The following is a 71,936-nucleotide window of genomic DNA, read 5'->3' on the forward strand; positions in this document are numbered from 1 at the left end:
TTATTGTGATAGATGTAAAACTGAGGTAATTACTGTCACATATGTACTGGTCATGTTCTTCATTAAAACTGTTTTGGAAGTCTTTATTTTCTACAATCTCTAAAGCTTTGAAAATTAATCTACAGCCTGATAGATTAACTGTTCTATTTGGAATAGTTCCACATCATATTCAGGGTATTTCATCTTCAGATCAACATGTAATTGCATTTGTTACATTGTTGGCAAGAAGGGTTATTTTATTAAAATGGAAAGATACCTCTCCCCTACATTAATTAAATGGTTTTCTCAAGTAATGTTAAAATTGGAAAAAATTAGAAGCTGAACTTTTGAACCTCGATTTGATTTTGAAAGAAGATGGGGTTGTTTTGCTAAATATTACCATGTAATTTGAATTATTCTATATGGTTTCCTTCCAATTTTATTATCTTTTTTTTTAAATGTGAACTGGTGGTTGATGTTTTTTTTTTCCTATATATCTAGATGATGGTTAAACGTTTTGCTTCCGGTGGTTTATTCCTAATGGGTTTTTTTTGTAGTTAATGGGTTTTCTTTTCCTCTCAGTTAGATGGGGTTCTTTTTTTTTTCCTTTCTTCTATATAATTTTTTTCCATTTTTATATATTATGATTAGTTTTTTTCTTCTGCTCTATTAATTGTATACATATTAATTTGATGAAATTTTGTATTCTATAGTGGTAGAAGATTATGTATTAATAAAAAGATTTTTTAAATGAAAATGAAATCATTGTAGTAGACAAAACCGAGGCAGCAATGCGCTATACAGGGTCGATCATATCTTAATATCATATGTATATGTAAATACCAAATACTAAATACTATATAGTATATCTATATATAATGTATATATATATGTGTGTGTGTGTGTGTGTGTGTGTGTGTGTGTGTGTGTATGTGTCTGTGTGTTTTAAATAGAATAGACATTATATCCATAGAATATGCACAGAAATGTGGGATATTTGTAAGCTTGAAGTCGACAGAAGAGAGCGACAGATTTGTGGATAGTGGGGGGGGGGTGGGGTGACAATAAAAATAATGTGTAGAACAGTTGGAAATGGGACTCGAGAAATGGCAGGTGGATCTCAATGTATGAGGTGTAGCAATCTGGAAGGTGGCATACAAAAGACTAGTACATAGTTCATTGCTGAACACTTCCCTCTCAATCCATTATTAACTATATTATATAACATATAGACGTACTATATAACTACATGTATGTCGATGATCTGGGCTACAGTAGTAATGGATTTGTGGCTAAATTTGCCGAGATACAGAGATAGGTGGAGGAGCGGGTAGTGTTGAGGAAACAGAGAGCCTGCAGAGAGACTTAGATAGTTCAGGGGAATTGACAAAGAAGTGGCAAATGAAATATAATGTCGGAAAGTGTATGGTAATTCACTTTGGTGGAAGCAATAAACGAGCAGACTATTATTTAGATGGGGAGAGGATTCTAAATGCAGAGATGCAAAGGGACTTGGGAGTCCTAGTGCAGGATACCCTAAAGGTTAACCTCCAGGTTGAGTCAGTGGTGAAAAAGGCAAGTGCAATGTTAGCATTCTCTTCTAGAAGCATCGAATATAAGAGCAGGGATGTGATGTTGAGGCTCTCTAAGGCACTCGTGAGACCACACTTGGAGTACTATGTGCAGTCTTGGGCTCCTTATTTTAGAAACGATATACTGACATTGGAGAGGGTTTAGAGAAGATTCACAAGAACGATTCTAGGAATGAAAGGGATACTGTATGAGGAATGTCTGGCAGCTCTTGGGCTGTGTTCAATGGAGTTCAGGAGAATGAGGGGGAATCTCATAGAAGCATTCCGAATATTAAAATGTCTAAACAGTTTAGATATTGAAAAGTTATATTTCATGGTGGAAGAGTCCAGGTCAAGAAGGCCCACCTTCAGGATTGAAGGACATCCGTTTAGAACAGAGATGCGCAGAAGTTACTTTAGTCAGAGGGTGGTAAATCTATGGAATTTGTCGCCGCGAGTGGCTGTGGAGGCCAAGTCATTGGGTGCATTTAAGACAGAGATGGATGGGTTCTTGACTACCCAGGGCATAAAAGGGTATGGGGAGAAGGCAGGGGAGTGAAGATGTCTGGAAGAATTGGATCAGCCATGATTGAATGGTGGAGCAGATACGATGGGCCGAATGGCCTACTTCTGCTCCTATATCTTATGGTCTTATCTTACATCCTTTACATCAAATAATAATTAAATATCTCTAAAGCATCTCAGAAGGAAGATGTTTATGCTTCACCTCTCTTTACGCTGCCATACATTTCTTACAGCACCTCGCTCAACAAATAGGGATGGTCAAATTTTCCGACATCAAGGACACTGTCTGCTACTGACAATGTAGAATCATCATCACTAATCCTGCATAGTATAAACATGAAGTAAAGATTAAATTCAACACTAAACATTTCTGAGCTATGTTCTAAATGGTGTCGAGAATTTCAGTGGATAATGTCTCACCTGCTTTTTCAATTAAGTTCTTCCTGAAATATTGAAAAACACAAATTTAACTTGATTGACCATACAGATCCTGACAGCAGAGAGTAAGCCAAATTGTTACCTTTCTCTGTCATTCCCAACGCTCACTGTCGCTTTGACACATATAAACTGAGCATTCCTTAAACGGAGCAATTCTGCACCATCCCATGTACCATCAATCCTCAAGCCATACCAGTCATGGATTTCTGCTAATATTTTTAAAACAGAATTTCAGAATCAGAATCAGGCTTATTATCACTGCCACGTGACGTAAAAGTTGTTAACTTAGCAGCAGCAGTCCAATGCAACACATAAACTATCAGGGAAAAAGAGTAATAATAATAGGAAATTAAATTTAATAATCATAATAAACAAACAAACAAGTAAATATATTACATATATGGAATAGATTTTTTTAAAACGTGCAAAAATAAAAATAGTCTATGCTTAAAAAAAGTTAGGTAGTGTCCGAAGAGTCAATGTTCATTTCAGAATCAGATGGCAGAGGGGAAGAAGCTGTTCCTGAATCGCTGAGTGTGTGTCTTCAGGCTTCTGTACCTCCCATCTGATGGCAACAGCTAGTAAAGGGCATGCCTGGGTGCTGGAGGTCCAGAATAATGGACGCTGTCTTTCTGAGGGATCGCTCCCTAATGATTTCCTGGGTACTTTGTAGGCTTGTATCCAATGTGGAGCTGAAAAGTTTTACAACCCTCTGCAGCTTCCTTCAGTCCTGTGCAGTAGCCCTTCTATACCAGGCAGTGATGCAGCCTGTCAGAATGCTCCCCATGATACAACTATAGAAGTTTTTCAGTGTATTTGTTGACGTGCCAAATCTCTTCAAACTCCTAATAAAGTATAACCGCTGTCTTGACTTCTTTATAACTAAATCGTTATGTTGGGAGCAGGTTAGACATTTAGAGACCTTGATACCCAGGAACTTGAAGCTGCTCACTCTCTCCACTTCTGATTGTTATACGAGGATTGGAATGTGTTCCTTTGTATTACCCTTCCTAAACTCTACAATCAGTTATGGAAATACCCGTGAACTCGTCCTGAATTGGATCAAGGAGAATGCTGATGGGATCAGACAGGAACGAGATGGTTGTTTGGTCGAGGCTGTTCACAGGACAAGGCAGATAAACCTGCAGAAAGTTGTAAACTCAACCAGCTCCATCATCCTTTACTGAAATCCATACACACTACTTCCACTGCTCTACCATCATCAAGTGTTTTGTTACATCTCCAAAGACTTTAATCAGGCTCGTAAGGCACGACCTGCCCTTGACAAAGCCATGACTATCCCAAATCAGTTTGTGTCTTTCCAAATGCTCATAAATCCTGCCTCATCTGTATTTACTGTGGAGAAGGTCATGGAAGCTGGGGAATTCAGGGAGGAGAATAATAATGTCCTGAAACATGCTGACATTACAAAGGAGGCTGGCAAATTTAAACACATAAAGCTGAATAAACCTGGGGTCTGACCTAGTGTATTGTCTGACATGGTGGGAATCCAGAGAGGAAATTGCTGTGTCCCTGTCTGTGATATTTCCAACACTGAACATGGAACAGGACAGCACAGGAACAGGCCCTTCTAACCAATGTTTACTGGTCTAATTTTGAGACTGGCCCAGTCAGTGTCATCTCTCTGAGGGCACCACATGAAGGGTAAAGTTTCAAAATGGAATCGAGATGTTGAAGGAATGTTTCCTGACACAATGAGTGGTTTGTGTCGGGAATGACGGCCGGGATAGGGAGTGGTGGAAACAGACACAATCGTGATGTTTAAGAGTTTCAAAGGTTCATTTAATTATCAAAGTTTACAACTCTGAAATTCATCAGTTCAAACAGGCATTTAAACAGGGAAATGAACAGGCGGGGAATGGGGGGTCTGGAGTGTTGTAGAATAGAAATACCCAGGGGATCAAGTACATAGTTCCTGAGAGTAGAGACACGGGTAGACAGTGTAGTGACGAAGGGGTCTGGTACGCTGGACTTCATCGATTGGGGATTAAGTACATGAGATGGTTTGTCGTGTTACAGCTGTACAAGACATTGGAGAGACCACACACAGAGTACTGGGTGCAGTTCTGGTCACCGAGCTGTAGAAAGGATGACGTTCAGCTGGAATGTGTGCAGACAAGATTCACAGGAACGTTACCGGGGCTCAAGGGCTTCAGGAGAATCTGGATCGACCTGGACTGTTTTCCTGAAGCAAAGGAGACTGAGGGTTGACATTATTGTGATTGATGAATTCCTGCAGGGCAGTGATTAGGTCGATGGTCACAGTCTTTCACCGGGGAGGGGAGTCTAAACTGGAGGATACAGATTTAAACTCAGACGGTAAAGATCAGCAGGGGACCTGAGCGGCAAATTTTCCACACAGAAGGTGGATGGTGTATTGGAGGGGTCGTGACTGTCACCTGCCGATTACCTGGTCGAAAGACACGCCACCTGCCAATCAAAGTTTGACCCCTCCTCACCCATCAATGCACAACTGACCATTGGCTCCTTTAATTCGCCCTGTACTTGGCAATTGGCCTTTGTAATCAGCTTAACTCGACTGGCACCGAGCCATTGGCTTCCCTGTGAATGACCTGGGCTGGACTCACCAGTCCTGCTGCACTATAAAGGAAGCCACGTGTGCTTGAGCCGCTGTCATTTTTGCTGTCTCCGAGGGACCACCCAGCTGTTGGTGAGTTGTGCATTGAATAGGGTTGGAGTGTGAGTATTGTTCCCGAGCGGAAGAGCAGTGTCTGCACAAGCCGAGGGGGAGGGCGGATATCGTATTGAGTGTGTGTGTGTGAGTGTGTGTGTGAGTGTGAGTGTGTGTGTGTGTTTGTGTTTGTGTTTGTGTTTGTGTTTGTGTTTGTGTTTGTGTTTGTGTGTGTGAGTGTTTGTGTGTGTGTGAGTGTTTGTGTGTGTGAGTGTGTGTGTGTGTGAGTGTTTGTGTGTGTGAGTGTTTGTGTGTGTGAGTGTGTGTGTGTGTGTGTGTGTGTGTGTGTGTGAGTGATTTTCCGATGTTCGTTATTAATTGTCTGGTTGTGTTTTATTGCCAATCCAACTCCTGATGAAGGGTTTCGGCCCGAAATGTTGGCTACTCATTTCTCACGGATGCTGCCTGACCTGCTGAGTTCTTCCAGCGTTGTGCACGTACTGTATTTTGTGTGGATGTGGGTGTTGCTCCTGTTGTCATTTTCCCACGTTTGCCTTCTGCACATAAAATCCCTTACTACGAAGACTGTCTGTCCAGACTCCTTGTCTGTGAGACCTATCGAATCTGTTTCCTCACTCACAACAGTCGGTAAATGGGATGAGCTGTCAGAGGAAATGGTAGACGCTGATAGAACTGAAACATTTTTAAGACATTTGGACAAGTTCTTGATTGAAAATGTTTAGAGGAATGCTGGCCAAATGCTGTCAAATGGAACGTCTGAGGAAGCCACCTTGGTTGTCAGGGACATGTTACGTCGAAGGGCCGGTGTGTGTGCTGTCACCTCCATTAGTCTCATTCGGAAGAGTGGGACCTCACATCAGAGGAGGGCTGTACAGGGGGGAAGTCAGGAAGTTTTCCTGCATCCGTGTTTGAGGAATCCCAGTGTATCCAACACCTCACAATCTTCTGCTGTATCAAGACCCCACATTTCAGTGTCAAAGACATTTTCCTGATTGATTGATTGATTGATTTAATTGATATTTAAACACCTTTTCACCCTCCTGTTTTCGCCTCTATTCATTCCCCGGACCTTTCTATCCTCCCCCTGGTCAGTCTGTACACTGCTCTGAAGAACATCAGAAACTGAAGCAAGGAGGCCATTCAGCCCCTCACACCTGCTCTCCCATTAGACATGATCAATACCACTTCCCTGTGCTCATGCTGTTTCTACAGATTCACTTTCTATCCAAAACCCTATCCACGTCTCTCCTCAACATAGTTGATGTGTAAATGTGCACAGCCCTGTTAGGTTATGAGCTCTATAAATACATTTATTCACCTCTGAACTGTTGTCCCCGCCCTGTGCCTCCTCCTCCTGACACCGCCGTTACCAGAAACACCATCCCTGCATCTACCTGGGGAGCCTAGAGCAAGTTTCAGACTCTCTCTCTCTCTCTCCGCCATACACAAATAAACACAAGGGCTGCACCATTTACATTTCTCCATTGCGTCAATGACCAACACTTCATTTTTCAATCTTTTTGTTGATTTTCAGTAAAAAAAATATACAAATCAGAGGAGAGGTTTAGCAGCAGGTAATGTAAAAGACATATAAACAGCAATAAAGTATATATTGTCAAAATCAAATAGGTATAATATTGCACTGTTATATATACAGTATAATCAAAAACCACAACCCCTCTTAACAAATCGTAAAAAAAATTGGAAAATGTTAATTATATAAAGGAAAAGACCCACTAAACGAAATTGAAATTTAAAAAAAAAGAAAAGAAAAGAAAGATTGGGCAGTCCACGGATCAGGATTTTCCCCAAAGAGAATAAGAAAAAATAAATTAAAAATAAATTAAATCATATGAAAATATCGAATAAAGGGTCGCCAGACTTGCTCAAAATTAAAAGACGTGTCAAACATCCGGCTTCTAATTTTCTCCAAGCTTAGACATAACATAATGGAGGAGAGTCAATAGAAAACAGTAGGCAGATTAGATTCTTTCCAGTATAACAAGATAGCTCTCCTGGCCAGTAAAGTTGAAAAGGCTGTCACACGTTGAGCAGAAGCAGATACTCTACCTACTTCCTCTGGAATAATCCCAAAAATTGCCGTAAGTGAATTGGGTTGAACATCCACATCTACAACTTTAGATAGTTTTCCAGACACATCTCTCCAAAAACTATTTAAGGTTACACAGGACCAAAACTTGTGAGTTAGAGTAGCCACCTCTAGTTTACATCTGTCACAAATAGGGCTTATATTAGGAAATATATGTGCCAATTTATATTTTGACCTATGGGCCCTATGTACTATCTAAAACTGAATTAAGGAATGGCGTTTACAGATAATGGAATAATTAACTAGATAATGAATGTTACTCCATTGATCATCTTAAAATGAATATTGAAGTTCCATTTCCCAAGAGTATTGAACATTATCATTAGGCGACATGCGAGCATTCATTAACTGTTTATAAATCATAGCTATTAATTGTTTTTGAAATGGTTTAAGCTGAAAAACAGCATAAGCCAAATTTGAAGAATAGACCAAAGGATAATTCGGTAAAAAATCACGTAAAAAATTCTTAACCTGTAAGTATCTAAAAAATGTGTGTTTGAGATATCATATTTATCCATTAACTGCGAAAAAGACATTCAACAATCCTGTAAGAACAAATCTAAAAAAGTTTTTATTCCTTAGTTTTCCATATTAAAAAGCCTTATCCAGAGTTGATGGTTAAAAAAATTAGAATAAATATTACTAGAGATTAAAAAATTATTTAATTCAAAAAATCTACGAAACTGAAACCAGATTTTTAAAGTATGTTTAACGATAGGATTGACAGCTTGTCTACCTATTCTGGAGAACAAAAACAGAAGGGAAGCTCCTAATAAAGAAGCTAAAGAATACCCCATTATTGAATCTTCCTCCAAATGCAACCATGGAGGGTGATCCTGGTTGTTTATATCATACATCCAAAAAGTAACATAATGAACATTGATTGCCCAATAATAAAATCTAAAGTTTGGAAGGGCCAGTCCTCTATCTTTTTTTTGATTTTTGCAATATAAGTTTAATCACTCAAGAGCTTCTGTTATTCCAAGCATAAGACAAAATCATAATCAAAAAATGTTTTTGGAACAAGAGAGGGAACTGCTTGAAATATATATCAAAATTTCAGTAAAAAAATTATTCTTATTGCATTAATTTGACCCTTCAATGACATTGACATAGGCGACCATTTAGAAAGCGCTTGTTGTGCATATTCAATTAGAGGGGAGAAATTATACTTCTATAGGTCCTTAAAATTTTTAGTAATTTTGATACTGAGGTAAGCGTAATGGTTGTTAGCAATATTAAAAGGTATTTGAACATAATAATCAGAATAATTATTAATAGGAAATAGTTCACTTTTATGTAATACTAAATACCGTAAATATCGATAGCATTAAAAGACTAGATTTCCTAGGGTTTGAAATGTAATCTAATAAATCATCCGCATATAATGAAACCTTATGTAATTTATCCCCTCTCTTAATACCCTGCACAGAATTAGAATCCCTAAGAGCGATAGCAAGTGGTTCTAAAACCAAATTAAATAATAAATCACTGAGAGGACAACCCTGACGGGTTCCTCTATATAATCTAAAATAAGAGGACTTTTGATTATTAGTTGTAACCGCAGCCACCGGGGTATGGTAAATCAATTTAGTCCAGGAAATAAATCCCGGGCCAAAATTAAACCTCTTCAAAACCTGAAATAAATAAGGCCACTCCACCCTATCAAAGGCTTTCTCTGCATCCAGAGATACAATATATTCAGATTCTTTGATTTTCTTTAATTTTATTAATAAGCACTGACCAACACAGTCTGCCCGAGGATTGTGCTGGAATCCGCCTGCATGTGTTGCCACACTTCCGGCTCCAAAATATCGTGTCCCCGTCTCTCTCACCTTCACTGTACCTCTCCGGGTCGATCCAACCTGATTTCTCTAATGGTCCACTTCCCTTTCCTATCACATTCCTTCTTCTTTATCCCCCTTCCGGACGAAATTACACTGCACTCCCATTTTTTCTTCAATCAGATGCTGGAAGAACTAAACCAAAACAGAAATTACTTGAAACCCACAACAGAGCAGGCAGTGTTTGAATCAATTCCGGGAGAGGTCACCGACGTGGAACGTGAAGCCTGTTCCTCTCTCCACAGATCCTGACCAACCTGCTGTGTTTTTCCAGCATTTCCTGGTTATATACTGTGTCCGTTTTGGATGCTGTTGAGGGGGGTGACCCTGACCCAGGATGACCACAGTGATCGGGTCTCTGGCACTGAGCCTGGTTCTGTGGTGCAGAAGGGAGAGAAGAAGATGAGGAAGGCGGTAGTCAGGGGGATTCCATAATGAGGGGAACAGACAGGAGGCTCTGTCAGCCTGATAGAGATACCCACATGGTGTGTTGCCTCCCAGGTGCCAGGGTACAGGATGTCTCGGATCGGGTGCAGAGTATACTGAACGGAGAGGTTGACCAGCCAGAAGTCTTGGTACACGTTGGTACTAATGACACTGGTAGAAAAAGGGAGGAGGTCCTGAAGAGAGAATTCAGGGAGTTGGGTAGGGAGCTGAAAAGCAGGACCTCCGGGGTAGTAATCTCAGGATTGCTGCCTGTGACAATTGGTAATGAGCACAAGAATAGCTTGAACAGGCATATTAATGTGTGGCTGAGAGACTGGTGTTGCGGGCAGGGTTTCGGATTCCTGGATCACTGGGGGAGGAACGACCTGTTCAAAAAGGACGGGCTACACCTGAAAATCTTTCCTGACTAACCCACTGCAAATTTTTGAGGAAATTTCAAACAGGGTAGGCAAAGGAGATGGAAGATCTGTGGTGTACATGAGGCTGCTTAGCAAGATAAGAGCCCATGGAATTACGGTGAAGTTGCTAGCATGGGTGGAGCATTGGCTGGTGGGCAGAAAACAGTGGGGATAAAGGGATCCTATTCTGTCTGGCTGCTGGTTACCTGTAGAGTTCCACAGCGGTCAATGTTGGGACCATTGCTTTTTACGATGTATGTCAATGATTTGGACTATGGGATCAATGGATTTTTGGCTAAATTTGGCGATGACACAAAGATAGCTGGTGGAGGGGGCAGTGTTGAGGAAACAGAGCCTGCAGAGAGACTTAGATAGTTTAGGGGAATGGGGCAAAGATGCGGCAATTTAAAAATAATGTTGGAAAGTGGTGGAAAAAAATAAATGGGCAGACAAGCATTTAGAAGTGGAGAGAATTCAAAATGCAGAAATGCAAAGGGATTTGGGAGTCCTTGTTGAGTCCAGGTTGAGTCCGAGGTGAAGAAGGCAAATGCAATGTTGACATTCATTTCTAGAGGTGTAGAATACAAGAACAGGGATGCGATGTTGAGGGGTCTATCAGGCACTTATGAGACCACACTTGGAGTATTATGTGCAGTTTTGGGCTCCTTTTTATTTTAGAAATAAAAATAAGTTTATTTTTAAATTTATTTATTTAATAAATAAATTTTAATTATTTATTTTCGAAAATATATACTGACATTGGAGAGGGTTTACGGAATATTCACGTGAAAGATTCCAGGAATGAAAGGGTTACCCATTGAGGAATGTCTGGCAGCTCTTGGGCTGTATTCCCTGGAGTTCAGGAGAATGAGGGGGGATCTCATAGAAAAATTCCAAGTGTTAAAAGGTCTGAACAGATTAGATTTGGCAAAGTTATTTCCCATGGTAGGGGATTCTAGGACAACAGGGCATGACTTCAGGATTGAAGAACGTCCTTTTAGAACTGAAATGCGGAGAATTTACTTCAATCAGATGGTGGTAAATCTGTGGGATTTGTTGCCACGAGCGGCTGTGGAGGCCGAGCTATTAGGTGCATTTCAAGCAGAGAGAGATAGGTTCTTGATTAGCCGGTACATCAAAGGGTATGGGGAGAAGGCAGGGGGTGGAGATGTCTGGAAGAATCTGATAAGCCCATGATTGAAAGGTAGAGAAAACTTGATGGACCTAATGGCCTATTTCTGCTTCGATATCGTCTGGTCTTAAACTGAATATCTGATTCATGTAGAGATCCCAGCTCCATTTGTCTCGTAAATTAGAGGAACGGCTCCTCAAGTCCCACCAGGGTGGCCGGCAACCTGACGGCATCAACATCGATTTCTCAAACTTCTGGTAGTCGCTCCCTCTGTCACTTCTCCTGTTTAATCGTCTCTCTCGTCCTGATCCATCTGCCCCATCACCCTATCTCTTCCCCTTCCTATCCTAACCTCTCTCCATCTGCCCATCACCCACACACACCTCCCCACCTCCCTCCCTTTACTCCGGGCTCCACTTTCTCTTTCTGCCAGATTCCAAAATCTTCAGCCCTTTGTAACTGACACCTCTCACCTCCCAGTTTCTGACTCATTTCCACACTCCACCCCTCCCTGATCTACCTGGATCCACCCATCACCTGCCAGCTCTGTCTCCATCCTTCTCTCCACCATCCTGAACAGCTCATCTTCACTCTGACTTTCAGTCCAGATGAAGGGCCTTGAGCCAAAACGTCAACTGTCCATTTCCCTCCATAGATTTTATCTGACACGCTGGGAGTCTCTGGTGCTTTGTGTGTTATCACCACTACATGTCCCGTGTTACCAAGAGTCACCCTGACCTCCCTCTCCCAGTCAGCACCACCACCGCTTGCCCCAGTTACCCTGTCAGTCCCGGTGGACTTTAGCACCCGGGGGAGCCGGGGAGCTCAGGACCCGCCGCCCGCGGCAGCTGCTGAATCCGCAGTGTTTCTGTTCCGTTGACGGATGCGGTGAACGAGTTAAAATTAATGGATCGATAATTCTCACATTGTCTTTATTTCACTCTCAGCACATTTATATTTACACTGAATTTCACCTGACGCCGGTCCCGGGACCCGACCCGTTTACAGACCCGGAGCCCAACCGGAGCAGATTCTCAGCCATCCGTTTATGTATCCAGTCCAGAAGAAAGGATAAAGTTTCTCCGTGAATTTGTCCCCACTAAAGGTGTGGAGATGGGACTTGGTCTCCGCGTTGTAAAATGAAACTGTCCCGGACTCGTAACTGAGATAAACACCCACCCTCCCGGGGATGGGATCGGCAGGGAGACGGGACACAGGGGAGCTGAGAACTTTCATCTCGTCATTAAACCGCCCGATGATCCAGAATCCGGTCTCCGGACTCGGTGTGAGCCCTCCCTTCCTCTCCACAGACTCTGCGGCGACTCCCAGACACCAGTTCCGATTCCCCGTCACCTCCACCTCCCAGTAATGTCTCCCCGATGTGAATCCCTCAGATCCCACCACACAAGCCCAGTTTGTGAACCTCTTCCCGGTGTCAGGAAGATCCCTCCGGATCCCGGTCCGTCTCACACTCTTCCGATCCTCAGACAACTCGAGCTCCGGATGCCCCGTTTCTTCATCCAGGGTGACAGAGACTGGGGGGAGAAGCAGAGAATTAGAGAGTCCCCGGGGATCGGAAGAGACTCGGGAAGCGCGGCCCCAGGACCGGGGGGAGAGGCCGTTGGGCCGCAGGCACATTCGGGTTGCCGACAGGACCCTTTCCCACAAACCCTCTCCCCACAGCCCCTCATTAGGACAGAGGATGAATTTGCAGAGACTCTGGCAGATATATTTGCTTCACATTTCCCCACAGGTGAGCTGCTGGAAGACTGGAGGGTGGCTCAGGTGCTGCCGTAAGAAGGGCTGGAAGGTCACACCAGGGAACCAGGGGAGTCCAGAACTAGAGGGCAGAGATTGAAGGTGAGAGGGGAAATTTTTTAAGGGATCTGTGGGGCAACTTTCTCTCTGTGAGGGAAGTGGGTACGTGTGGAATTTGCTGCCAAAGGAAGCTGTAGAAAGAGGTAAAATTAAAATAGTATAAATTCAATTTAGACAGGTACAACAATAGGCAATGGTTAGAAGGATATGGGACAAACAGGGGGAAATGTGTCTGTGTCTCTGACAATGTGTCCCACTCCGATGGTGCATTTGGATATTATCAATATATTAATGTATCATTGTGTGTGTGTGTGTGTGTGTGTGTGTGTGTGTGTGTGTGTGTGTGTGTGTGTGTTGTGGTAAATATCAGTGTACACAATGAAGGTGAGTGTGCACATTGAACTATTTGGATGTTACATTGTGTCTTCACATGTCCAGTGTGTGTTGACAATGTGTGACACGTGTGTGAATTGTTCAAATAGAAACCATTCACTGTGTCTGAAGAGAATAGTTTCCAGGTTACTGAGGGGACTAACAATGTGCAATGCTGAGGCTCTGACTACAATCTGCTCAGCCTTCTTGTGAATGTGTGTGAGGGAGATTTGCCAGACCAGTTATGCTGTGTCCACCAGTGTTAAAGCTGGTTGGTGTGTCCGGGCTCAGTCTCAATGTGGTGGTTTGATCACAACAGTGAGACTGGCGAGTCCAGCAGGGGGCAGAGCTGAGTCAATCAGACTGCGGTCATGGACAGGTCAGACAGGGGGAGGGGCTCGAAGGACTGGTGTATTATTCTGACAATCCCTGTCACCGCAGTGATACCAGATTTTATCCTCTTTAATGTCATTAATGGAATATTAATTCCAGAGCTACCATGTCAGGATTCAAACCCGTGCATTGGCTTGTTTGTCCAGTGCAAATGGGAACAGGATGCAGTGATTCCCCTAACAGACCAGAGAATTGTTTGTATATTGCCCCTGGTTTGGTGTGTTCAAGGGTCTGACATCTCCAGCTGACCATGTGGCAGTGATGCCTCCCGGCAGGTGGGGTTGGTGCCGGAATGAATCTGTATGTTTTACCTCGCTTGATGCCGTCAAACGGTTCTCCCAATGCTATGTCGAACAAATAGGGGTGATAGAATTTTTCAACCAGTAGGGCACCGTCTGTCACTGACAATGTCTGGTCTTCCTCACTAATCCTGTAAATATCATACAGCTGGTTATAAACTGAGCATCAGTGATATTTGAACTATTTTACAAATCCATACAGAGTTTCAGTAAAGACCATGTCCTACCTCCTCTTCCGACGAGCTTCCTCCTGAAATAAATCAAACACAGATCTCAATTGACTGAGATTGACCGTCGGCATCCGAACAGCAGGAATCTGAGACAAGTTATTACAAGCTGCTGAAAATTCCAACTTCACTCTCTCAAACTGAAAAGAATGGAGAAAGAGGGGAACAATGGGAGAAAGTACAAGGAGTGTTTATGAAATTTATACCAAAACTGAGAGGATGGAAATGCAAGAGAGACTGGACAGGTTGTGTATTTTTTATCTGCATACGATGTCAGGGAGGATCAGATGGAGGAATTTAACTTTCTGAATGGATTTGATGGGGTCGGAGTTGAGAAAATATTTCTGCTTGTGTGAGACCAAAAGTCAAAGATAAAGCATCATTTGGTTGTTAATAAATCCCACAAGAAATGTGGTGAAGAGAATATCAGAAACACACTCACAGCCTGTGACTGCAACTGGGTGTTACTCTGAGTCTCAGGGGATATTATACGTGGGAATCACAGAAACGACCACCAGCTCAGTGCTCTGATCAGAGTAACTCATTCCCGAGAAGGTTGCAGACTGTCCTGTAATGTACAGATGTTGTGGGAGGCCGGTTTGGGACAACAACAACTGTGAACAGTCAGGATGTCCACATGGTGGAAATCAGTTTTCAACTACAGTATTTATGATAAAATACATCATTTTGTGTCTGGGCACTTTTACAGAAGCAAACTGAAATCTCTCACCATGAGGAATGTGATATTTTCTTGTTGATCCATCTGTTCCTGTAACTTTGAGATTTCTTCCTGGATGGAATTTAAATTCTCTTGAATCTCTCGAAGATTTTTTTCCATTGGATTCAGAATCCTCTCCTCTTCTTCTCTGAGATCTCGGAGTGCACGCTGCTCTTTCTCAGTGAGAACCCGGCGCAGTTCATCAAAATGGGATGTGATCTGGGACTGAAGGCTGTGTGACTGTTCCTGTCAATGAAAGGAGAGGCTAGTTTACTATTTGAGGCTGTTTTTTGTATTTCCTTCTAACATGGAAGGTAACCATTCAGCCCATTAAAGTCTATGCTGGTTCTCAGAACAATCCCCTCCATCACATTCCCCCACGTCTCCCTGAAACATATACTCCGTCTCTGACCCACTAACCCCGACCTGAATCACAGACCACCCAACGTCAGAAGGTTAATTACAGTCGCCAATTTACCGTTCAACCATGCAATGTCGGCTAAAGGAAGGTACTGGTTTCAGGGAGAACATGTAAACTCCACGCAGACAGCTCCAGGGGTTAGGATCGGTCCCAGGTTACTGGAGCTGCGATACTCTGCTATTCTGCATTAAAGGGAACAAAACTACACAGCGAATTTGTAAATTCTTCCCAGGAGCCTCACCCGAACTCCAGAAATCTTCTCTTTCTGTTGTTGCTCCATCTCCTCGAAGTCTCTTTTCTTTTTAGTGAAAGAGTCTAAGGAAGATTTAACTCGACCCTGGGAAACAGAGAGTAAAGGCATTAGACCAAAATATGCACCTAAGTAAACAGCTGATCAAAACCTGGTTAGTTTTACCTTGTAGATTTCAGCGGCTTCGTTAACCGGCATGAAGTTGTGAGACTTCAGTTCCCGCGCAGTCGCACAGATCAGGCAGATCAGTGTCTCGTCCGTCTCACAAAACAGCTTCAGTTCTTCCCCATGTTTCTCGCAGTGAAGTTTACTTTCCTTCCCTTTCAGATTCAGGTTTAGTTTTCGAGCTTTCTCAGACAGATTTGCTAAAGCCCGACTGGCCCTGAGGGTGCGGTCCGCAAACTCCTCTCTACATTCCGGGCAGGAGTTTCTCTCCTCCCTTTCCCAACACCGTGTGATACAGGAGCGGCAGAAGTGGTGACCACACTTCAGTATAACCGGATCGGTGAAGAAATCCAGGCAGATGGGACAAATTACCTCCTCGGTTAAACTCTCGACCTGTCCTTTCGAAGCCATGTTAACTCCTGGTACTTCCTGGCTCAAGGTCCATTCACTTTCGGGGAGCTGCTGAACGCCTGCGGTACCGCGGCTGTCCACTAGGGGCGCTGCAGTCTCGGGAATGAATGTTCCTTTTCAGTGAAGCAGGAATCGTGTTCATTTCCACAGCAGCGATCAGAAACACATTAAACATAGATAAAGCCGGAGAGAGGAGCTTGGTTCAGTCTACGGCAGAACTGAAGAGACAAATCCTGAAAAGAGATATACAAGGGACTGTAAATGCAAGAGTCTGGAAGGAACTAAGCGGTTCAGACAGCATTTGTGGAGAAAAATAGACAGAAGGTATTCCGGGTTGAGACAGTCCAGGTGAAGGATCGCAAACTGAATTGTCGATTGTCCATTTCTCTGTACAGAAGCTGCCTGACCCTCGGTGTTCCTCAATAAGCTCGTTTTGTTTAGCTCGAGGACTGAAGATAGTAAGACCGAGGTGTAACGACGGTGATTAATGTAAATTGAGAGCAACAATTAAATCAGTTAATGCTATGGAACACGGGATGTGCAGAGAATCTGCTGTGAGGAGGGTGATGCTGTGGCGATGACAAAGATGTGGCTGCAGGAATCACCACAGGACTGGACATTGCACGTCACAGTGTTGAAAACATTCAACTCCTGATTTCCATTTCCCTGCTTGACCCGGCCCGGCTCCAAAGATCCGGTCTCACTTGTTCTGAACAGGGTCCACGTGTGGAAATCATTCCGCCCCCCCCCCCCACCCCCGTCTTCTAAACCCCGTCAGCCCCAGAGAGCAGGGGCACTGGGCTGGAATCTCCACTCACAAACACAAGAGAACATAGAATACAAAATAGTACAGCACATTACAGGCCCTTCAGCCCACAATGTTGCGCCGACCCTCAAACCCTGCCTTCCATATAACCCCCCACCTTAAATTCCTCCATATACCTGTCTAGAAGTCTCTTAAACTTCACTAGTGTATCTGCCTCCACCACTGACTCAGGCAGTGCAGTCCACGCACCAACCACTCTCTGAGTGAAAAACCTTTCTGTAATATCCCCCCTGAATTTCCCTCCCCTTACCTTAAAGCCATGTCCTCTTGTACTGAGCAGTGGTGCCCTGGGGAAGAGGCGCTGGCTGTCTACTCTGTCTATTCCTCTTTAATATCTTGTACACCTCTATCATGTCTCCTGCATCCTCCTTCTCTACAAAGAGTAAAGCCCTAGTTCCCTTAATCTCTGATCATAATCCATACTCTCTAAACCAGGCAGCATCCTGGTAAATCTCCTCGGTACCTTTTCCAATGCTTCCACATCCTTCCTATACTGAGGCAACCAGAACAGGACACAGTACTCCAAGTGTGGCCTAAATAGAGTTTTATCGAGCTGCATCATTACATCGCGACTCTTAAACTCTATCCCTCGGCTTGTGAAAGCTAACACCCCATAAGCTTTCTTAACTACCCTATCCTATCTACCCTATCTACCTGTGAGGCAACTTTCAGGGATTTGTGGACATGTACCCCCAGATCCCTCTGCTCCTCCACCCTGCCAAGTATCCTGCCATTTACTTTGTACTCTAAGAGATTCATCAGATGCTGGTATTCCAGAGCAACACACACAATATCCTGGAGGAACTCAGCCGGTCAGGCAGCATATGGAGAGGAATAAACAGCGTTGAAGGGTCTCGGTCTGAAACGACGACTGTTATCCTCTCCACAGCTGCTGCCTGACCCCCTGAGTTCGTCCAGTATTTTGAGTGTGTTGCTCTTCAATCTCCACGTCGCTGAGTCTGACAGTCTTCATCAGGCAGCTTCCACAACAGCAGCTCGAGGGACAGGGACTGGGGGTTGGGTTGTGGGTGTGGGGACCAGTCTCCCACTTAAATACCGTTCAGATGGAACAGCACAGAAAGAACCTGCCAGACAGCAGTGGTGAGTTTCGGGAACAAGTCAGTTTATTCAGACCCGGTTACAGTGAACATTGGGGAACACTTCAAGTGTGATCTCAAAGATACTCCACTGAGTCAATGATCTTACGGGTTCCTGTTATACAATGGTGACATGAGGATTTCACAAAAAATCATCAGAAACCTACATTTCTCTGTAATATTTGGCCTTTGATTATTTCTATGTGGTGTCTCACTATCTCACTGACAGTCATTTCCCAATGCTCTCTGTAATTCACTGTTTTCATTTCTGACCGTTTTCCTGCCGTGACTCTCCTTATCTGATGATAAACTCTCCTGCCGTGGTCTGCAATCCGACCTCCACCTGTTTACCTTTGATCCAGTGAGCTTCACCTTGCTGACTGAACACGTCCCCAGTGTAATCACTGACCTGACTGTCATATCGACACCTCTCAGTCACCTTCTCCCTTGGCCTAACTACTACAACTTCCCAAACAATAAGACAGCTAGTTTGAATATTTCACAATTTTCCCAATTCTCATGATTCCCAGAGATTCCTTCCTCAGACATCACTGCCTGACACTGTGTGGTGTGATTGTCACTTGCCACCTATCAGCCCAGGCCTGGATATTGTCCGGGTCTTGCTGCATTTGTGCTGTGGGCTGCTTCATTACCTGAGGGGTGGCAGATGGTGCTGAACATTGTGTCGTCATCAGTGACCATCCCGACCTCTGACCTTACGATGGACAGAAGGTCGTTGAGGAAGCAGCTGAGGGTGTTTGGGCCGAGGACTCTGTCCTGAGGAGTTCCTGCAGAGATGTCCTGTGGCTGAGATGATCGGCTCCAAACACCACAACCATCTTCTTTGTGCCGGGGATGACACACAGATTCCCACTGATTCCCCCATTATTCCTTCACTTGCACTATTTATTTTATAATTCATAGTGATGTTATGTCTCTGCACTGCACTACTGCTCAAAGCAACACATTTCACATCATATAAACAGAGATAATTAACCCGATTCTGACTCTGTTTCCGCAGATCTGGAGTTTTTATACCAGGTTGCTCTTTCAGTCCATGCAGTGATCTTATGCTCCATTGGATCAGTTTGCCTGCATAAACAATCGGAGTAGTGTGTTTCTGTGAACACTCTGACAGTAAACCAAGTTCGTGCAAGGAGTCATACATTAGAGCTCAGTCCAATAGAAACTGTTCTGAAGAGGGTCTGTTGAACAGACCTTCACAGGGTTTTCTGTCACTCCCAGATCTTGATTTATCCTTCATTGCTTTTTCAAAATAAAAACACAGTGCTTCATCATTTTGCCATACTGCTGAAACTGTTCGAAATGAGCTAGCTATCTACCTGGTGCCCAGAACACAGACTATTTTGCAAATGTGTTGTTCTACTTGAGAGACACATTCAGACAGTTCCTTTTGATTTAGAGGTGATCTACTGTAAACAGAGTACAATTTGTCCATTAAATGATTGGAAATTATTTATTCCATGAACTTCTCTCTCTGAATCGCCTACTGCAAGTTCTAATCTGTGATTAAGACAGGGCCAAATTATCACATCAGCGTAATGTTCCTTGAGAATTGTAGCAACACTAGATTTGACACCAAGCATTACACTCACCCCATCACTAGCAAATGCTACAGGGTTCTGTTTCAAGTAAGAGTCATCAAACCCATGGTTATTGAGACAGTTCAATAGTTTCAGCTTTCTGATCAGGCTGTTCAATTAGATCTAAAAACACAAAATGGGGATCACCTTCCTTATCACATTCACATTTCAAATAAACTATTAGGACAGTCTCAATGCTCAGGCTTGCTGATTCATCAATGAGAACAGAAAATTTGCTGGCAAATTTGCTTTTTCATATTAATGGCTCTGCGATTAATTATCTCTGTAGCACCAGTGTGGGAATGCAGTCCCATTCCAATGTCAATGCCATTTTTACTGAAGCTCCAATAAGACAAAGTGATCAGAGTATGGTCTGTCATTCTGAGCTAAATAATATGCAGGATGAAAAATTTCAACCTCTTTCTTTCTGCTTTATTGTGCGAATGCTCGATTTGTTCTTACCGACCTTACGGCCCACTTCCGCAAGCGACATGCCAATTTAAAAAATATCAGAGCCTGGACAGACACCAACTTACTGCCCTCTACTGTGCCTATTGTCTTGTTTATTATTTATTGTAATGCCTGCACTGTCTTGTGCACTTTACGCAGTCCTGGGTAGGTCTGTAGTCTCGTGTAGTTTTTGTATTGTTTCATGCAGCACCATGGTCCTGAAAACGTTGTTTCGTGTTTACTGTGTACTGTACCAGCAGTTATGGTTGAAATGACAATAAAAAATGACTTGACTTGACTTAAAGCAGAAAATAACACAAATCTTAAAACAACACACACAAAATGTTGGTGGAACACAGCAGGCCAGGCAGCATCTAAAGGGAGAAGCACTGTCGACGTTTGCCAGTGATATTAAACTCGATTCTACTTCTCAAATGCCCCTAATGTATCTGCATCCACAACCACCCTTAGCAGGGTGTTCCCACCCCCACCACTCTCTGTGTGAAATAAAACGACTTACCTCTGACATCCTCCCATCCTTTCCTCATAATAATGCTCCCTCATATTATCCGTTTTTGCTCTGGGGAAAGAAATCTCTGTTTATTCACTCTAACTTCCTGAACTTCTATCAAGTCAGCTCCCGTCCTCAAGGAGCAAAGCTCCAGCTCGGTCACCCTCTCGTCCTAAGGCAAGTCCTCTAACCCAGACATCATCCTGTTAAATGTCCACTGCACCCTTTCTAAAGTTCCGATGTCTTCCCTAGAATGAGGCAACCGGAACTGAACAGAATACTCCCAATGAGATATAACCAGTGTGTTATAGACTTGCAAATTCCCTCGCCGCTTTTGAACTCAATCCCCGACTAATGAAGACTAACACACCTTACACCTTCTTAACAACCGTCAACAATTTTGTGCAAACAATGGATGTGAAAACAAAGAAAGGTTTAAGACATTTTTATTTCCGTTTATCGCCATGCCACCCGTTGACTAAACGAAAGACTCGGAAGACATGAGGAAGATGAGTCGGGGATCACGGGACTCTCCGCACGCAGCTATTGCGGAATTCGCGGACATGTCGATTATTTCCAAGTGCGAAGGATGCAGATAACACGTTAAAATCAGCAGAGCTACGGCATAAATTCAGTCATTCGATCAAGGCTGATGCAATTCTTCCAGTCATCTTCGGACCCTTTTCAGACTCACAGTACAGTCTTTGGGGATTAAATGGAGCCTGTTCAGCGCAGCTTCCGTCCCACAGCCGATGCGTTGCGCTCCTCACGCCAGTCCCAGGACCACGCCGTTTTCCCGATCCTAATCGTAATGGCAGCAGATTCTCAGCCAGTGCTTTTCATCCAGAGTCCAAAAGAAAGGATACAGTTTCTCCGTGAATTTATTCCCAGTGAAGGTGTGGAGATGGGACTTGGTCTCTGTGTTGTAAAATGAGATTGTCCCGGACTCGTAGCTGAGATAAACTCCCACCCTCCCGGGGATGGGATCGGCAGGGAGACGGGAGACAGGGGAGGTGAATGCATAAAAACTGACAGCACTTCGCCCAATGGCCCAGACGCCAAATTTCGGTTTTAGTTTGATTTCTTTCTTCCTCTCCACAGACTCTGCAGCGACACCCAGCCCCCATCTCTGACTGCTCGCCACCTCCACCTCCCAGTAGTGTCTCCCCGATGTGAGTCCCTCCGATCCCAGCACACAAGGCTGAGCAGTGAACTTCTTCCGGTCATTCAGAAAACCGAACAGACTCTGTCTGTTTACCGGCTCGTATTGGGACAATCTGACCCGCTTCCGATCCTCAGACACCTCAAGCTCCTGAGAGGCTGTTTCAACATCCAGGGTGACAGAGACTGGGGAGAGAAGCAGAGAATTTGTTACTTACCGGTGACCCAGTGGACAGCAAGGCAGCGCGGCCCCAGAACCGGAGGAGGTACTTGGGGGAAGGGATCTACCACAGATTTATCATTGTAGTCGACATAACCGAGGCAGCAATGCGCTATGCAGGGTCGTTCATGTCTTGATATCATATGTATATGTAAATACCACATATTAAATACTATATAGTATATCTATATTAAATATGTATGTGTGTGTGTTTTAAATAGAATAGAAATTATATCTAAAGAATATGCACAGAAATGTGGGATACTTGTAAGCTTGAAGTCGACAGAAGAATGCGACAGATTTGTGGATAGTGGGGGGGGGGTGACAATAAAAACAATGTGTAGAACAGTTGGAAACGGGAGTCGAGAAATGGCAGGTGGAGCTCAATGTATGAGTTGTGGCAATCTGGCAGGTGACGCACAAAAGGCCAGTACACAGTGCATAGCTGAACGCTTCCCTCTCAATCCAATATTATCTATATTATATAATATATAGACGTACTATATAACTACATGTACGTCGATGATCTGGGCTATGGAATTAATGGATTTGTGGCTAAATTTGCCGATGATACAAAGATAGGTGGAGGAGCGGGTAGTGTTGAGAAAGCAGAGCGCCTGCAGAGAGACTTATATAGTTTAGGGGAACAGGCAAAGAAGTGACGAATGAAATACAACATAGTGTATGGTCATGCACTTTGGTGGAAGCAATAAATGGGCAGATTATTATTTAGATGGGGAGAGAATTCAAAATGCAGAGATGCAAAGGGACTTGGGAGTCCTAGTGCAGGATACCCTAAAGGTTAACCTCCAGGTTGAGTCGGTTGTGAAGAAGGCAAATGCAATGTTGGCATTCATTTCTAGAGGTATAGCATATAAGAGCAGGGATGTGATGTTGAGGCTCTATAAGGCACTCATGAAACCACACTTGGAGTACTGTGTGCAGTTTTGTGCTCCTTATTTTAGAAAGGATATACTGTCATTGCAGAGGGTTTAGAGAAGATTCAAAACAACGATTCCAGGAATGAAAGGGTTACAGTATGAGGAACATCTGGCAGCTCTTGGGCTGTATTCTCTGGAGTTCAGGAGAATGAGGGGGGATTTCATAGAAACATTCCGAATATTAAAATGTCTGAACTGTTTAGATATTGCAAAGTTATATTTCATGATACAGGAGTCCAGGTCAAGAAGGCTCAACTTCAGGTTTGAAGGACATCCATTTAGAACAGAGATGCGGAGAAGTTACTTTAGTCAGAGGGTGGTAAATCTATGGAATTTGTTGCCACGAGTGGCTGTGGAGGCCAAATCATTGGGTGTATTTAAGACAGGTGTTTGATTAGTCAGGGCATCAAAGGGTATGGGGAGAAGGCAGGCGAGTGGGGATAACTGGAAGAATTGGATCAGCCATGACTGAATGGTGGAGTAGACTCAATGGGCCGAATGGCCTACTTCTGCTCCTATATCTTATGGTCTTATCTTACATCCTTTACATCAAATAATAATTAAATATCTCTAAAGCATCTCAGAAGGAAGATGTTTATGCTTCACCTCTCTTTACGCTGCCATACGTTTCTTGCAGCACCTCGCTCAACAAATAGGGATGGTCCAATTTTCCGACATCAAGGACACTGTCTGCTACTGACAATGCAGAATCATCATCACTAATCCTGCATAGTATAAACATGAAGTAAAGATTAAATTCAACACTAAACATTTTCTGAGCTATGTTCTAAATGGTGTCGAGAATTTCAGTGGATAATGTCTCACCTGCTTTTTCAATTAAATTCTTCCTGAAATATTGAAAAACAAAAATTTAACTTGATTGACCATACAGATCCTGACAGCAGAGAGTAAGCCAAATTGTTACCTTTCTCTGTCATTCCTAACCCTCACTGTCACTTGGACACATATAAACTGAGCATTCCTTAAACGGAGCAACACTGCACCATCCCATGTACCATCAATCCTCAAGCCAAACTAGTTATGGATTCCTGCTAATATTTTTAAAACAGATTGTCAGAATCAGAATCAGATTTATTATCACCGGCACGTGACATGAAATTTGTTAACATAGCAGTAGCAGTTCAATGCAACACATAATCTATCAGGGAAAAATAATAATAATAATAAGAAGAAGAAATTAAATTAAATAATTATAATAAATAAACAAGTAAATATATTATGTATATTGAATAGATTCTTTAAAAACATGCAAAAATAAAAATACTCTGTTTTAAAAAAAAGTGAGGTAGTGTCCGAAGAGTCAATGTTCATTTCAGAATCAGATGGCAGAGGGGAAGAAGCTGTTCCTGAATCGCTGAGTGTGTGTCTTCAGGCTTCTGTACCTCCCATCTGATGGTGACAGTGAGAAAAGGGCATGCCTGGGTGCTGGAGGTCCAGAATAATGGACGCTGTCTTTCTGAGACATCGCTCCCTAATGATGTGCTGTGTACTTTGTAGGCTCGTTTCCAATGTGGAGCTGACAAGTTTTACAACCTTCTGCAGCTTCTTTCAGTCCTGTGTAGTAGCCCCTCTATACCAGACAGTGATGCAGCCTGTCAGAATGCTCCCCACGGTACGACTATAGAAGTACCTCTGCAATCTCCACTAGTTCCATGCACACTTCTCCACTGTGGCACTTGATTGGTCCTATTTTCTCACATCTTATCCTTTTGCTCTTTACATACTTGTAGAATGCCTTGAGATTTTCCTTAATCCTGCCTGCCAAGGCCTTCTCATGGCCCTTTCTGGCTCTCCTAATTTCATTCTTAAGCTCCCCTTATAATCTTCTAGATCTCTATCATTACCTTGTTTTTGAACCTTTCGTAAGCTTTTCTTTTCTACTTGACTAGATTTTCAACAGCTTTTGTACCCTACCATCCCTTTCCTGTCTGATTGGAATGTACCTATGCAGAACGCCACGTAAATATCCTCTGAACATTTCCCACATTTCTTCTGTACATTTCCTTGAGAACTGTTGGGAACATAAATCTGTTCCCAATTTATGTTTCCAAGTTCCTGCCTGATAGCTTCGTATTTCCCCTTACCCCACTTAAACATTTCCATAACTTATCTGTTCCTATCCTTCTCCAATGCTATGGTAAAGGAAATAGAATTGTGATCACTATCTCCGAAATGTTCTCCTACTGAGAGACCTGACACCTGACAGGTTCATTTCCCAATACCAGTTCAAGTACATCTCTCCTCTTGTAGGCTTATCTACATATTGTGTCAGGAAACCTTCCTGAACACACCTAACAAACTCCATCCCATCTAAACCCCTTGCTCCACGGAGATGCCAAACAATATTTGGGATATTAAAATCTCCTACCATGACAACCCTGTTATTATTACACCTTTCCAGAATCTGTCTGCCTATCTGCTCCTCGATGTCCCTGTTACTATTGGGTGGTCTCTAAAAAAACACCCAGTAGAGTTATTGATCCCTTCCTGTTCCTAACTTCCATCCACAGAGACTCCGTAGACAATCCCTCCATGACTTCCCCTTTTGCAGCCATGACACTATCTCTGCTCCGCAGAGCCACACCCCAACCTCTTTTGCCTCCCGCCCTGTCCTTTCTGAAACATCTATAGCCTGACACTCTAAGTAACCAGTCCTGCCCCCGAACTATCCAAGTCTTGGTAACGGCCACACATTCATCCTGACAAATTTATGGATGCCTAATGTTCTGTGTGTAATGTGAGACTGTAGGTACCGTGTTTTGCACCTGGGCGCAGAGAAATGCAGATTCATTGAAGGACAGTTTAACTTGAACTTGCAGTGCGAGGGATGTTAATGCTAATTCTGCCATATCTGAGTGGAATTATCTTGCAAGTAAGTTTGAACAAGCTGTGGACACTGCTTGAATCCGATGAAAATGATGTTCAGAGGAAGAGGTCTAAGCTATGAATGTATTTCGTAAAGTGGATTTTGGAGAAAATATCTCTACTGCTAAAATCAGAACTCTTTAAAAAGATTTATGGATGTGCATATGGAAATAGGAAGGAAAAGTTGATGTTTCTCCCTCGGGAGAAACATACTTTATTATTGTGCAACAATGATGCACAAAGTAATAAAACAGAGACTCTTGTATAATAATGTATGTTCGTTCTCCTTGTCGCACAGAGACGTTATATACACTAATTGCTTTTGGCAGGAAAGATTTTCTGTAAAGATCCTTGTGACAGTGGAGCTGAATGAGTCTGGTTGCAGGGGGGCTCCGCTGCTTATTCAGTCGGTCATGGAGAGGATGTGCCAGATTGTCCATCATGGGCCCACAATTTGTTTAGTGATCTCCTCTCTAACACTAACTCAGAAGCTGAAGAAAACTGAGAAGATAAAGGTAAATTTAAGCTGAATAAACACGGAAGGGATCATGAAAAACACACAAAATGCCGGAGGAACAGCGGAACTGCTGAAGGGTCTCGGCCCGAGATGTCGACTATTTACTCCTTTCTATAGATGCTGCCTGGCCTGCTGAGTTCCTCCAGCACTTTGTGTGCATTGCTTGGATTTCCGGCTTCTGCAGCTTTTCTCTTGGTGGTGATGAAATTCATGACTTTGCTAATCAGTGCAGTGAGTCGAGAGAGAGGACTCTTATGCTGAGAGGACAGATGGTCTGAGTTGTAGAATGGATCCTAATTCTCTGAAGAACATAATTGAAAAGCAAATAGCACGAATTGCACCGAAAGGGAAACCAAAGGTTGATGTGAACCGGAAGTAGATCTTAAATAATTTGTGTCACACAATGCAAATCAACGAGAGATAACAGTCACAGACACTCCACTCGAGGATCGGTGATGGGTCCACAGTTGTTCTCATCTGTGATAATAACCTGGATGATGATAATGTGGTAAACTAAATCAGCACATTTGCAGATGAAAAATGATAATGGGGTCATAGTGGACAGCAAGGAGAGACAATGAACCATCCAGGGTGATCTAGACCAGTTGGTAAAATGGGCTGAAATGCGAAATACTTAACGGGAACTTGAGGAGCAACTTCTTCGCTCAGACAATGTTACCGAGCTGCCAGCGGAGGTGGGGGAATGTCTGTTCTATTGCAGCAATTAAGAGGAATTTTGATTAGTACATGATAGGACGGGTATGAATGGGCTATGTTTCAGATCTGGCTCCAAGAGACTAGGCAGAATAGCAGATCTGCACAGACTGACGCTGAAGAAATAAAATGATTGCAGCAGGACTTAGACAAATTGGAAGAATGGGCAAAAAATCTGGCAGATGGAATACAGTGTTGGGAAATGTATGATGATGTATTTGATAAAAGAAATAATATTACAGATTATTATGTATATCTGGAGAAAATTCAAACCTCATATGTGCAAAGGGACTTAGGAGCCCTCGTGCAAGACTCCCAGAAAGTTTATTTACAGGTTGAGTCTGTGGTAAAGGAGCACATAATGTTGGCTTTTATTTCAAGAGGAACAGGATGTAAAAGAAATAAATAATGCTGAGCATTTGTAAGACACTAGACAGGCCAAACTTGGCGTATTGGCAACAGTTTTGGGCCCCATATCTCAGAAAGGATGTGTTGTCATTGGTCGGAGTCCAGAGGCGGTTCACGAGGATGATTCCGCGGATGAAGGGGTTAATATATGAGGAGCGTTTGGCAGCTTTGAGCCTGGACTCACTGGAATCTCCATGAAACCTACCAAATGTTGAAGGGCCTAGATAAGCTGAATGTGGAGTGGATGTTTCCTATGCTGGGGGTAACCAGAACTAGAGGGCACAGCCTCAAAACTGAGGGGAGACCTTTGAGAACAGAGGTGAGGAGGAATCTTGTTAGTCTGAGAGCGGTGAATCTGTGGAATGCTCTGGGAGGCCAAGTCCGTGGTCATATTTAAAGATGATGTTGATAGTGTCCCGATTAGTCAGGACATCAAAGGATATGGGGAAAAGGCAGTTGCATGGGTTTGAATGGGATCCGGAATCAGCCTGATGGAATGGCGAAGGAAACTCCATCGGCTGAATGCCCAATTCTACTATGTCTTATGGTCTCCTGGACTAGATGGGGCTAAGGGCTTGACTCTATTCTGTAGTGTTCACGGGCCCCCCACGCTAGGTCCATACACAGCATGTTGAAAGCAAACTAGTCGGCAAAACTGCTGACCGGGCTCGACCTAAAGCAGGCACTTCTGTTTTTCCCGAGACATGCTGCTTCATCCGCTGAGTTGCTCCGACTTCTTTTTTCCACTGAATTGTTGAGAAAAGCGACGTTCATTTCAAAGTAATAATCAAATTCTCACCTTCAGCAACTTCATAGTATCTTCTTGATCTATCCGTTCCCTCAGATTTGAGAGTTCAAACCTGAATAGTGTTTAACCTCTCTTGAATCTGGCGAAGATTTTTCTCCATTTGATTCAGAATCCTCGCCTGGTCTTCCCTGACATCTCGGAGTAAGCGCTGCTCTTTCTCGGTGAGAACCCGGTGCAGTTCAGCAAACAGGGATTTGATGTGCGACTCAAGTCTGTGTGACTGTTCCTGTCAGATGAAAGTTAAGAGATAATATTATCGACCGTGAAAGGGGCTCAGTTATATAATTTTATAAAATTAAAACCCGAGACCTCACTTGAATGACAAAAATCTTCTCCGTCTGTTGCTGCTCTAATTCTTCCATTGCTGATTTCCTTCTTTTTAGAGATTCTAATGTAGAGTTCATCTGATCCTAGGATTAAGTTTGGGAATAATTTAATAAAGTAATTAGGCTGTTAAAACGAAAGAACGATTAACAAGGTGACCAGTCTGTGTTTTCTTTTACCTTGCATACTTCAACAGCTTCTTGAATCGACAGGAGGCGGTGCTCTCTGTGTTCCAGCTTGGCCACGCAAATCACACAGATCGGTTTGTTGTCAGTTTCACAAAACAGCTTCAGTTCTTCCTCATGTTCCTCGCAGTGAAGTTTACTTGTCTTCTCTTCCCGATTCAGATTTAGCTTTCGAGCTTTTTCGGAGAGACTTCCTAAGGCCCAATTGTCCCTGGCACTAGCGTCCGCAAACTTCGCTCTACAGTCCGGACAAGTGCCTTTCGCCGCGCCTTCCAAATACAGTGAGATGCAGGAGCGACAGAAGTTGTGTCCGCACTCCAATATTACCGGATTGCTGAAGAAATCCAGGCAAATGGAACAAATTACGTCCTCCGTTAAACTTTCGATTTGGTCTTTCGAAGCCATCTTAATTTGTGGCACTCCCTGATCAAAAATCCCTTCAGTATCAGGCGGACTGAACTCCAGCAGTACCGTAATTATCCATTGGGGTTGTTATAAAACCTATTAGGCGAATGCAGCCTCAAATAACATGAATTTGCTGTAAGTATTCGGCGTTATCGAAAAGCCTAGACAAAGGACGGGGAAAGGATGCTTCCTATAATGGAGAGTGAGCAGAATGCCCGTTTAGAACAGAAATAATGAAGATTTTCTTAAGCCAGAGGGTGGGAATTCTGTGAAGTTCGTTGCCACAGATGGCTGTGGAGCCCTTTGCAGCCACCTTGTTCTCACTCAAGTCGACACCATCTCTACCGTCCACTTCACTACCTTACTGACCCTGAACCGTCGGGCTCTTGAACCGAAGGCGATAACTTCCCTCACCCCGTCACTGAACAGTTCCCACAAACCATGGACACGCTGTCAAGGACTGTTCATCCCATGTTCTCGTTGTTTACTGCTTATTTATACACAGTTATTATTATAATTGAATAAATTTTGTAAAGTTGTTTGTTGCACGATGTTTTCCCGTTTTGTTTTGTGGTGTCTTTCGCTTGTGTTTCTTTTTATTTACTCTGAATGCCCGCAAGAACATGAAGTACGGGGTTTTGTAGCGTGACATACATGTACTTTGATAATAGAATTTACTTTGAACTTTTGTCACGATGCCAGTAAAATGTCGTCACTATATACCTACGGATTCCTGTAATTTCACGAATGAACTTTGTCCACCACGTTTCCTTCAAACTCCACTGCATTTTCCCCACATTTTGATCTCCTCAATATTTTTTCCACTTCCAGTGTGGACAGGACTTCATCTTACGCCTGCGTAGGCTGCAGATCCAACTGTAAATTCAACATTCATTGTTTTATTTGCGTTGTCTGCAAGATCATTTCTGATTTCATCCCTTCCTCTTTCTTCCTGCACCTCCCCCACTCTACAACTCATCGTTACCTCCCCCTTCCAATCAGCACCACCAGCACTTGTGTCAGACATACACAGTACTCTGGTCTCCGGCAAACCGCAGAGCTTCTCATGAGCTCTCTCTGTCACTCCCCACGTTTTACTGCACCGTAAATCTTGTTTCATTTCCAACCTCTCCCAGAGCCGATGAAGGGTTATTGACATGAAGTGCTAACCTTGTTCTCAGACCACAGATCATTTCTGACCTGCAAATCAGCTCTAGTCTCTTCTGTTGTTAGGAAAATAGAAGAGCAGAGGCCCTTGGGCCCAATATATTGTATCACCTGTTAACCTACTCCAAGATCCAATGGATCCCGCCACCAAGCACATCTTACCCTTACCTGCACTGTCTGCTTTCCGCATGACCTCCTTGTCTATTTGTCCCTCTATGTTGTCACCAATGACATAGGTAGAACAAGGACAGAGGTTCTACTGAGGGAATTTCAGCAGCTAGGGGCTAAATTGAAAAGCAGAACCACAAAGTGGTAATCTCTGGATTAGTACCTGACCCACGGGCAAATTTGCTTAGGGTCAAGACAATTAAAAAGATAAATGTGTGGCTCAAGGATTGATGTGGGAGAAATCGGCTTAAATTCATAGGTAATTGCCACCGGTATTGGGGAAGGAGGGTGGTGTTCCAATGGGACAGACTCCGCCTGGATCCTAGTGAATTGCATAACGAGGGCTGTGGATAGGGCTTTAAACTAAGCAGTAAGGGCGTGGAAGGTTCAACAGATTGGAGAAATATGGAAAAAGTAAAAGAGAAAAATGTGGATAAAGATAAAGTGAAAGAAAGAGTGATGTGAAGCAAATCAAATGCAAAAGAGAAAAAATATTACAAGATTTTAAAAGCACAATGAGTGTAAGAGCACTTTATCTGAATGTTCATTGTGTTCAAAACAAGGTCAGGGTATCTGTGGCACAAATCAGTACGAAGGGGTATGATTTAGTGGCCACTACAGAACCATGGTTGCAGGGTGGAGATGACCAGGAATTAAATATCCAAGGCTATCAGGTAATATGGAAGGATAGGCAGGAAGGTAAGGGATGTGGGTAGCACTCTTAATTAATGATGAGATCAGGACAATAGTGTGAGACACTATAAGATCGAAGGAGCAGAATTTTGAATGAATCTGGGTAGTGATTGGGAATAGTAAAGAGGGGAAAAAAGTCACTAGTGGGAGTTAACTATAAGCCACCGAATAATAGCAGTATAGTGGCACAGGCAATAAGACCATAAGACAAAGGAGCAGAAGTCGGCCATTCAGCCCATCGAGTCTGCTCCACCATTTTATCATGAGCTGATCCATTCTCCCATTTAGTCCCACTCCCCCGCCTTCTCACCATAACCTTTGATGCCCTGACTACTCAGATACCTATCAATCTCTGCCTTAAGTACACCCAAAGACTTGGCCTCCACTGCCGCCTGTAGCAACAAATTCCATAGATTCACCACCCTCTGGCTAAAAAAAATCTTTTCGCATCTCTGTTTTGAATGGGTGCCCTTCAATCTTCAAGTCATGTCCTCTCGTACTAGACTCCCCCACCATGGGAAACAACTTTGCCACATCCACTCTGTCCATGCCTTTCAACATTCGAAATGTTTCTATGAGGTCCCCCCTCATTCTTCTAAGCTCCAAGGAGTACAGTCCAAGAGCGGTCAAACGTTCCTCATATGTTAACCCTCTCATTCCCGGAATCATTCCAGTGAATCTTCTCTGAACCCTCTCCAATGTCAGCACATCCTTTCTTAACTAAGGAGCCCAAAACTGCAAAGCATCTGGAAAGAAATAGATCCATCAGGCAGATGCAGCATGGATTCAGCAAAGGCAGGGCCCTGTTTAACAAACTTACTGGAGTTCTTTGATACAACGAGTGCAAAGGATAGAGTAGAACAGACAGATGTTATTACTTGGATTTCCAGAAGGTGTTCAATAAGGTGTGGCATAGTACACATGACACAGTAGAAAAAACTAGACCAAACTAAGTAATAAACAAAAACAACACAGAGAAAGCTACACCAGACTACAGATCTACACTGGACTGCATAAAGTGCACAAAAACAGTACAGGCATTATAATAAATAATAAACAGGGCAGTAGGGCAAGGTGTCAGTCCAGGCTCTGTGTATTGAAGAGTCTGATAGCTTGGGGGAAGAAACTGTTACATCGTCTGGTCGTGAGAGCCCGAATGCTTCAGAGCCTTTTTCCAGACGGCAGGAGGGAGAAGAGATTGTATGAGGGGTGCTTGCAGTCCTTCATAATGATGTTTCCTTTGCGGATGGAGCGTGCAGTGTAAATGTCCGTGATGGCGGGAAGAGAGACCCCGATTATCTTCTCAGCTGACCTCACTATCCGCTGCAGGGTCTTGTGATCCAAGATGGTGCAATTTCCGAACAGCTGCTCAGGATGCTCTCAATACAACCCCTGCAGAATGTGATGAGGATGGGGGGGGGGGTGGGAGGTGGACCTTCCTCAGCCTTCGCAAAAAGTAGAGACGCTACTGGGCTTTCTTTTCTAAGGAGCTGGTGTTGAGGGACCAGGTGAGATTCTCCGTCAGGTGATCACCAAAACATTTGGTGCTCTTTACGATCTCTACTGAAGAGCCTTCGATGCTCAGCGGGGAGTGCCCTCCTGAAGTCAACAACCATCTCTTCCGTTTTGTTCACGTTAAGAGAGAGGTTGTTGGCTCTGCCAAGAGTGATTGGGAAAGGGCAGGTAGGTAGAGATGAGTCCATGGCCAGGTTTGCCATGATCTTATTGAATAGCGGGGCAGTTTCGACATGCCAGATGGTCTACTCCTGCTCCTATTTACATTCTTATGTTCTAACACTGCATTTGAATTCTTTACCATAGACTCAAAATGTAAATTAATCTTCTGGAAGTCTTTCACAAAGACTCCTAAGTCCTTTTGCACCTCTGATGTTAGAACTTTCTCCCCATTTAGATAACAGTATTGTTCCTTTTACCAAAATGCATTATCATATATTGCCTAACTCTATTCCATTTAGCACTGTTTGCCCGCTCATCCAATTTGTCTAAGTCCTGCTACAATCGCATTGTTTCCTCAGTACTACCTACCCCTCCACCTATTTTCATATCATCAGCAAATTTGCCACCAACATCAATTCCACTATCTAACTCATTGACAAACAATGTGAAAGGTAGTGGTCCCAATACTGACCCCTGAGGAACTCCACTAGTCACTGTCAGCCAATCAGAAAATCCCCCCTTTATTCCCACTGCTCCCTCCTGTCAGCCATTCCTCTATTCATGCCAGTACATTTCCTGTAACACCATAGGATTTTATCTTGTTAAGCGATCTCATGTCAGGCACCTTATCAAATACCTTCTGAAAATCTAAGGAAATGACACCACTGCCTCGCATTTGTTTGTTACTGGCTCAAAAAATTCCAACAGGTTTGTACGACAAGATTTTCCTTGACAGAAACCATGCTGACTTTGACTTAATTTATCATTAGTCTCCATGTACCCTGAATCTTTGCCCTTAATAATGGACAACACTTTCCCAACTGCTGAGGTTAGGTTAACTGGCCAATAATTTCCTCCCTTTTGTCTTCTTCCCTTCTTAAGTAGTGGCGTGACATTTGCGATTTTCCATTGCAAATGCCAGAATCAAGTGATTATCGAAAGATCATGAACAATGCACCTGTTATCTCATCAGCAGCCTCTTTCAGGACACTGGGATGTAGTCCATCTGGCCCAGGTGACCTAACCACCTTAAGACCATTAAGTTTGCCCAGCACCTTTTCCTTTGTAATAGCAAATTTGTAATGCCTCTGGAATGCAGTTAGTGTCTTTAGTGTCAGTAAAGACTGAAGCAAAGTACTTATTCAGTTCACCTGCTATTTCTTTGTCCCCTTTTACTGCCACACCATGACCATTTTCTAGTGGTCCAATATCAACTCCCTCCTCCCTTTTATTCTTCATGGAACTGAAAATATTTTAGTATTCTTCATGTTATTGACTAGTTTGCCCTCATATTTCATCTCTCCCCTTCTTATAGCTTTTTGGTTGCCCTTTGTTGGATTTTAAAACCTCCGCATTCATTCAATTTTCAACTAGCTTTTGTTATCTTATGTGCACTTGACTTGGCTTTAAGAAGTCCTTAACTACATTTGTCAGCCATGGTTGCTGAGCCCTGCCATTTGAGAACTTCTTCTGTAGGATAGATCTATCCAGCGCTTTCCAAATTATTCCCAGAAGCTCTTTTCTGCTGTCATCCTTGCTAGTACCCCCTCCAATCCACCTGGGCAAGCCTCACTCTCATGCCTCTGTAATTCCCTTTATTCCATTGCGATACTGGTACATGTGACTTACGCTTCTCCCTCTCAAACTGCAGCATGAATTCAATCATGTTATGATCACTGTTTCCTAAGGGTTCCTTTACATTCAACTGACCCTTGACACTGGAACTTCAACCATACTGTAAACGTATTCCACAGTAAAGTCCGTACAAAATACTACTTCAGATTGTCCCCCATTTCCTTATCCCACATTGCTGCATCTCAGCATCGTTTTCCAGTGCTCTGCTATCCACTCCAGCCTTTCTTTTACACTTTATGTATCTGAAGAAACGTTAGGTATGCTCTTTAATATTATTAGCTAGCTTACTTTCATATTCCATTCTTCCTTCATAATGACTTTTTAGTTGCCTTCTGTTGGTTTTTAAAAGCTGTCCAAAACTATAACGCCCCATTCATTTTTGCTCTATTATATGCCCTCGATTTGGCTTTTACGTTGGCTTTGATTTCTCTTTTTAGCCATGTTTATGTCATCTTGTCATTAGAATATTGCTTGCTCTTTGGGATTTATATACACTTGCCTTACGAGTTGCTTCCAGAAATTCCAGCCATTGCTGCTTTGCCGACATCCCTGCCAGTGTTCTTTTCCAATTCTAACCATCTCCTCTCTCTTGCTTCTGTAATTACCTTTACTGATACATCTCACTTTAGCTTCTCCTCAAATTTCAGGGTGAATTCAATCATATTATGATTACACCCACCCTAAGGGTTCTTTTACCTTAGGCTCTCTAATCAATTCGGGTTCATTGCAGAACAACCAGTAGAGAACAGCTGATCCCCAATTGGGCTGAACTGTGAGCAACTCTAAAAAGCAATCGTGTATGCATTCTAGAAATTCCCTCTCTTGTTCCAGCACCAATCTGATTTTCACAATCTACCTGCATACTGAAATCCTCCATGACTATTGTAACATTGCCCATTTAGCATGCATTTTCTATCACCCCATTGTAAATTGTAGACCACATCCTTACTACTGTTTATGGGTCTGTATATAATTCCCATTGGGATCTTCTACCCCTGCAGTTCCTTCACTCTGTCCACAATAATTCAACACCTTCCGACCCAATGCTGCCTCTTTCTAATGAGATTTTTTTTAACCAACTAAGTAAAATCTCTGCTTTCTGTATCTCCTTTTGATGCAATGCATATCCTTGGACATTAAGCTCCCAGCTACTACCTTCTTTCAGCCATGATTCAGTGATCTCTAGAATATCACACATGCCAATCTGTAATTGTGCTACAAGTTCATCCACCTTATATCGTATACTGCATTCATTCAAATATAACACCTTCACCCTTTTCAACTTTGTCCGCCTATTGCATTGTAGCTCATCCTGTTCTCTGCAATTTTACCCTATCCTCAGCATTTCCTTGCTGGCAATCTGACTGCACACTGTCTCTGTCTCTAAACCAACTACTTCAGCCTCAGCACTATCACTTCGGTTCTTATTCCCTTGACAATTTAGTTTAAGTCCTCCCAATCAACCCTAACAAACCTGTCTGCAAGGATATTGGACTCCTCACCTTCAAGTGTAACCCGTCCCTTATGTTCCCCAGAAGAGATCCCATTGATCCATAAATCTGAACCCCTGCCCCCTGTACTAGTTCTTCAGCCACGCATCCTATTCTGACCCTCACTGGCACAGGCAGCAACCCAAAGATCACCACTCCTGAGCTCCTGTTTCTCAGCTTTCTACAAGCTCCTTAAAATCTCTCTCCAGGACCTCCTCACTTTGTCTACTTACATTACTGGTGCCAATATGTACCAGGACCTCTGGCTGCTCACCCTTGCCTTTGAAATGTCATGAACCCGATCCGAGATAATCCTGACCCTGGCATCTGTTAGTCAATATACCATCCAGGTGTCTCTATTGTGCCCACAGAATCTCACCTCTGTTCCACTGACTATGGAATCTCCGTTCACCTCCCTGCTCTATTGAGCCAAGGCACCATACTCAGTGCCTGGCTCAACACTATCTGAAGTGGTATACTTCTCATTGAAGTTGGAGGGTCATGGGTGTACTCTGCACTGACTATGCATTACCCTTCTTTCTCTTGACAGTCACCCAGTTACCTGTCTCCTGCAATCTAGGACTGACTACCTCATTGTAGTCAGCACCTATCACCTCATTCTTCCAGAGGAGCCAAAGGTCAATGAACTACAGCTCGGTGCACCTGAACTCCCAGAATTCCAACATCTCACGCACTGCGCCATTCTTACTACACTTCTCAGCATCAACAGACAAGGAATGGACAAACAATAACAAAAGCAGAGAAACCTACCAAATACTTTACTCGCACAAGCTAGCCTTTGCTGAGGCCTGATGAGCCAAAGCCATTCTAAACATTGGCGCACTCAAACGAATGGCCGCTCCGCTTACTCCTGTGTTATTTTTATTCTAATGAATCCCACTTGGTGATTAGTTGCTGTACAATTCAGAGAAACTGCTGCGAAGCTCTGCTTTTTAACTCTTGATTGCTGACGTGATTAGTAAGATAGCTGTCTTTACCTACTCCCACTCAGCGATGAGGCTCTTAACACGATCAAATTTCTTTGTGTCAATAATAGACAGAGAAGACAAAAGAAAGTCACTAGAGGTTGTTTATTTGGATTTTCAGAAGGCCTTTGACAAGATGGTGCAGATGATGCTGCTTAGCACCATAATAGTATGTTACAGGAAACATACTATTATGAATAGAAATCAGCTGACTGGCACAATACAAGTTATGGGAATATACTCCAGTTGGCTGCCAGTGATGTGTGGTGTGTCACAGTATTGTGACCGGTTCTTTTCACGTTATATGTCAATAATATAGATGAACGAATTGGTTGCTTTGTGGCCAAGTTTGCAGATGATGCTAAGACAGGTGGCAGAGCAGGTACTGTTGAGGAAGTAGAGTAGCTGCAGAAGCACTTAGAAAGACTGTGAAATGGGCAACAAAGTGGCAGATGGAATATGATGTAGCGGAGGAGGTGGTCATGCACTTTGGCAGACGAAATAAAGCCATGGACTATTTTCAAAATGCGGAGAGAATTCAAAATTCAGAGGTGCAAACAGATTGGGAGTCCTTGAGCAGGGTTCCTTAGCAGTTAACGTACAGGTTGGGTTGGAGATAAGGAAGGCAAATTCAATGTTAACAATTCAACTTCAAGAGCACTAGAATTCAAAAGCAAGAATGTGATACTGAGGCTTGAGAGGTATTTGTCAAACAGCACGAAGTGTTGTGGGCAGTTTTAGGCCCCTAACTCTGAAAAGATGTGCTGGCATTGAAGAGGGTCCAGAGGAGGTTCAGAAGAATGAATGAGGAACACTTGGTGGCTCTGGGCATGTACTTACTGGAGTTTAGAAGAATGGGGTGGGGGGGGGGGGAATCTCACTGAATCCTATCGAATGTTCCTCAATGCTGACTCCTTTCTTTCTGTGTGAAATTCTAACGATTTGCCCTGATCCTGGAATTTGGTTCAAAGAATCAAAGAGTTGGATGACAAAGAAAGAACTAAAAGTTTATGCGATCAAAATCTGCTTTCACCATGTAGATTTCAATAGTTTCAATCAGTAGGAAATGATGGTTTCTGTGTTTCCACGCATCGCTTCATTCACAGGTTTCAGATTAGTTTCGATGCCGCTTCAGAAAACTGCTTCACTTCCTTCTCATTCTTTTTGCAGTGGTATTTATTTTCCTTTTCTTTCAGATTCCTGTTTAATTCTCCATTTAAACCATAAGACCATAAGACATAAGAGCAGAACTAGGCCATTCAGCCCATCGAGCATGAAGTTAGCCATTCTATAATGGCTAATCCCAGATCCTACTTAAATTCATACACCTGCCTTCCCGCCATATTCTTTGATGCCCTGACCAATCAGGAAACTATCAACATCTGCCTTAAATCTACCCTCGGATGTGGCCTCCACTGCAATCTGTTGCAGAGTATTCCACAGATTTACTACTCTTCAGCTAAAAAGAATTCCTTCTTACCTCTTTTCTAAAAGTTGGGGTGTTGTAGATAGTCTGGAGGGTTGTCAGAGGTTACAGCGGGACATCGATACGATGTAGAACTGGGCTGAGAAGTGCTAAATGGAGTTCAACTGAGATCAGTGTGAAGTGGTTCATTTTGGAAGGTCAAATTAGAAGACAAAATAATATTAATGGTAAATCACTTGGCAGCGTGGAGAATGAGCACAATCTTGGAGTCTGAGTCCGCGGGACACTCAAAGATTCTGCATAGGTCGACAGTGTTGTTAATTAGGTATATGGTGGGATGGCCTTCACCAACTGTGGGATTGAGTTCAAGAGCCCTGAGGTAATGTTAAAGCTATATAAGCCCTTAGTTAGATGCCCCTTGGAGTACTGTGTTCAGTTCTGGTTTGGATACTATAGAAAGAGTGCAAAGGAGATGAACGAGGATGTCCTGCCAAAGGGTTTCGGCCCAAAACATCAACTGTACACTTTTCCATAGATGCTGCCTGGCCTGCTGAGTTCCTCCGACATTATTGTGTGTGTTACAAGGACGTTGCCTGGATTGGAGAGCCTGACTTATGAGAATAGTTTGAGTGAACTTGGCTTTTTCTCCTTGGAGTGATGGAAGATGAGAGGTGACCTGATAGAGGTGTATAAGATGAGCAGACATATTGATCGTGTGGGTAGCCGGAGGCTTCTTTCCCAGGGCTGCAATGACTAACACGAGGTGGCATAAGAACATGAGAAATAAGAGCAGGAGTTGGCCATCTGGCCCACCAAGCCTGCTCTGCCATTCAATAAGATCATGGCTGATCTGACCATGGACTCATCTCCACCTACCTGACTTTTCCCCATAACCCTTAATTCTCCTACTATGCAAAAATCTATCCAACTTTGCCTTAAATATATCCATCGTATGGGTACTCATCAGTACGGGAGTGTGAAGGACAGGAAAATCTTCCAAAAATAAATCAGCAGTTAATCAGACAGAGAAGAAAAGAGGTAAAGCAATGGAGGACCCAGTAAAGGTACGGGCAGACGTTTCGGAGGGGATACGTTATTATCAGTGTATAAAGAGCACTACTAAAGTATCAAACAGTATTCCTGAAGCTTTAGTGGGACCAATCTGTGACAAATCCATACGGATTTAAGGTGTTTCTGCCAGACCCATACTTGACACAGATTCTCAAATTAATTTGCCTTACAGATTATTTTACAGCCGGTATTTGATGAATTTACCATTGACATCAGTCAGTGCCCTTGAGATTCGGGTGCTTAGTACCGAAGAGTACCCATACGATGGTTACTTGTCTTTGAAGTTGGAGTTTTCGGAAGCAGATGTTGGAATAACTGAGATTATTGACACACCCATGTTGGTTTGACAAATCCAGTTGAAAAGAGTGGAGTTTCCAAATACTGCCATTAAGAGAAGGCTCCTGGGAGCATGCAATGAGAGAAATGGAGAGAACTTTTTGAATAGCTTGCCCATTCACACTGTGGTCACAGCTGCTTTTCAGGAGGGCTGATAGGCAGAAGCAAGGAACTGTGTGGTTCGCCCAGTCTAAAGCTGTCATGGTACGTCCTGGAGGAGCAGCTAGACTGACAGAATTTGCGGGGATGTCCGTGGAAAGGGAAAGAAAATTAACTGAGAAGATGCTGGGAACTGAAGATGCATTTTCTACTGACAAGGCGGATGTCGGTTACCCCAGGAGTACTTGCCACATTACTGGAGCGACCGAGGGCACCCCTCTTCGAGAGAGGCCTCGCCAGTTAGCACCAGCAGAGGGTGAGGATGTTTGGCCGCATCAGCTTAAACTGACCGGTTAAATTCGGTTTTGGAGCAGGAGGGCCTGAGCTCCTGGAAGAGACAGATGATAGACAGGGAGAGGCACCCTCTTGTAGACAGGATGGGTCACAGGAAGTTGGTGGAGCTGAAGATGATATAAGGAGGTCTCACTGAGACAGGAACCTCCTCCACCACCCACCCCCCCACCCCCACCTCTGATTGGCTGGCCTAAGACACACCGGGGGTATATCACTACCAAACGGATTGGAAGTCCTGATATGACTATTTTTGGTGAGGGGAGAGTGTAAAGCACTGGTTAAGATACATCCTAGACGTACAAAGCCAGAGAAAGGTGGGTTTATGGGATACTGAGCCGTATTTCCAGGGACCCCCAATAATAGGGGGTTTCACATATCTATAGAACACAACATTCATGGTCAACCCTAACTGACGGGTGCCTCGTCAATCATGGGGCAATTTACAATAACCCATTACCACTCTAACCATTAAGTCTTTGGAAATCCCAAGGCATTTTACAAGCATGTGAAGAGCAAGAGGATAAGGCATGAAAGAATAGGACCAATCAAGTGTGACAGTGGGAAACTGTGTATGGAACTGGTGGAAAGAGCAGAGGTACTTAATGAATACTTCAGTATTCACTATGGTAAAGAATCGTGGTTTTGCAGCGATGACTTACAGTAGACTGAAAAGCTTGAGCATGTAGATATTAAGAAAGAGGATGTGCTGGAGCTTTTGGAAAGCATCAAGATGGATAAGTCATGGGGACCAGATGAGATGTACCCCAGGCTGCTGTGGGAGGTGAGGGAGGAGATTGCTGAGCCTCTGGCGATGATCAATGTTGACAGGAGAAGCTCCAGAGGATTGAAGGGTTGAGAATCTTCTTCCATTATTCAGGAAAGGAAGTAGAGATAGACCAAGAAATGATAGACCAGTGAGTCTTACCACAGTGGTTGGTAAGTTGATAGAGAAGAACCTGAAAGGCAGGATCTATGTACATTTGAAGAGGTATAATATGATTAGGAGTAGTCGGCATGGCTTTGTCAAGGGCAGGTCGAGCCTTATGAGCCTGATTGAATGTTTTGAGGATGTGACTAAATCCATTGATGAAGGGAGATCAGTAGATGCAGTGTATATGGATTTCAGCAAGGCATTTGACAAGGTACCCCATGCAAGGCTTATTGAGAAAGTAAGGAGGCATGGGATCCAATCGGATTTGCTTTGTGGATCCAGAACTGGCTTGCCCACAGAAGGCAAAGAGTGATTGTGGACGGGTCATATTCTGCATGGAGGTCGGTCACCAGTGGAGTGCTTTGGGGATCTGTTCTGGGACCCCTACTCTTCAAGGTTTTTATAAGTGACCTGGATGAGGAAGTGGAGGGGTAGGTAAGTAAGTTTGCTGATGACACAAAGGTTGGAGATGTTGTGGATAGTGTGCAGGACTGTCAGAGGTTACAATGGACATTGATAGAATGCAAAACTGGGCTGAGAAGTGGCAGATGGAGTTCAACCCAGGTAAATGAGAGGTGGTTCATTTGGTAGGTCAAATATGATGGTAGAATATAGTATTAATGGTAAGACACTAGGCAGTGTGGAGGATCAGAGGGATCTTGGGGTCTGAGTCCACAGGACACTCAAAGCAGCTGCGCAAGCTGACTCTGTGGTTAAGAGGGCCTACGGTGTATTGGCCTTCATCAATCATGGAATTGAATTTAGGAGATGAGAGGTAATGTTACAGCTATATTGGACCCTGGTCAGACCCCGCGTGGAGTACTGTGCTGAGTTCTGGTCGCCTCACTACAGGAAGGATGTGGAAACCATAGAAAGAGTGCAGAGGAGATTTACAAGGTTGTTGCCTGGATTGGGGAGCATGCCTTTTGAGAATAGGTTGAGTGAACTCGGCCTTTTCTCCTTGGAGCGATGGAGGATGAGAGGTGACCTGATAGAGGTGTATAAAATGATGAGAGGCATTGATCGTGTGGATAGTCAGAGGCTTTTTCCCAGGGCTGAAATGGTTGCCACAAGAGGACACAGGTTTAAGGTGCTGGGGAGTAGGTACAGAGGAGATATCAGGGGTAAGTTTTTTACTCAGAGAGTGGTGAGTGCATGAAATGGGCTGCCAGCAATTGGTGGAGGCAGATACCATAGGGTCTTTTAAGAGACTTTTAGATAGGTACATGGAACTTAGAAAAACAGAGGGCTATGGGTAAGCCGAATAATTTCTAAGGTAGGGACACATTCGGCACAACTTTGTGGACGGAAGGGCCTGTATTGTGCTGTAGGTTTTCTATGTTTCTAAACTGGAGAAAACCCTTGCTTTGCTTCAGGGGAGGATGTACAAAATCCTTACAGATAGACAATAGACAATAGACAATAGGTGCAGAAGTAGACCATTCGGCCCTTCGATCCTGCACCGCCATTTTGAGATCATGGCTGATCAATTCCTATCAATACCCGGTTCCTGCCTTGTCCCCATATCCCTTGATTCCCCTATCCATAAGATACCTATCTAGCTCCTTCTGAAAGCATCCAGAGAATTGGCCTCCACTACCTTCCGAGGCAGTGCATTCCAGACCCCCACAACTCTTTGGGAGAAGAAGTTTTTCCTTAACTCTCTCCTAAATGACCTACCCCTTATTCTCAAACTATGCCCTCTGGTACTGGACTCTCCCAGCATCTGGATCATATTTCCTGCCTCTATCTTGTCCAATCCCTTAATAATCTTATATGTTTCAATCAGATCCCCTCTCAATCTCCTTAATTCCAGCGTGTACAAGCCCAGTCTCTCTAACCTCTCTGTGTAAGACAGTCCAGACATCCCAGGAATTAACCTCGTGAATCTACCCTGCACTTCCTCTACGGCCAGGATGTCCTTCCTTAACCCTGGAGACCAAAACTGTACATAATACTCCAGGTGTGGTCTCACCAGGGCTCTGTACAAATGCAAGAGGATTTTCTTGCTCTTGCACTCAATTCCCTTTGTAATAAAGGCCAACATTCCATTAGCCTTCTTCACTGCCTGCTGCACTTGTTCATTCACCTTCAGTGACTGATGAACAAGGACTCCGAGATCTCTTTGTATTACTCCCTTACCCAACTCTATACCGTTCAGATAATAATCTGCCTTCCTGTTCTTACTCCCAAAGTGGATAACCTCACACTTATTCACATTAAACGCCATCTGCCAAGTATCTGCCCACTCACCCAGCCTATCCAAGTCACCCTGAATTCTCCTAACATCCTCATCTGATGTCACACTGCCACCCAGCTTAGTATCATCAGCAAATTTGCTGATGTTACTTTCTATGCCTTCATCCAAATCGTTAATGTAAATGGTAAACAGCTGTGGTCCCAATACCGAGCCCTGTGGCACCCCACTAGTTACCACCTGCCATTCCGAGAAACACCCATTCACCGTTACCCTTTGCTTTCTATCTGCCAACCAGTTTTCTATCCAGGTCAATGCCTTCCCCCCGATGCCCTGAGCTTTGATTTTACCCACCAATCTTCTATGTGGGACCTTATCAAATGCCTTCTGAAAACCGAGGTTCACTACATCCACTGGATCTCCCCCATCTAACTTCCTGGTTACATCCTCGGAAAACTTCAACAGATTAGTCAAGCATGATTTACCCTTGGTAAATCCATGCCGGCTCAGCCCAATCCTATCACTGCTATCTAGATATGCCACTATTTCATCCTTAATAATGGACTCCAGCATCTTTCCCACCACTGATGTCAGCCTGACGGGTTGATAGTTCTCTGTTTTCTCCCTCCCTCCTTTCTTAAAAAATGGGATAACATTAGCCATTCTCCAATCCTCAGGAACTGATCCTGAATCTAAGGAACATTGGAAAATGATTACCAATGCATCCACAATTTCTAGAGCCACCTACTTTAGTACCCTAGGGTGCAGACCATCTGGACCTGGGGATTTGTCAGCCTTCAGTCCCATCAGTCTTCTCATCACCGTTTCCTTCCAAATGTCAATCTGTTTCATTTCCTCTGTTACCCTATGTCCTTGGCCCATCCATACATCTGGGAGATTGCTTGTGTCTTCCTTAGTGAAAACAGATCTAAAGTACTCATTAAATTCTTCTGCCATTTCTCTGTTTCCCATAACAATTTCACCCAACTCATTCTTTAAGGGCCCAACATTGTTCTTAACTATCTTCTTTCTCTTCACATACCTAAAAAAGCTTTTGCTATCTTCCTTTATATTCCCCATATTGTCTTTTTAGTTAAGTTCTGTTGTTCCTTAAAAACTTCCCAATCATCTCTCATCCCACTCACCTTAGCTCTGTCATATCTCCTTTTTTTTAATGCTATGCAGTCTCTGACTTCCTTTGTCAACCACTGTGGCCCCTTCCCCCCCCCCCTTTGAATCCTTCCTTCTCCGGGGGATGAACTGATTTTGCACCTTGTGCATTATTCCCAAGAATGCCTGCCATTGCTGTTCCACTGTCTTTTCTGCTAGGCTATCCGTCCAGTCAACTTTGGCCAGCTCATCCCTCATGGTTCCATAGTTTCCCCTGTTCATCTGCAACACTGACACCTCCGAGCTGCCCTTATACTTCTCAAATTGCAGATAAAAACTTATCATATTATGGTCACTACCTCCTAATGGCTCCTTTACTGCGAGATCGCTTATCAAATCCTGTTCATTACATAACACTAAATCCAGAATAGTCTTGTCCCTGGTCGGCTCTCGTACAAGCTGTTCCAAGAATGCATCCCGTAGGCACTCTACAAACTCCCTATCCTGGGTTCCAGCACCAACCTGATTCTCCCAGTTCACCTGCATGTTGAAATCCCCCATAACTACTGCGACATTACCTTTGCCACATGCCAATGTTAACTCCCTATTCAACTTGCACCCAATATCCAAGCTACTGTTTGGTGGCCTATAGACAACACCCATTAGGGTCTTTTTGTCCTTACTGTTCCTCAGTTCTATCCACACAGACTCTACTTCTCCTGACCCTATGCCCCCCCCCCTTTGCAAAGGACGGAATCTCATTCCTCACCAACAGGGCCACCCCACCCTCTCTGCCCACATTTCTGTCCCTACGATAGCACGTATACCCTTGTACATTCATTTCTCAGGTCTGATCTCCCTGCAGCCATGTCTCCGTTATCCCAACAACATCATAGTTACCCATTCGCACCTGAGCTTCAAGCTCATCCGCCTTATTCCCGACACTTCGTGCATTCTGATATAGAATTTTTAACCCATTTCTCCTCTCTCTGTTTGAATCGCTGTCTATTTTAACCCAGCTCCCCGAACTCCCATCGGGCTATACGCCCCTAGAATTTTGTTGTCCTTCCTACATTTACTTATCCTTGCAACAAATTTAACTCCATGTTCCGTCAGACCATCCCTCTGTACACGAGTCCTCCTTATCACTTGTTCCGCCCCACCTTCCTCTACTACACACTTAATATTCCGGAACTGTGTCGTCCCCACCTGTCCTTTATTCTTCATCTCGCTATCCTCTCTCACATTCTGGATCCCCGCCCCCTGCAAATTTAGTTTAAACCCCATTGACGTTGGAATGTAACTCCGATCTCTGACGCCCAGAGCTGTAATAGGATTGTGCTAACCATTACACTACCGTTGTGCCAATTGCCGAGGATACTAGAAAATATGTGATTTACTCATGAGTAAGAACTTTGGGAAAATTAAGAATATGGAACTCGCTCCCTCAGAACTAATGGAAGAAACCAGAGGAAATAAAGAAATCAGGGATCTTGAAATTCAGAGTAATGATGATGGGTGTGGTGTGTAGGGTGAAGTAAGGGTTGTGTGGAGCAGAGGAAATTGCCAGAACTGATGGGATGAATAGATTGTCCGTGAGGCAGAGCGAGATGTCAAACATAAAGAAATACCAACAAGTGCAAATTAGCTCAAAACGGAAAGCAAAGTCTGCTGAGGATAGGATGCAGATGATAAGTCAGTTTGTGTCACTGTCTGGAATTAGCAGTGCCAAGCAGCACTATTAATTGTACGTCAAAGCTGGAAAATGTTTGGTATTTCAGTATCAAATGTGATTTGCACTATCGTTTGTATCACAAAACTTGTTAAATTTACTCCTGTATGGCCTGTAGGGCCCGGCTTCCCTTGGCCATACGTGGACTTGGCCTCCCAGCACCTGTCCGGTAAAACTCCTCTGGCGCTGGGCTCCCCACCGAGAATGCTGGAGCATTACAGCGACTCTAGCGAATAACAGCCGATCTATGGAGGGAGGTGGATAGTCAGTGCTTCTGGTCGAGACGTTTCAGATGAAAGATGGAAGAAAGATAGGTAATACAAAGAGGGGGAGTGAGGAAAGAACTGGTAAAGGATGAGTTGGTCCACGTGAGGAGGGTCAATAGATAGATAACGGAAGGGAGAGCGGAAAAAGCAACAGAAGTTGGGTGTAATAAGTGGAGGTGACAAAGTGCTCAGGAGATGGAGGTTGACCATGGAGTCCAGTGAGGGAGTTGGTTGGACAAGTGGGAAGAGGGGGAAAAGGTGAGAGGGGAGTGTGCTTGGATGGGCAGATGGAGTAGGTGGAGGGGAGAATTAAACCAAGTTTACAGGGATGGGTGCATATCAGGGCAACTGGTAGGTGATGAGGAGGGACAGGTGAGGTGGGGGTTGCAGTTTACTGGGATTAAGAATTTAACATTATTGCTGTTGAACTGTGAACTACACCAGCAGAAGATGTGGCACTGTTCCTCAAGGTTGCCTTCAACGTCAACCTGGTAGTGATAGAGGCCGAGTGCAGAGGAGTCTGTATGGGAAAGGAAGGCAGGGTTAAACTGGCCAGCATCCGGGAGCTCCAGACAGCCACAGTGCATGGGGCAAATATTTTTACCTTTCCTCTCTCCAGTGTGGAGAAGACCATCTTGGGAGTAGTGCATGCAATGAGTAAAGTGGAAAGACTTGCATGTGAGTGTCTGCATTCCACAACTGCATCTCTGTTTCACAGCAGCAGCATAATCCCCGACCTTCTCCACCACAGAGTACAGCTGCAAGGGGCACTGTCACAGGACAATTTACCTACTAACCAGTACATTTTTAGACCATGGGAGGAAACTGGAGCACCAGGGAAACCTCATGCATTCCACTGAAGGAGGTGCAAACGCTTTACAGGTATCATCAGAATTAACCCCTATGCTATGTATATTTGCCATTCTTTGTAGTATGTTTCTTTTCGCGGATTCTACTGTTTCGTTCTTTTCTGGCTGACTGCAAGAAGGTTAATCTCAAAGTTGAGGCAGATGAAAATTGGGGGTTTGGGGGGGGGGCAGGCAGATTTGCGATTAGAAAATAATGGGAGGCTGGACTCTGAAGTAACTGGGCATGAAGCCGAGCTCGGCCACGTGACAAGGGTCCCTGAGTTGTTGGGAGGCATGAGTAATGGGCAGGCAGGAGCCTCCCCAGGTAGACAGGAAAGAGCACAAGGAGTGTCTTAAGCTGAAGAAATAGATGATAGCATGAGGGGGTCACAAAGAGTCAGGAAACCCCCCAAACAGACTGGCCTATGCCCCACAAGGGGAACAGAGTGTTACACCCATCCCCTTGGTGAGATATATCACTGCCACGTACACTGGGTTGGACTTTGTGCTTTGTGTAAAGGGACGACAAATTGACTAACTTTGATGGAGGCAGGAGAGAATGTGACACCCGGGGAAGGTTTCACTGCTAATGTAATGGTCTTTCTGTAGAAGCAGTGTTTGGGTCATGGTTAGAGGTAACAGGTGGGTTGGAATGTAAGCCATTCAATCAGGCGAGTGGGTTTTTTGTGCTGTGTGTCTGACACCGGTGTGAACTGGGGTCTTTTGTTCAGCGGGAGGTAAAGGGAAAAGATGCTGGAGAGAACCAGTTGTAGGATTCAATCCCATGGGGGACCGTGATTCGATGGAGCAAAGTACAGAGGATTAGTGAATACGACTTTTGGAAGAGTTGAACTCCATTTCGTTTCATGTTTCAATCTTTTTATTGATTTCCAGTAAATCAGAGGAGAAGTTTAGCAAACAGGTAATACAAAAGACATATACACAGCAATAAAGAAAAGTATATAGTGTCAAAATCAAATTGGTAGAATATTGCACTGTTACATATACAGTATAATCAAAAAACCAGAACCCCTCTTAACAAATCGTATAAAAAAAAATTGGAAAATTTTATTTATATGAAGGAAAATCCATTTGAGGATAAAATTAGAAGAAAAGGAGAAAAAATATCCTTCCAGTCACCACCAAACCTTCACGGATCAGGATTTTCCCCAAAGAGAATAAAGAAAAATAAGTAAGTAAATAAATAAATAAATAAATAAATAAATAAATAGAATCATGTGAAAATATTGAATAAAGGGTCGCCAGACTTGCTCAAAATTTAAAAATGTGTCAAACGTCTGGCTTCTAATTTTTTCCAAGCTTAGACATGACATAATGGAGGAGAGCCAATAGAAAACAGTAGGCAGATTAGATTCTTTCCAGTATAACAAGATAGCTCTCCTGGCCAGTAAAGTTGAAAAGGCTGTCACATGTTGAGTGGAAGCAGATACCCTACCTACTTCCTTGGGAATAATCCCAAAAATTGCCGTAAGTGAATTGGGTTAAATATCCACATCTACAACTTTAGATAGTTTTCCAGACACATCCCTCCAAAAACCATCTACGCTTACACAAGACCAAAACTAGTGAGATAGAGTAGCCACCTCTACGTTACATCTGTCACAAATAGGGCTTATGTTAGGAAATATATGCACCAATTTATCTTTAGACATGTGGGCCCTATGTACTATCTTAAATTGAATTAAGGAATGACATGCACAGATAGATGAATTATTAACTAGATAATAAATTTTACTCCATTGATCATCTGAAAATGAATGTTGAAGTTCTATTTCCCAGGTGCATTGAACCTTATCATTAGGCGACATGCGAGCATTCATTAACTGTTTATAAATAATAGCTATTAATCGTTTTTGAAATGGTTTAAGCTGAAAAATAGCATAAGCTGAATTTAAAGAGCAGGCCGAGGGGTAATTCGGTAAAAAATCACGTAAAAAATTCCTGACCTGTAAGTATCTAAAAAAATGTGTTTGAGATATCATATTAATCCATTAACCGTGAAAGACATTAAACAATCCTGTAAGAACAAATCTAAAAGTTTTTATTCCCTTAGTTTTCCATATTAAAAAAGCCTTATCCAGAGTTGATGATTTAAAAAAAATTAGAATAAATATTACTAGAGAGTTAAAAATTATTTAATTCAAAAAATCTACGAAACTGAAACCAGATTTTTAAAGAATGTTTAACGATAGGATTGACAGCTTGTCTACCTATTCTGGAGAACGAAAACAGAAGGGGAGCTCCTAATAAAGAAGCTAAAGAATACCCCATTATTGAATCTTCCTCCAAATGCAACCATGGAGGGTGATCCTGGTTATTTATATCATACATCCAAAAAGTAACATAATGAATATTGATTGCCCAATAATAAAATCTAAAGTTTGGTAGGGCCAGTCCTCTATCTTTTTTTTCGATTTTTGCAATAAAAGTTTAATCACTCTAGAGCTTTTGTTATTCCAAGCATAAGACAAAATCATAGTCTATTTTATCAAAAAATGTTTTTGGAACAAAAGAAGGAACTGCTTGAAATATATATAAAAATTTAGGTAAATAACCATTTTTATAGCATTAATTCGACCTATCAATGACATCAAGATAGAAATCACTTGTTGAGTATACTCAATTAGAGGAGAGAAATTATACTTATAGGTCCTTAAAATTTTTAGTAATTTTGATACTGAGTTAAGTGAAATAGTTTTTAGCAATACTAAAAGGTATTTGATCATAATAATCATAATAATTATTAATAGGAAATAATTCACTTTTATGTAAATTAAGTTTATATCCAGAGAAAATTACTAAATTCCATAAATATCGATAGCATAAAAGGAATAGATTTCCTAGGGTCTGAAATGTAAACTAATCATCCACATATAACGAAACCTTATGTAATTTATCCCCTCTCTTAATACCCTGCACAGAATTAGAATCCCTGAGAGTGATAGCAAGTGGTTCTAAAACCAAATGAAATAATAAAGGACTAAGAGGACATCCCTGGCGGTTTCCTCTATATAATCTAAAATAAGGAGACTTTTGATTGTTAGTTATAACCGTAGCCACCGGATTATGGTAAATCAATTTAATCCGGGAAATAAATCCCGGGTCAAAATTAAACCTCTTCAAAACCTGAAATAAATAAGGCCACTCCACCCTATCAAAGGCTTCCTCTGCATCCAGAGATACAATATATTCGGATTCTTTGACTGAGGGGGAATAAATGATATCTAACAATCTTCTAATATTAAAATGTGAGTACCTATTTTTAATAAATCCTGTTTGATCATTTGAGATAACATTAGTCAAAATATTCTCAAGTCTATTAGCTAGAATCTTGGAGAAAATTTTAAAATCTACATTCAATAAAGAAATAGGTCTACAGGATGCACATTCCAGTGGGTCTTTTCTTTTTTTAAGAATCAATGAAATTAATGCCTCATAAAAAGTTTTTGGGAGGTTCCCAGAGGATATAGAATCAGTAAATATTTGATGAAGATATGGTATAAGCATTTCATGAAAAGTCTTGTAAAATTCTATTGTATAACCATCAGGTCCCAGAACTTTCCCTAATTGCATAGAGGATATAGCCTTGGCTATCTCCTCTTGTTTAATATATCAACATTTTGAGTCGAAATTTGAGGTATATTTAACCTTTGCAAAAATCTATTCATAGTAATAGTATTATCAGAGAATTCAGATTTATAAAGATTAGAATAGAATTCCATAAATATCTTATTAATTTTGTAACGATCTAAAGTTTCAATTCTATCTGGTCTACGATGGTCTTCTGACCATCCCGGCCTTTAGCTGACCCGCCAAAAGCTTAGCAGATTTTTCCCCATGTATATAAAATAAACTTTTGGATTTAAAAATTTGCTGTGCAATGGGAAAGGTCAGAAGCAAATCATACTGTGATTGAAGTTCGACCCTTTCTTTATATAGGTCCTCAGTAGGTTTAACTGAATACGCTTTATCTATCTGTTTAATTTTATTAATAAGCATTGACAATTCTGCTTTAGTTTTCTTTCTCAAGGCTGCTGAATATGAGATTATCTGTTCCCTAAGAAAAATTTTCAACATGTCCCATATAACCAGGTTTGACATTCCTTCAGTTGTGTTAAATTCAAAAAATATAGAAACTTTCTCCTTAATAAAATTAACAAAATCTGGATCCTGTAACAATACGGGATTCAGTCTCCACTGTGCCATTTTCAAAAAGCTATCCGAAAGCTTAAGGGTTAACTTTAAAGGCGCGTGATCTGAAAGCGCAATGATGTCATACGCACATTCAACAACGGAGTTTAACAGACGTGTATCTAAAAAAATAATCAATTCGAGAATACTTATGATGAGCATGTGAGAAAAAAAGAGAAATCTTTATCATTGGGGTGTTTATATCTCCAGATATCGACCAGGCCATATTCTAATAAAGAAGAATTAATACAGGCCACCGCTTTATTAGGAAGCGACAGATGACCTGTTGATCGCCGGATTTAAACAACAATTGAAGTCACCACCCATGATCAACTTATATTCATTCAAATTCGGTAGCTCAGAAAAATGTTCCTTAAAAAATTCAGAATTATCTATATTAGGTGCGTATACACACATCAGAGCTACCTTTTGCTCGCATAATAAACCAGTAACAATTAAATATCTTCCAATCGAATCAGTAGTAAGTATTAAAGTGTACAAAAGGGATATCGGGGCTAAGAAAGATAGAAATGCCTCTTATCTTACTATCCAACAGTGAATGGTACAACGGTCCTTTCCAAACTTGGAAAAATCTGTCCTCATCCTGTTTCCGTATAAGATTTTCTTGCGCAAAAATAACATCTGCGTTGTGTTTTTAATTTCTTAAAAATCTTTTTACGCTTAACGGGGTGATTGACACCATTCAAATTCCAAGATATTATATTAGTTTTATTAACATCCATGTTTAGAATTGAATTTAATATTATAGCAAAGAAATGTTATGCAAGTACAGATTAAACCAAAAGGCGCGGGTACAACCAGACGCATTTACGAGAAAAAAAACTCCATCAAAAGAACTGCCCAATCAAGAAAAAAACCTACTCTAATAGACCCCTCCCTCTCCCGCCTCCCAAAAGATAAGAATTATGGATCCGATAGGGTGGCTACATGCTAAACTAATAACCCTTGACCCTATTCTCCATCTTGCAGCTACGTATTAAGTTAAAGGAAAAATCCGACGTAAAATAGCCATAATAAAAAGCACAATGTTCAACTACTACCATGTTATGTCTAACAGTAATAAAAACATAATCAGCAATGGCCATCTTAAAATCAACTAAGGTATCTTAATCACATATTCAAAAAAGAATAAATCCAAGCAAATAATATTACAGACAGAATTCTTTCTCTCAAAAAAAAATAAATGAGTGTATTTATATAATAAACCTAAACCTATGTTAATATTAAAACAACTAAAAGAAATAAAAAGATTAATACACGCCAGGTCCTGTACGGACCATTAGATTATACTATAAAAGTTCCCTACAAAACAGTTATGCATATACTGAACATTAATAGGTTAAAAAAAGGTTTAGTCCGCCACGTCCCATACCAGAGACTTAAAAAACTTAACTCACAACATCCATAAACATCTCAAACAACAAAATACTTCAGAATTACCTATTGAGTAATCGGGTTAACTTTCAGATTTTATTCAGTAGGCTTAACTTTAAGATTTTTAATGTACTCCCATCCCTCCTGGGGAGAGTAAATTCTCAATGATAGAGACTTTTCAGGATGAATTATCAACCTTGCTGGGTTGCGAAGGGAAGGGTATAAATCTAACTTATAGATTTCTCTCATGACTTCTCGGTATTTCCTTCTTTTGGCAAAGATTACAGGAGGATAGTCTTCGATTATACGAATCTCTGTTGAATTAAAGATTAACTTTTGTTTTTTTCTGGCTTCTCGAAGTATGGCTTCCTTGGTTGTATAATAATGCAGAGAAAGCACAATTGGTCGAAGATGTAATTCAGGTGAACGCCAAGAAAATAGAATTCTACAGACTCTGTCAATTAAAGGGCTAGCTTCCAGGGTCTCACTAAAAAGTGTGTACAACATATCTGAGAAGAATTTTAACTCTTCGCCAGTTTCAGTATTTTCAGGCAGTCCTAGAATATGCAAATTCCTCCGAAGCCCTCTACTATCTAAATCAACCATTTTTTTTCTTCGTTTTAGATAGTTCCGAGGTAACCATTGATTTTCTTTTCCATCGAAGGTATCTTCATTCCTTGATCTTTAATAGTTTGCTTGAATTGATCATGTTCATTCTCAATTTGGGTTGTAGTCTGCTGAAGTGTTTGAAGTTGACAGTCCAGATTTTTCAGAGAAACTTGAACCATAGAGATAGCTTTTCCAAGCTTCCTGTTTGAGCTGGTCAGCTGATCAATCTTGATATTAAGCTACCCAAATTCTGACTTCATGTCTTGTATTGAAGAAAATATTTCTGCTTAAGTAACAGGTTCCTCCGCCTTCTTAGTTTGTTCCATTTCAGGAAAAGTCTTGATGCTTCTCAGTTCAATACCTAAATGACTTTTGTCAGCCATTGTAATTAGATCGTAAGTCCTTCAGTAAAAGTAATAAATCCTTCAGTAGAAGTGATAAATCATCAAAGCTAAAAAGGATCTGTCAGTGGGATATAAAGTATATAAAAAAAGGGAGCCGTTAAGAATGCAACTACTCAATGCGCTGCAAAATGGCAAATCGAGTTGAACTCCAACGTGTGCAGATTTGACTGTTTAATTATAATGGGCCCTTTTTGTGTTTTTCTTTCTTTTCTTTACTTACCCTTTAGTTAAGATTCATAAATATAACTCCTTTAATTGCCTGTCTGTTGTTTCTTAGCATTGAGTTGTAACAGGGTAGCATCCACACAAACCAGGGATCGGGGTGGAGAACCGTCTCGATTTCGCAGCTTTGTCGGGACCGGACTGTGTATCCCCAGACTTATGCAGCCCAAGGAAACCCGGGGGGAGGTTCATAAGGGTGGTCTAACTGGAGTTTTATAGAGCTGCAACATTACCCTGCTGCTCTTGAACACAATCCCTGACTAATGAAAGCCAACGCACCACACACCCTATCAACAACTTTGAGCATACTGTAGATGTGGAAACAAAGAACGGGTTGAGACAATTTTTATCTTGCACCACGCCGACCTTGCTTAAATGAATGACTCAGGACATGTGAACCCAGAGGACTCAGTAGGACATGTTAAACGTGACTACTGCAGAATCAGAGTTTCCAGGACGGGTTACTGTTTCAAGCAGAAGGGTTTCAGATCTATTGACGGACGCAGTTAATATATTGAAACTAATAGAGCTACAGCATAAATTATTTTTTATTTATTGTTCCAACTGTTTTTTTCCAGGTTTGTTGGTTTTTACAATGCAGAATTTAGGGATTAACTGGGACCCATTCAGTACCTGTTGTCAGCGGAGTTTCTGCCCCACAACCCACTGTGCCCCACTCCTCAACTGGGTCCCAGGTCCAAGTCATTTTAAGGATCCAGAGCAAAATTGGAGCAAATTCTCAACCAATGTTTTTCATCCCGTGTCCTGAAGAAAGGATAAAGTTTCTCCATGAATTTATTCCCAGTGAAGGTGTGGAGGTGGGACTTGGTCTCCGCGTTGTAAAATGAAACTGTCCCGGACTCGTAACTGAGATAAACTCCCACCCTCCTGGGGATGCGATCGGCAGGGAGAGAGGATCGAGGGGAGGTGAATGCATAAAAACTGTCAACACTTCGACCAATGGCCCAGAAACCAGTTTTCGGTTTCAGTTTGACTTCTTTCTTCCTCTCCACAGACTCCGCGGCGATTCCCAGCCTCCATCTCCGATTCCCTGCCACCTCCACCTCCCAGTAATGTCTCCCAGATGTGAATCCCTCTGATCCCAGCGTACACGGCTGGACAGTGAACCGCATCCCAGTGTCCAAAAGGCCCAGTAAGTGCTTGGCCAATCCGTGCACCGCCGCGGACGGATAGAGTCTGACACACTTCCGATCCTTAGACACGTCAAGTTCCTGAGACGCTGTTTTCACATCCAGGGTGACAGGGACTAGCAGCAGGGTGTGCAGGAGGTGGGGGAGAGAGAGAAAACAAAGAATTAGTCATTCACTGGGGATCAGCGTAGTGCCAGGAGCAGGAACGATTATTAGGAAAAGATCACTATGGATTCACGGTCACAGTAGTCATAGATGTGTTCAGCATGGCTTTGTGTGGGGCTCATGCCTTAAGTTTGTGTGTTGGTGCATGCGTGTGTGTGTGTAATTTATTCATTCATTATACCTATATATAGGTATAATTTATAGATAGTATTTAATATAATAGAAATTATATCTAAAGAATTTTGTCAGAAATGTAGGATATTTCTAAGTCTGGAGAAAACAGAAGAATACGACCGTTTTGTAGATAGTGGTGGAGGGGTGTCAATGAATACCAGGTGTAGACCCACTGGGAATGAGGTGGAGAAATGACAAATGGAGCTGAATCCGGACAAGCATGAGCTGTTACAAACTGGAGGATGAGATGAGAAAGTTCTCGATACAGTGCATGGCTGGACACTTTGGGCCACTTCCCTCTCACACCATTATTAAGTATGTTCTTTTCATCAAGTAACAATTAAATATCTCAAATGCATCTGAGAAGAAACGAGTTTACGTCTTACCTCGCTTTATGCTGTCTAACTTTTCACGCAACAGCTCAATCAACAAATAGGGATTGTCAAATTTTCCAGCATCAAGGACATTGTCTGCTACTGACAATGTAGAATCGTCATCGCTAATCCTGCACAGAATAAACATTCAGTATAGATCAAATTCAACGTTAAGGATTATCTGAGCTATGTTCTTAATAATGTAGTGTTTCAGTAAAGATAATATCTCACCTATTCATCCAATTAAATTCTTCCTGAAATATATAACAGCATAAATGTCAGTTGATTAACCATACATTCTGACAGCAGTGCTTAAGCCAAATAATTACCTTGTGCTATAATTCTGAACCCTCACTGTTCTTCAGACATATACCAACTAGGTATTCCTGAAGAGGGAGTAAGGGGAGGAACTTTGATGACAATCGTGCCATTTCTGAGGGAAATTACCTGCCAGGGAAATCTGAACAGGCTGTTGATGTTGCTTGCATACAATGTCAATGTTGGTCAGAGGGAGGAGGCTAAACCATGAATGGATTTGAGAAGGTGGATTTTGGGGAAGATATTCTACTGGGAAAGCAGAATTCTTTCAAAAGCACCAGTACAGATGACACTAGGGATGGTGACGTATTGGACAGCAAGGAAGACGGTCAGGGCCTTCAGCAGAACCTGGAACACATGGAAAAATGGCAGATGGAATTTAATGCAGACTAGTGTGAGTTCAGCAGGAGTACATGGTGAGCTGAGGAAGTTCAGTGAGTAGAGTACTGAGCAGAGGGATCATGAGCCAGAATTCCTCGAAAGCACTGTCACCGGTACATTGACTAGTAAAGATAGCTTTTACCACAATGGCCTTCGTAAATCGAAGTAGTAAGTATAGGATTTGGGATGTTATACTGATCTTCTACAAGACTTTGGTTAGGCCAAATTTAGAGTATGGTGTGATGTTTTCGTCACCTACTTACAGGAAAGATAACAATAAGATTGAAGAGCTATAGAGAAAATTTACAAGGATGACGTGAGTCATAGAGAAAGGGTGAATAGGTTTAATCCCTGGAGTGTAGGAGATGAGGGGATATTTGATAGGCCAGGGGTCACCAACCTTTTTTGCACCGTGGACCGGTTTAATATTTACAATATTTTTGTGGACCGGCCAACAGGTTGGGGTGTTAATCACGACCGGAATATAGGTGATAAGTCAACTATAAGTGGCTAATACACTCAATTTTGTTTCTAAAAGGATTTTTCTAACGAATTTAATATTAAACACAGCGCATATTTTCCTCGCATGAATATAGTGACGTCAATTATAACTCACTTATAAGTCAACAGCATCATAACATTTTAAGTAACGTTTGGATATTAAACACACAGCGAATATTTTCCTCGTATGAACATATAAAATCATTGCAACGCACCAGTGAGAGGACAAAGTAAGGAACAGAGGTTCCCATATCGGGGCCATGGCGGTTGAAGTCCAGAGAGTGCGACCGACCGAGCGAGGAGTGCGACAGGGCGCGCGCCCATCCCCCCTGTAGGTAGGTAGGATCTATCAGCCGACAAAAGTTTGTCTCGAGAGATGACTATCAGTAGATCGCAGCGAGGTAGCTGCTCTGCTACTTATGAAACGCTGAGCCCGAATTAGGTCATCTGCAAATATTTTAGCACCGGGTTCCCCACGAACATTCAGTGTGCAAAACAGGTTTAGAGGCTGCGCCCATCTGTCCGCGCCCCAGGCCAGTAGCAACGGCACTTCTCGCCGGCCGTGCAAGGCCGCCGGTTACCAAAAGCCAACCACTGATCCCCGGCGCTAGGGTATCACTGCGTTTAGGCGACTGATGACCTCGCGTGAGTTCAAGTTCAACAGTGGGCATGACAGGGAATGAGGAAAGGTGCAGCTGACTCACATTGTTTCACATCGTTTCCTCGCGGCCCGGTAGCATGTGCCTTGCTCCTGGTGGTTGGCGACCTCTGTGATAGACCTTACGATGCAGGAGCAGAATTAGGCCATTCACCCATTAACATCTTTTCCATCACTCCATCTTGGCTGAATTCTTATCCCTCTCAACCGTATTCTTGTTCCTTCTCCCTGTAACCTTTGATGCCCTGACTAATCAAGAACCAATTTCTGCCTCTGCTTTAAATATACTCAAAGACTTGGCCTCCACCAATGTTCCCTCCAAGGTGCACGTGCACACATCTTTTGCTACGAGTGCACAAAGGAATTTAAACTGCGGACAAAAAGTTGTCGCCCTCTACATTGTTGGCATGTCAGCAAAGTTCCACTTTCATACACAATCCCATTTCCTTTACTGGTTTCTGATGCAAATGGTGTTGACAATGTGGAGTGTGCAATGATTCGTCTTCAAATTTAAGAGCTGGCTTATTTATACTATTTTTATTAAAGGAATTATTCAGTGTGCATGTTATCACTGGGGAAAAATTGCACAGCACAGGATTTTCTGCACACTGGTCATTACAAATTAGAGTGAACATTGGCCTCCAAAGCCATCTGCAGCAATGAATTACACTGATTCAACACCCTCTGCCTAAAGAAATTCCTCCTCATCTCCGTTCTAAATGACTATCCCTATATTCTGAGGCTCAGCCCTCGGTCCTAGACACACCCACTATAGCCTCATCAACTGCTCTATCAAGGCCTTTCAATATTCGATGTTTCAATGAGATCCCACCTTGTTCTTCTAAATTCCAATGAGTACAGGTCCAGAGCATTCAAATGGTCCTCATATGTTAACCTTTTAATTCCCGGAATCATTCTCATGAACCTGTTTTGGGCCCTCTCCAATGCTGGCGCATCTTGTCTTCGATTGGCGGCTCAAAACTGCTCCCAATACTCCAAGTGTGGTCTGAGCAATGCCTTATAGAGCCTCAGCAGTACATCCTTGCTTTTACATTCTAGTCCTCTTGAAATGAATGCTTACACTACGTTTGCCTTCCTCACCACCAGTGCAACTTGCAAGTTACCCTTTAGAGAATCCTGCACAAGGGCTCCCAAGTCCCTTTGCAGCTCTGATTTTTGAAACATCTCCCAGTTTAAAAACTAGTCTACAGCTTTATTTCTTCTACCAAAGTGCATGACCACACACTATAGACCATCTGCCACTGCACATTCTCCCAATCTGTGTCTTCTGCAGACTCCTTGCTTTCTGAAAACTACCTAGCCCTCCACCTATCTTCATACCTTCCACAAACTTAGCCACAAAGCCATTAATTCTGCCATCCAAATCAATGACATATAATGTGAAAAGAAGCAGTCCCAACACTATTCACTGGCAGCCAGCCATAAAAGGTCCTTTTATGCCCACTCTTTGCTTCCTGTTCGTCAGCCAATCTTCCATCCATGCTAGTGTCTTTCCTGTAACATCATCCACTCTTATCTTGCTAAACCGTCTCGTATGGCGCCTTGACAAAGGCCCTCTGAAAATCCAAATAAACAACATCCATTGACTCTCTTTTGTGTATTCTGTCTGTTATTTCCTCAAAGAATTCCGACAGGCAAGATTTTCCCTTAAGGAAATCCTGCTGGAAACTATGTGTACTTTATCAAGTGTCTCCCAATACCCCAAGACCCCACCCTCAACAATAGACTCCAACATCTTTCCAATCACGGCAGTCAGGCTAACAGGCCTATTCACTTCCTTTCTTCTGCCTTCCTCGCTGGAGTACTCTTTGCAATTTTCCAGTCTTCCGGAAGTATTCCAGAATTAGTGATTCTTGTAAGATCATTACTATTGCTGACACAATCTCTTCAGCTATCTCTTTCAGAACCCTGGGGTAGAGTCCAGGTGATTTATCTATGTTCATCCTCCCAAGCACCTTCTCCTTAGTAATAGCAAATACACTCACCTGCCCCGTGCTCTTGAAATTCTGGCATACTGTTAGTGTCTTCCACTTTGAGATACAATAGGGTCCTGTAAGAGACTCCTGGATAAGAACACGGGGCTCAGTAAAATAGAGGGCTATGGATAACCCAAGGTAATTTCTAAAGTACGTACATGTTCAGCGCAGCATTGTGTGCCGAAGAACCTGTATTGTGTTGTAGGTTTTCTATGTTTCACAGTGAAGACTGACGCAAAATACTTCTTAAGTTATTAAGTTCATCCACCCTTTTTTATTCACCATTACTAACTCTCCAGCGTCACTTGTAGCATTCTGATATCCACTCACGCTTCTTTATATATCTGATAAAAACTCTGATATTTTTGGCCAGCTTACCTTCATATTTCATGTTATCTCTCCTTATGGCTTTTTAGTTGCCTTCCGCTGGTTTTGAAAGATGCCCAATCAATGCTAGTGTCCCCTTTCAATCAACTTTGGCAAGCTCATCTGAAATTTCCTTAACTCCCCTGTAATACTGATACATTGGACTTTATTTTCTCCCTCTCAAACTGCGAGGTGAATTTTATAGTTGTATGATCATTACTTCTTCCTGGTTCCTTTACCCTAAGCTCCCCAATCAAATTCTGGACAACACCCAGTCCAGAATTGCCTTGACCCTAGAGGGCTCAACCACGAGCTGCTCTAAATGCTACAAATTCCCACTCCTGAGATACTGCACCAACCGGTTTTTCCAAACCCACCTGCATTTTGAAATGCCCCATGACCATCATAACATTGAGAATTTTGCATTCTTTTTCGACCTCCCGTTGCAATTTGTACCCCACATCTGGGTTACAGTTCGAGGGCCCGAATATAACACCCATCAGGGTCTTTTTACCCTTGCAGTTTCTTAGCTCAACATACAAGGATTCTCCATCTTCCAGTCCTATACTCTTACTAAGAGTATATAATACTCTTACTAAGTATTTGATGTCATTTTTTTCTAACCGAACCACCCCACCCCTCTGCCTATCTGCATTCTTCATTACATTCTGTATTGTTGGACGTGGAGCTCTCAGGTACAATTTTTTATGTATTTTGTTTAGTGAGACCGTGCGGAGTAGCCTATTCCGGCCCATCCAGTCACACTGCTCCAGCAACTCCTGACAAACCCGATTAACCCTATCGTAATCACGGGACAATTTACCCGGTATGTCTTTGGATTATGGGAGGAAACCAGAGGACACCGGAGAAAACCAACATACTCGACAAAGAGGGCATACAGGCTCCTTACAGACAGTGCAGAATTGCCGTTCGAACTGCAGAATGCCCCGTGCTAGAACAACATTGCACTACTGTGATGCCTTTTCAATAACGATTCAGTGATGCCCTCAATGTTGTATCTGCCAATCTCTACTACGCTGCAAGATCATCTACCTTAATATGTATACTGCATTCATTCCTGCTAGTGCTGCATGGGGGAGAGTAATTTAGAGTTGTCGGGGAATGGGAACCTGCGTGCCAGAACTGATACAGTAGGTGTGGAGACAGACGTTGTTAAGACCTCAGGCACAGTCAGGAATCAAACGGTTGAGTATGGTGGGACTAATGTTCTGAGTCACATAGATTTCAATGCAAGAAGTATCGTAGGAAAGGTAGATGAGAGCAGGGCACGAATCAACACCTGGAATTAGGATACTGCGGTGTTATGAATGTGCCACAACTCTGAGGGGCCGAAGGGTACAAAGTAGCCCCCTCCTTTTTGAGAATCGCAAGATCGCTATTAATTCAGGTCTGGGACCCAGGAAATGGGAGAGAGATGTCCAGAATACACAGGGTTTGGAATGTGTCCTGGCCTCAGCAAGGCGGAACCATTGATAACGGCTATTGTCTCTTGGAGACGGAATTGTGTATGAGTACTGTACTGTTCATTGAAGCCCTTGGGGTGACCAGAGTGGTCTGGTTGAGGGATTGCATCATCCCAACCTGACTGACATCTGAGACCACGTGAGTCAGGATAAAAGAGGGTCTGGGGAAACACCCCTTTAGACGCACCAGGAGAAACGCTAGAAATCCCGTGACAGCGTTTTATAGCGACAGCCGGTGGGGGGGCTCGTGTGCATCCTTTTCCCTTGCCTGGGAATTGGTGGGCCTGCCACGGAAGAACGGCTTTAGCTAAAGAAGAGGCCACACCAACGGAACTCTCGAAGGTTCGAAATCATTAAAAGGAAAAGCTGGCAAGTTTCTAAAAATCTCTCTTGACTCCAACCAAAGGCTGCAGCCTGAATGAACTGAGTGACTTTTATATTTCCATCGGACAATACATTATCCCCTAGACAACGAAAGAGCTTAATTCTTATTGATTATTAGTATACCCGCACTTTTAGATTTAGTATTGACGACGTATATTATCTATATGGTTGCATTGATATTATTTTTGTGTATTTTTACTAATAAATACTGTTAAAAATAGTACCATCAGACTTCAACGGACCTCTCTATATTTGCTGGTAAGTGACCCAGTTACGGGGTTCGTAACAGCCGAAATAGCGAGACTTGGTTCCAGGACTGGCACCTCTATATTCTGGGGTTCTGTTGTTTTAGGTGTGATACAGCGGAGGAGATTAAAGGAGGAAGGGTGGCGTACTAGTCAGGGAAAATGTCACAGCAATGCCTCGTCACGAAAGACAGACTACAGAAGTTGTCTAGTGAGGATTTGTGGGTGGAAATGAGGGTATGGCCACATTAATAAGGCTATATTATGGACCACCCAACAGCCCGCAGGATTTGGAGGAACAAATTTGTAGAGAGATCGCAGACTGTTGCAAGAAACATAAGGGTGTAATAGTAGGCGATTTTAACTTTTCACGTATTGACTTGGACTAGTTGGGATAGTTTGTAAAATGTATTCAGGAAAGTTTCTTTAATCAGTACATAGAAGTCCCATAGACAGAGTGTACGATACTTGATCTCCTACTAGGAAATAAGACAGAGCAAGTGACTGAATATTGAGTAAGGAAACATTTTGCATCTAGGAATCATAATGCTGTTAGTTCCAAGATAATTATGAAAATGGGTAAGGTCTGGTTCTCGTGTTGATATTCCAAATTGGAGAAAGGTATCAGAAAGGATCTGACAAGTGTGTATTGGGACAGGCTGTTTCCTGGCAAAGGTGTGCTTGGTAACTGGGAGACCTTCAAAAGTGAATTTTTGAGAATATTTTATGTGCTGTCAGAATGAAAGGACGATAGGTTTTGGAAACGGTTTTTGAGAGATATTGAGGTCCTGGTTGAGGAACAAAAGGGAGGTGGATAGCAGGTATTGCAAAAGAACACTTGAGAAAGAAACCAACTGGGCTAAAAGAAGCAATGAGGTTGCTCTCGGAGTCAAACCTAAAGGCTTCTGCCAATAAGTTAAGGGCAAAAGGACTGCAAGGGACAAAATTGGTCCGCTGGATGTTACTCTATGTGTGGAGCCAAACGAGATTGGGGAAATCTTAAATGCATCTTTTTTGCCTCAGTATTTACTTGGCAGATACACACAATTCTATAGAAGCAAGGCAACACAGCATTCATAGACCCAACACAGATTACTGAGGAGCAGGTGTTTGCTGTTTTGAGGCACAGCAAGGTGGATAAATCCCCAGAGCCTTACAACATGTTCTCTCAGACCCTGTGGGAGGCCAGTGCCGAAATTGTTGTGGCCCTAGCAGAGATACTTAAATCATCCTTAGCAACAGGTGAGGTACCAGATTATTGGAGGATAGCTAATGTTGTTCTGCTGTTTAAGAAAGGCTCTAAGAATAAACCAGGAAACCATTGGCCAGTGACCCTGACATCAGTATTGGGAAAGTTATTGAAAGGTCTTCTAAGAGACTGGATAGATGAATATTGGGATGGGCAAGGACAGATTGTGGATTGTCAGCATGGCTATGTGCATGGTCGTCTGTGTCTAAACAACCTCAGAGTTTTTCAAAGAGGTCCCCAGGAAGGCAAAGCATGGACTTCAGCAAGGCATTTGACAAGGTCCCACTTGGGAGGCTGGCCTGTAGTGCCACAGGGATCAGTGCTGGGTTCATTGTTATGTTATGAGTGATGAACAGACCTGATGGACAATGGGGTAAATAGTTAACCATCCCCCCCCCCCCGAGAACCATGAACTATCTCTATTGCTATGCTGATCATGAGAAAGAGACGAAAAACCGGCAAGAACATCTGCGACAGATAAGAGAGAGAGGGAGACTGCTGATTAACTGCTTTGTGACTCCTTTTGAATTATTTACTGTTTCACTGCAAGGACAATAGTTTGCTCAATAACATTCCTCAGTGGACTGAAGGAGTGGCCTGATTTGATGGACAGTCATTCAGAATTGATGGATAGCTGAGTCCCCGTTGGAAGGGATAAAAGACAGGTCTGGAGAGACACCCTCCAGACCCACCAGTGGACACTGATTGAGTGTTGGAACCCACAAGAAAGGTGGGGCCTTCAGAGACCGAACCAGGAGATCGGTCAGTAAAACTCACAGTGTTACAGCAGGGCCGGTGGGGACTTGTGTGTGTGTGTGTCCACTCACGCCAGAGTGACGAGTCCACCACAGAAGAACGGTCTGGCTGCAAGACCAGAGGGGTCATAACTGAATGACCACCATGATACGACGGATTAAGAAAGCAAAGGAAGGTTTGGCTGTTGTAGCTGTTACATCTCACTCTCTCTCTCTCTCTCTCTCTCTCTCTCTCTCCAACGATTACAACTCAACAAGCATAACTACCTCAGCACTCATGAACTGAACTGAACTTTAAATTCTATGGCAATTCATTTAACCCTAGACATCGATAGAGCTTGTTTATTATTGCTCATTATTATTATTCCTACACTTTTAGGTTTATTACTGCTACCTTGTGTTATAAGTATATTTACATTATTGATATGGTTTTGCTTATTTTTATGAATAAACACCTTTAAATATAGTACCACCAGACTCCAACGGAAACTTCTTTCTCGGCTGGTCTGACACCCAGTTACGGGGTACGTAACAGTCATTTGTCATCTTTATCAACAATCTGGATGATAATGTGATTAACTGTATTAGCAAATTTGTGGATAAAACCAAGACTGGGGATGTCAAGGACAGCAAGGAAGACTATCAAAGCACGTAGCCAGATCTGGATCAGATGGAAGAACTGGGCTGAAAAATCGAATTTAATGCAGACATGTGTACAGTGTTGAACTTTGGCAGGACAAATCAGGTTCATGCACAGTGAGGGGCGGGGTGCTGTGCAGTAAGGTAGAACAAAGGGATCTGAGAACACAGGCCCATAATTCACCACAGGTAGATAGGGTCATAAAAAAAGCTTTTGGCACATTGGCCTTCATAAATCAAAATATTGAGGAGATGAATATTATGTTGAAGTTGTTAAGTCATTGATGAGGTCTAATTGGTCTAATTGGGTGCAGTTTTGGCCATCTACCTACAGGAAAGATGTAAATAAGGTTGAAAGAGTACAGAGAAAATTTACAAAGACGTCATCCAGTCTGGAGAACTGGAGTTATGAGGAATGACTGAATAGGTTACAACTTTATTCCCTGGAACGTAGAAGATTCAGGGGCAATTTCATAGAGGTATATAGAATTATGAGGGGTATAGATAGGGCAAATGCAAGCAGGCTTTTTCCTCTGCATTTGGGTGTGACTACAACTAGAGGTCATGGGTCAAGGGTGAAAGGAGAAACTCCTTCACTAAGAAAGCGGAACGAGTTACCAGTGGATGTGGTGAATGGGATTTACAATTTCAATATTTAAGTTTTGATAGGCACATGGACGGGAGGGGTACAGTTGGCTACATTTCCAGATGCAGGTCGATGAGACTGGGCAGATTTAAAGCTTCCACAGACTAGATGGGCCAAATTTCAGAACAGATGCTTCTGTTCTGTAATCTTCCACGATTCAATGAAATGGTAAAGCAAATCTGAGTGCATCGTTTTCGTGTGTTGTTCATGTTCGTGACATCAACACGTCTAGCTGCCTAATATTAATTAGCAATCTATTATCAATGTCGATTGTGATTAATGCTTAAGGAATACCTGGGTGGGGGTTGTATTATGAGACTGGGCTAAAGGGCCATTTTCCTTGCTTGTACTTTTCTATGACTCTCTAACACCTTCAGTCCTGTATTCATCACTCTTTCATTTTGCCCTCATGTTACTCTTCACCTCGTCCCAATGACGGCAATTTACCCCTATCATCTACCTGTCTTTTCCCTCACATTCTCACTACACACCGCATCTACTTGTATAACAATTGTCCCACCCTCAATTCTATCAATCTGGTCCCCATCCCCCTGCCAAATTAGTTTATGGACAGAGGGGTAGAGACACTGTAAACGTAAGTAGGCATTTTCCACTGAAGTTGGGAGAGAACCGACCTAGGGGTGAAAGGCCAAGTGGCCAAGGGAAGATGAAGGGCAACCACCCCCCTCCGAGTGCAGTGCCGGTGGACACTGAGCTGCCAACACAAGTGGAGGATGTGGGTTCGATGGCAACATTTAAGAGAAGTTCTTATGGGAGAGTTATAGAAACATAGAAAACCTACAGCACAATACAGGCCCTTCGTCCCACAAAGCTGTGTCAAACATGTCCCTACCTTAGAACTACTTAGGCTTTACCCATAGCCCTCTATTTTTCTAAGCTCCATGTACCTATCCAGGAGACTCTTAAAAGACCCTATCGTTTCCACCTCCACCACCGCTGCTGGCAGCCCATTCCACGCACTCACCACTCTGCATAAAAAACTTACCCCTGACATCTCCTCTGTACTTACTTCCAAGCACCTTAAAACTATGCCCTCTCATGCTAACCATTTCAGCCCTGGGAAAAACCCTCTGAGAATCCACACGATCAATGACTTTCATTGTCTTATACACCTCTATCAGGTCACCTCTTATCTTCCGTCTCTCCAAGGAGAAAAGGTCGAATTCACTTAACCTATTTTCATACGGCATGCTCCCCAATCTAGGCAAAATCCTTGTAAATCTCCTCTGCACTCTTTCTATGGCTTCCACATCCTTCCTGTAGTGAGGCGACCAAAAATGAGCACAGTACCCCAAGTAGGGTCTGACCAGGGTCCTATAAAGCTGCAACATTACATCTCAGCTCCTAATCTCAATCACATGATTGATGAAGGTCAATGCACTGTACGCCTTCTTAACCACAGAGTCAACCTGTGTAGCAGCTTTGAGTGTCCTGTGGACTCAGCCCCAAGATCCCTCTTGATCCTCCACACTGCCAAGAGTCTTACCATTAATGCTATCACCATCATATTTGACCTACCAAAATGAACCACTTCACACTTATCTGGGTTGAACTCCATCTGCCACTTCTCAGCCCAGTTTTGCATCCTATCAATGTCACTCTGACAGCCCATCCACAACACCTCCAACCTGTGTGTCATCAGCAAATTTACTAACCCTTCCCTCCACTTCCTCATCCAGGTCTCTTATAAAAATCACAAGTAGGGGTCCCGGAACAGATCCGAGGCACACCACTGGTCACCGGCCTGCCTGCAGAATATGACCCGTCTGCGACCACACTTTGCCTTCTGTGGGCAAGCCAGTTCTGGATCCACAATGTCCCCTTGGATCCCATGCCTCCTTACTTTCTCAATAAGCCTTGCATGGAGTACCTTATCAAATGCCTATGATCATCCAAGTTCGGTTCAATAGAACTAGGCAGGGAAACTGTTGAACACAGACTAGATGGGCCTAAGGACCTGCAGTTTTCTATGACACAAGCCCCTCACACTAGATCCCTACACGGCGTATTGAAAGGAAACCGATGGAGGCACTGCTGCCAAGTCTCGAGCCAAAACCAACACTGTTAATTTTCCCCACACATACTGCATCAGCAGCTGACTTGCTCCAACACTCTTTTCTCTTAATTTCTGAGAAAAGTTGCATTCATTTCAGACAGATTCTCACCTTCAGTAAGATCATACTGTCTTCTTGGTCTATCCATCCCTTCACATATGATTGCTCCGCCTGAAGAGAGTCTAAATTCTCTTGAATCTGGCGAAGATTTTTCTCCATAGTATTCAGAAGCCTCTCCTCTTCGTCCCTGAGATCTCGGAGTAAGCGCTGCTCTTTCTCGGTGAGAATCCGGCGCAGTTCAGCAAACAGGGATGTGATGTGGGACTGAAGGATGTGCGACTGTTTCTGTCAAATAAAAGTTAAAGGCTAATATTATCGACTGTGGAAAGGGGACACAGTTACACAAGATTATAAAATTAAAACCCGAGACCTCACCCGAGTGTCAGAAATCTTCTCCGTCTGTTGCTGCTCTAATTCCTCCATTGCTGATTTCCTTTTTGTGAGAGATTGTAAAAAGGATTTCATCTGATCCTAGGATTAAGTTTGAGAAAAATGTAACTAGGAGTGGGGTTGTTAGAACAAAATAACGAGTAATACGGTGATCAATCTTGATTTATTTTACCTTACAGATTTCAACGGCCTCTTTAATCGGCAGGAAGCGGTGCTCTCTGTGTTCTCGCGAAGCCACACAAATAACACAGATCAGTTTCTTGTCAGTTTCACAAAACAGCTTTAATTCTTCCTCATGTTCCTCGCAGTGAAGTTTACTTTTCTTCTCTTTTGGATTCAGGTTTAGCTTTCGTGCTTTCTCGGAGAGACTCCCCAAAGCCCAGTTGACCCTGACACTGGTGTCTGCAAACTTAGCTCTACATTCCGGACAAGTGTCCCTCTCCGTACTTTCCCAATATAGTGTGATACAGGAGCGACAGAAGTTGTGTCCACACTCCAGTATCACCGGATTGCTGAAGAAATCCAGGCAAATGGGGCAAATTACGTCCTCGGTTAAACTGTCGATTTGATCTTTCGAAGCCATCTTGACCAGCGATTCCTCCGGATTTAAAATGTTTCCACTTTCCGGTATTGCGGGGCTGCTGCAATACCGTGACTGTCCACCAGGTGTGCCACAATGGTACCGTGCTGAAGAATTACGATTTTGTTCGAAGTATTCGGGGATAAGCACCCCTGGCTGTTCCAACTAACCTCAGAAAAGCCGTCGGTTGATTAGCCACTAATCAGGGATGTAATCAGGCTTTATGAGTCACATCTAGAGTATTGTGAGCACGTGTGATCCTGATCGAAGAAAGGATGTGTTGGCATTGGAGAATGACCCCAGGAATGAAAGGGTTAACGTATCGACAGGGTTTGATGGCTCTGGGTCTGCTTCACTCTATGTATACCTGGACACGCCCCTCTGCTAACTGCTCCTGTGGCTCCTCCCACAGACCCCTGGATAAAGGCGATTGGGGCACTGCTCCTCCCTCAGTCTTCGCGATGTCATGCTCCCTTTTCGCTGTTAATAAAAGCCTATCGTTCACTTCCAGTCTCCTAGAGTTATTGATGGTGCATCACTCAAGTTCAGAAGAAAGAGCGACAACCTCATTGAAACCTATGGAATATTGAAAGGCCAAGAAGAGACGTCTATATTGGGGGAGGTTAAGACCAAGAGGGCACAGCCTCAGAATAGAACATCCCTTTAGACTGGAGATAAGGAGGAGTATCTTTAGCTAGAGGGTGGTGAGCCTATGCAATTCATTGCTGTGGAAGCCAAGTCATTGGGTATATTTAAAGCGGAGGTTTGATGTGTTCTTGATTGTTAAGACCATTAAAGGTAGAAGGCAGAAAAATTGGGTTGAGAGGGATAATAAATCAGCCATGATGAAATGCCGGAACAGACTGGATGGCCTAATTTTTCTCCAGTGTCTTATGATCTTAACCAGGGGAATATCATATTGAAACAGAAAGGAAGAGTGTTGGGTAGTCTAAAGAAGGGCAGAAACGGATTGGGAATAAATGAAGTTAACTGGAGTGTGAACCAATGGCTAACAATGAACTTAGTGCAATTGCTCTTGAAACTATTTTAGTAATAAAGCAGGCGGTTAGGGAAATCTGGAGAGGATATTGTGTGTGGGTATATGGCCTTCTGCAGTGGCCCATTCACGTCAATGTTCAACAGGCTGTGCATTTTGAGATTCTCTTCTGCACACCTCGGTTGTTATGGTTATTCGAGTTACTGTTGCCTTCCTCTCAGCTTGAACCTTCCTGGTCATTTTCCTCTAACCTCTCTCATTAACAAAGTGATTTCACCCACAGAACTCCCATGTGCTGGGATGTTTTATTGTTCTACACCATTCTCTGTAAACTCAACTCTTACATGTGAAAATCCCAGGAGATCAGCAATTTCTGAGATACTCAAACCATTCCGTCTGCCACCAATACGTTAAGTATTTATTCACCTCCATAGATCTCCACCTCCATTGACCTGCTGAGTTCCTCCAGCACTTTTTGTACTTTGCTCTGGATTTCCAGCATCTGCAGAACCCCTTGTGTTTATGAACACTATTGATGCAATGCTGGTAACTGGGACAAGTGTAAGTGGGCATGATGGGCCTATTATGTTACTCTCTAAATGTGGATAAGAAAGAATACATCAAAGGTCTCCCACAAGGGCTGATGCTCCCAGACACTTTCTTCCAGGCTGCGTACTGTAAATGTCCTTAGAATATCCCCAGAGGCAGCTGATCTATCACCAACAAATATCTGCAGGACCCTCTCTGATTTTAAAAGCCAGAGTATAAGTCTCAAGTGATGGCAGTGATCACCACTAAATGCTGCAGTCCCTACAAAATATTCTCTTTCTCTGCAATTTGGCTGTTTGTGGTTTTTAACTGGGTTCTTTGTGTTTCTTGCTTTGTGGTTAACTGCAAGCAGACAAATATCAAGGTTGTATGATTTATGTATTTTTAATTTGAATCTTTGATTTACCTTTTCAGCTCACCTGCTTGGTCCTGAAATGGGAAAAGAAAGAAGATGAGTTCGGCATTCTGAATGTGTGGCTTTGGATTTCCAGCATCTGTAGAATCTCCTGTGTTTGTACTTTTAAATAATCAATTATATATCACAATGAAAAAAGGAGAAAATTCACAAAGGTCATATATGTATGTCTAAGATTTTTGCACAGTACTGTAAATAGAATAGATGTGGAGAAGATGTTTCCAATAACAGGAGAGTCGAGGACCAGAGAGCACAGTCTCAGAATAGAAGGACATCCATTTAGAGCAGAGACGAGGAGGAATTTATTTAGCCATAGGTTGGTGAGTCTGTGGAATTCGTTACACAGACAGCTGTGGAGGACAAGTCATTGGGTGTCACAATGTGCGCAAACAACTGATCCCAAGTCTAGAGGATCAACAACAGATTCCCACATAGAAACAGAAACAGTTTATTCACAGGGGCTGCAGCAGAAATCAGTGGCTCAACTCAGTGACAGAATAAGACGAATCGTTTCCAGAAATCAAGGACCACCTGTTAAGTGCTAATTGGGAGTCTGCTTTAAATAATCACATATGCAGAAAACCTGTGCTAGTAAAAATAAATTTGATAAGATTAAACAGAAAGCACAAGAGCTTAACAACTCTAGACAAGACAACAATTAAAAAATACAGACCAACAGGCCCACAGGACATTGGGTATGTTTCATGAATATGTACAAGGATACGTGGGTGCTTTAGTAGACCAGAAGACCAGAAGATATAGGAGCAGAATTAGGCCTTTTGGCCCATTGAATCTGCTCCAAAATTTCATCATGGCTGATCCAATTTTCCTCCCAACCCCAAATTCTCTTCATGTCCTCACTAATAGACAAACAGACAGACATACTTTATTGATCCCGAGGGAAATTGGGTTTCGTTACAGCCGCACCAATCAAGAATAGTGTAGAAATATAGCAATATAAAACCATAAGTAAATAAAATAATAGTAAGTTAATCACGCCAAGTCCAGGACCAGCCTATTGGCTCAGGGTGTCTGACAATCTGAGGGAGGAGTTGTAAAGTTTGATGGCCACAGGCAGGAATGACTTCCTATGATGTTCAGTGTTA

The 71,936-nt window shown here is 42.8% G+C and overlaps 3 protein-coding genes across 4 annotated transcripts; all 3 read right to left on the minus strand.

Annotated features, from left to right (window-relative positions):
- Positions 1-12,042: 12,042 nt before the first annotated feature.
- Positions 12,043-16,208, minus strand: LOC132393842 (E3 ubiquitin-protein ligase TRIM39-like). Its single transcript, XM_059969234.1, has 6 exons — positions 15,782-16,208; positions 15,608-15,703; positions 14,958-15,191; positions 14,228-14,250; positions 14,013-14,131; positions 12,043-12,653 (listed from the first exon to the last, which is right to left on the minus strand). Exons 1-6 carry the CDS (start codon positions 16,190-16,192, stop codon positions 12,121-12,123), a joined length of 1,416 nt encoding a protein of 471 aa, XP_059825217.1. The 5' UTR covers positions 16,193-16,208; the 3' UTR covers positions 12,043-12,120.
- Positions 16,209-21,190: 4,982 nt separating this feature from the next.
- LOC132394849 (nuclear factor 7, brain-like) lies at positions 21,191-29,262 on the minus strand. Its single transcript, XM_059971256.1, has 5 exons — positions 28,839-29,262; positions 28,650-28,745; positions 28,404-28,561; positions 23,609-23,727; positions 21,191-22,027 (listed from the first exon to the last, which is right to left on the minus strand). The coding sequence occupies exons 1-5, from the start codon at positions 29,247-29,249 to the stop codon at positions 21,483-21,485; spliced, it is 1,329 nt and encodes a 442-aa protein (XP_059827239.1). The 5' UTR covers positions 29,250-29,262; the 3' UTR covers positions 21,191-21,482.
- Positions 29,263-52,762: 23,500 nt separating this feature from the next.
- LOC132394699 (nuclear factor 7, brain-like) lies at positions 52,763-70,236 on the minus strand. 2 transcript variants are annotated; one of them, XM_059971081.1, is made up of 7 exons: positions 68,462-70,236; positions 68,275-68,370; positions 67,951-68,184; positions 57,557-57,670; positions 56,373-56,395; positions 56,154-56,272; positions 52,763-55,544 (listed from the first exon to the last, which is right to left on the minus strand). In XM_059971081.1, exons 1-7 carry the CDS (start codon positions 68,870-68,872, stop codon positions 54,985-54,987), a joined length of 1,557 nt encoding a protein of 518 aa, XP_059827064.1. In that variant the 5' UTR covers positions 68,873-70,236; the 3' UTR covers positions 52,763-54,984. The 2 variants fall into 2 exon arrangements, with proteins under 2 accessions (XP_059827064.1, XP_059827065.1); XM_059971082.1 differs by lacking the exon at positions 57,557-57,670 and having other exon boundaries at positions 52,765-55,544; positions 68,462-70,221.
- Between the last annotated feature and the right edge of the window lie 1,700 nt (positions 70,237-71,936).

This window comes from Hypanus sabinus, chromosome 5 (genome assembly GCF_030144855.1).
Source record: "Hypanus sabinus isolate sHypSab1 chromosome 5, sHypSab1.hap1, whole genome shotgun sequence".
Taxonomy (NCBI): domain Eukaryota; kingdom Metazoa; phylum Chordata; class Chondrichthyes; order Myliobatiformes; family Dasyatidae; genus Hypanus; species Hypanus sabinus.

Bases quoted from the DNA above. Each gene is read 5' to 3' on its own strand.
- LOC132393842 (XM_059969234.1), bottom strand. From the start codon at position 16,192: ATGGCTTCGAAAGGACAGGTCGAGAGTTTAACCGAGGAGGTAATTTGT. The intron at 15,704-15,781 runs GTAAAACTAACC...TCTGTTTCCCAG, and splicing joins AAGCCGCTGAAATCTACAAG to GGTCGAGTTAAATCTTCCTT. The intron at 14,251-14,957 runs GTGAGAGATTTC...GATTTATTTCAG, and splicing joins AAAATATCACATTCCTCATG to GAGGAAGCTCGTCGGAAGAG.
- LOC132394849 (XM_059971256.1), bottom strand. From the start codon at position 29,249: ATGGCTTCGAAAGACCAAATCGAAAGTTTAACGGAGGACGTAATTTGT. The intron at 28,746-28,838 runs GTAAAAGAAAAC...ACTTAATCCTAG, and splicing joins AAGCTGTTGAAGTATGCAAG to GATCAGATGAACTCTACATT. The intron at 28,562-28,649 runs GTGAGGTCTCGG...TTCATCTGACAG, and splicing joins AGAAGATTTTTGTCATTCAA to GAACAGTCACACAGACTTGA.
- LOC132394699 (XM_059971081.1), bottom strand. From the start codon at position 68,872: ATGGCTTCGAAAGATCAAATCGACAGTTTAACCGAGGACGTAATTTGC. The intron at 56,273-56,372 runs GTGAGATATTAT...TATTCTGTGCAG, and splicing joins GAATTTAATTGGATGAATAG to GATTAGCGATGACGATTCTA. The intron at 55,545-56,153 runs GTAAGACGTAAA...CCCTGCTGCTAG, and splicing joins GTTAGACAGCATAAAGCGAG to TCCCTGTCACCCTGGATGTG.